Source organism: Medicago sativa, chromosome 4 (assembly GCF_051527215.1).
Source record: "Medicago sativa cultivar Bolivia chromosome 4, Bolivia_mono, whole genome shotgun sequence".
Taxonomy (NCBI): domain Eukaryota; kingdom Viridiplantae; phylum Streptophyta; class Magnoliopsida; order Fabales; family Fabaceae; genus Medicago; species Medicago sativa.
In genome coordinates, this window is record NC_140752.1 from 78,840,578 (window position 1) to 78,911,414 (window position 70,837).

Here is a 70,837-nt window from a genome sequence, read left to right on the forward strand (position 1 = left end):
TTAGACCACTCTTTGAACTAATTTCAAACACTAAGAGAGATCAGCAAAAATATGGAAGACCATTCTCATCACTCATTAGTCATTAGAATCTTCAGACCGCTCCTGGATGTAACTCTAGATATTGCCATATAAAGTTGACCAATTACCACAATACTAACTTGAGAATATTATCCATTAATTTTTCAGGATGCTCAATAAAGTCAATGAATACTTTACACATTTAATCCTGACCACTTAAATCTCATAATAGTAGATATTATCCATTAATTTTCAGAATGTTCAATAAAGTCAATGAATATGTAATCAATTGCCTTTCATGGTATCAAATGGTCATAGAGGGACGGCTTGGACTTAATAGACAAAAATGTTGAATCCATCTTTTCTATGGTGTTGGAGAGACTGTCCTTAAATTGTTTAATAATAACTATTATACTTATAAAATTTAGTTGAATAAGTATGTTAGTAAAACATTCAAATAGGTAAAAAAAAACAAAATATCTACTCAAAAAGGACTTTTAGCCGATAACCAAGATCAAACAACCAACATAACTTACTAAGGAAAGGACTTTTTTTAATACTCATTTTTCTTCACATGCTTCTAAATTTTGAAAACCCAATTCATCAAGCTATGAATTTCTTTTCAAGTTATGAGGCTACTGGTTTTTTTAAGAGTACTATTGTTGTAACTATTAAATCATTAAAAGTAGTTGAATTATCTATAGCAGAACCAATAAAGAAGCCTCAAAGCATATCTAAAGAGTAATACTAAGATTGACAAAAAAAAATATATATTTGTGTTACAATATTATGGTCCTGGTCACATGGCAAATGAACATGAACCAGATTAAAAACTAAGTAAATCAAATATATATAGCATGATTTTTTTTTAGCAAACAACTTATAGAATATGTAAACTATAAGAATGTACATAAGATAAATTGAGCACTCTTTAATCCTTCATCAGTTCAACATGGAACTCACATGGTTACTTTAACAAACTACGGCCTGCATGCTATATCCAAATTTGTTAATCAAAATAAAAAAAACTAAAGCTGCCCAAGAATGATCTCATGCAAACAAATACCTTCAGATGAACCATTTTACTGTGAATAATTGTCTTTCATTCTTCATCTTTGAAGCTGCATGAAGGGATGTGAATGCAACCACTGCAAGAGAAAAACAAACCAACCCTAATTAGAAACCTAAAAAAACTTAAGTTGATTAAAAAAATTCTGATGCTACTAAAAGTTCCCAAACTAAGTGGTAGCAGATGAAATTGGTCACGGTGAGAAGAAATTCTCTATTTCTAGGTGTTGTAATGACATGTACAGGCCAAACAAATCATAAAAATCAAAACGATAAAAAAAAGCATATAATGCAGTTATATAAATCAGACTACACAATATAAAACCAAGCAATATGAGAAAGAAATCCAAGTTTAATGTTCAACTTGATGGTGACGAAGCTTTAGGTAGTGTCAATTTGATTTGGATTTTAGAGGTGATGGAGAAACACGGTGTTGTAGCTGTCATTATTAAAGAAGGATAAAATGAAGATCTAAGAAGTACCTGCTGGAAAACGATGAAGGATATACTAATATACAAAGATGAAGGAATGAAGGAGGGAATAGATGAAGAGGTGCAAAAAACGAAATGGTGGAAAAATGTGACACTTCAATCCAGCCCCATCCACAAAAAACACATGCTCTAACAGAAACATAAACATAATCTCGATAGCACCAATTATTGTCGGGAAACAAAATCTTAACCGAAACAAAACTAAGGAAACTACTCTGAACGGCAACAGTTTCTGGTCATAATACTGATGCAATTGCAGCCTATCATACATGTGTTTGCTAAACCATCAACAATATGAAGGGAAAGAACTTGCTATAGAAAATAAATAAGCAATATGAAGGGAAAAATCCCATGGTAGAAAATAGAGCAGCACGTACGTATTTCAAATAGATCATATTCTTCATTATCTCCATATCAAAGGAACATGAAGACAGAGAGGAGGATATAACCTCAAAATCTGATTCATTTGAAAAATGAATCCATTCTTTTTATGAAATAAAAATTTACTACATGCTAAAATTAATGAAATTTAGTCAAAGACTTGTGAAAATGGAGGAAAAAAAAAAGAGAGTAATAACTTTAGCTGGAGTTGTTTTTACAATAGGTTGTCAATCGACTATAAATAAACACCAAACTCCAAACGAAAAAAATATACTAAAAAAATGATCATGAGTATGTTAATTTATTGATAACAACAAACATTTCTAAATATTTACAACTAATAGATTAAACAATTATTGTCATTGCAAAGTGAGGTGAATTCCTTCACCAAAAAAATAAATCCAAAACTTGTATCAGCACTATATTCTTGCCATGAAACGACAGTTGATAGAGATAAATTACATAGACAATGGATTACATCAACCCCTTCTCATTTTAGCTTAATTTTCGACAATGTCAAATTGATGTATAGGATAGACCCAATAATAGTATAGATGTCTATCAAGGATATAAATTAGAACAATGAAATCTCATGTTAAGAACTAAACGGATATAGCTACCTTTTGTGTTAAAAACTAAACTGATGTAGCTACCTTTTGTCCATTTCAGATATAAGAAACAATTTTCAAATTTAACAAAATATGCTAAAAGCATTCATGGTTAATAGATATTTGTTAATAGAAATGGGATAAAGATGCCTTCACTAAATGTTCAATAAGAAAAATTATGTAAAACTACTCAAATCATAGGCAATTTCATTGAACATTGCAAATTTGGCAGCTCTTGGTAGGCTTATTCAAATAATCCTCAAAACATGGTTTCACAAACATAAATAAATGTTCCCACCTGCAACAAAGTAAGTTGTGCAGAAAGTGTAGTGGCTTCAGTCTGCAGAGTCTGAACCTTCTGTTCTAGCTCCAAAATGTATTGCATCTTGCGCTCATTGAAACGCGCAGCCGATTGCCTGTTTCTCAAAATCCTGAAATAACCCAAAAAAATATCCAAGTCAAATTAACCATCCATATTGACATTACTAACTAAAACGTTGAATAAGTTAATTACAGCACCTCTTAGCCCGCTTCGGATCAGCCATAACAATCTCAGCAACTTTCTCATTAACCATAATTTTCTTCAATTCCGAAGCATTCTTCTCAGTCTAAGACATCAAATTCATACTTAGACTTATCAGATCCTTCTTCCTCCGAAGCATTCTTCTCAGTCTCAGACATCAAAATTAGTTCAAATAAGCAAAAAGTTAATATAAATCCAAGTAACATAAGAGAAGTAAAAATTCACAGTAACAGAAAAGTTAGAGAAGCAATTACAATTCCCATATTGTAAGCATGCATTGTCTTCTCATACTCCTCCTTCAACTTCTCAGCCTTAGCAATGAATGGAGCCTTATCCTAAAATACACAAATCACAAAAACGATTTTAATATCCAAACACGAATTAAGATTTATATGAATTTTCTTCAATGAAACAAAGATGAAATTTTCACAGCAACCTAACCTAATTCAACCTTTATATCCATTCCATTCCTTTCCACCAGCTTTCCTAACCTAGTTCAAATTCACCGTAAATTAGAAAACTCAATAACATTCAAAACTTCCTAAAAATAAATTCAACGAAAACTATATCGCTTCACAAAACTCACCACAACAACGGTAAATCGATTTTCATATAATGGAGGCGTGAGAATAGAGTGAAGAAGTTGAAAGCGTGAGCAAGAAATTAATTGTTTACAATTGCTTACTTGAAAAACGTGATTATAGGAAAGCCATTCATCGGAAATCCGATTACGTTTGCAGGCGTATTCTCTTTTCTTCTCAGAAACGATTTGAGATCTGATTTGAATAATCAATTTATTGGAATTAAAGATGATTTCTGCTGAAAAGTGAAAACCCAGAATTGGAAGACCCTTCGATGAAGAGAACAGAGAGTGAAGATCAGCGATTCTGATTTGAGCAAGAAGAAAGTGTTTTGTTGGAATCAAAAACAGCAGCAGCGGAGCTGAAATGCTTGGTTGTGAGGAAATAGTCAGAGCTTGTGCTGCCACAGATGATGGTGGTGATACGGCGGAGCTCCGATAGGATGATGGTGTAGTTGATTTCTGATTCGTGAGAGAGATATAGAGAGAAAAGAGAGAGAATGGGAAGAAGAGAGATTTTAGGTAATAAAAATTGGAACAAAGAGGAAAGAGATTGGAAATCAAAAAGTTGAATATTGAAAGAAGAACATGTCTCGATAATTACCAATTAGTTGTATCTGTATTTTTTGTGAGGGGATTTGAATTTTGAATTTGACATTAAATGAGTTAGTAAACACATTTTTCCCGCTCAAATGTTAGGATTAGGGTTTGCAAGTTTTGTTTACATTGTAGCTTAGGATTAGATAATAAGGATAAGCTTGTTTAAGATATTTATAAGGTAGAAAAAATCATATTGTGATTTGTTCAATAGAAAAAAAAGTATAACTTGTTACAAGAAACCCTTCATAAAATTAAAATTATTATTTCCCTAAAAAAGTTATTATTAAATGTGCCTGTGTCCCTAAGTATCACTAAGTATCACTAAAGTGATTAGTAGAAAAAATCATATTGTGATTTGTTCAATAGAAAAAAAAAAGTATAACTTGTTACAAGAAACCCTTCATAAAATTAAAATTATTATTTCCCTAAAAAAGTTATTATTAAATGTGCCTGTGTCCCTAAGTATCACTAAGAATCACTAAAGTGATTAGTAGAACAAAGTAACGGTTTTGTACCCAAAAAAAAAAAAACATAGTAACGGTCTCACATACAAATCTTGTTGGCAATAAGAGACAATCCATTATTTTTTATCATCCTTTCATTCTTATTTGTATTTATTTTTTGAGAAATTCTTACGTGAACTCTTACCTAAGAGATCATTCTTACACCCAATCAATTAAAATCAAACATCTCATTAAAATAATAAAAATAATTAATATCATAATTTTTTCTCATTATTTTTAATATTTCTCTCTCCTTTTTCCACTTTTTTTAACCAACAAAAACCACCCACCACCATTTATTTTATTGTTTTCATTTCCTTAATTAAAATCACATTTTTTTAAAGTTAATAACATGTGTCATATTTTTATTGGTTGGGTGTAAGAATAATCTCTTAGGTAAGAGTTCATGCAAGAATATCTCTTATTTTTTAGCCTTCAATACTGAAACGGTAAAAACACCGAATAACGATAGTAATTTTAAACAATTGAGGCAACCATATATTTATACATTATTAAATGTATCCTAAAATCAATTTTGATTTCCATAAAATGTATTTTATTTTGTGTAAATTGATTTTTCTACTAGAAAAATTGGAGTGTAAAATCATCAATATGCATTACTATCATACCAACTATGTTGGCACTTCAATAATACAATAATCATGTGCAACACCCAAAAATTATTATGAAAAAGAAAATATAAAATACAAAAAATGGGGTACATAAAATAAACTTATTAAAGAAAAAAAATTAGAAAGAAGATTTCTGTTTCTATAAAAAATCTCAAAAATAAATGGGGGGATAAAATCTCACTAGAAAAATTCCTGGTTTGAGTGGTGAGTTTCAAGTAGTTTAACCATCTAGTTTTTATCTTTCAAGGGATGAGGGTGCTATTTTTCGAAGCAGCAGCCACCAAAGATGAATCATGTTCTAAGAAAAGAAATTTTGATAGCAAAAAAAGAACTCGTGGACTCGGCATGAAAAGAAAAAAAAAAACGTTATGGGATACCAAGTGTTTCTGCACTTTGATCTCTTGTTTGGAACAAGAGAAGAAGGAGAGAGAGAGATATGTGCGAGAGAAGTTGCCAAGAAATGCTTTGTTTCTTCAGTTTGGAGCATGAGAGAAATTAAGACGACAGATTAAAATGGACTGGGACCCACACCTTTTTGCATCTCCACAAACTTGCGAAGAAACACGAGAGAGAAGAAAAATATCACTGTTTTTTCATTTTTATCCTTTTCTTTTCAATTATGCGGTGCCTGAACCAATTGCCTAATACGTGAGTGTTTTTCTTTTTTGTTGGTCAAGTGCAAGTGCAGGTTTTGTTTTAATTGTTGATCAAAATTCAAAACGAATCAATGCTTGTATAAGCACTAGTTATTATAATTTCAAATCAGTAAAGTTGAATTAAAACAAAAAAAACAAACATTTACTTACAGAAAAAAAAAAGTCAAATTGAATATGTACGAGAATATGAAATAATAATAACAAAAACTACTATATGAATTATTTTGCACAAAAAAGTAATTTAAATGGTATGTATTAATTATTTACTAAAATAATAATTAAATGAATTATGTAAATTATAACTAAAGTAAAAACTAAGTTATGTTAAATTAAAAAAATCAAGCAATTTTAAATGCAAGGATACTTTTGTCTTTTTAAAATCCAAATACACTTCTTTCTCTTCTATTTCTCTCATCTTTCTCTTATATCAAACAACCCATCAAATCTACTCTATTTCTCATCTATTTCTCTCTTTTCACACTCTCTCTTACCTATTTCTCTCTTCTCACTTTCTTCTCACAACCAAACAGACCCACCACCACCACATGAAAAGAGATCAGGACCACCCTTAGCAGCGCCATCAAGGTTAAACTTTTTTTTTATTTTTTTGAGGTAACCATCAAGGTTAAACTTAATCATATATAACTTAGTTAATGGTAATGTGCGGTTAGACTTGTGAACAACATTTAATTTTTCTCATCCCTAAAATCAAAGGTGATTTCACACCAATTTTCCTTTGCAACGTCTTATATAAATTTGTGTCCAAAACTATAGAGAATATACTCAAAGGTATTTTATCCTTATATCACTGTTTCTTTTCAAAGTGTCTTTTGTTGTTAACTGTAATGTCATCCAAACTTTTGAAAGGTTTCATGTTATGAAGCACATGAAAGGTAAAAAAGGAATGATAGGTCTTAAACTTGATATGTCTCAATGTAACATCCCGGTATTTTATTTATGTCCTTTTAGTTTATTATTTATTCGACAACTTAATTTATGCTTTAAGAAAATTGCCCCATCCTTTTTTTAATTAAATTATATAATTAAGTTTATCTATTTTATTTATTGTAATCTATGTGATTTAATTTATTTCATTTAAATTAGTTTAGAAGTGATAATTTATTAGAGATTTTCATTGTATTATTATTTTATAAGTTACTATTATTAATTTAAATTTTGATTGACTTGGAAGTCTTGGAAGAAAATTGTTTAAGAGGGAATTGTTTAATCGTTAATATTTAGTGGCTTTCTCCATTCTGTTTTTTTTAGTCTAATTCCACTAAACCTATTTTCTCTATTTTGTTACTGACTTGGTCCAATTCCACTACTCAAGTTTGTTCCTATTATTTCTCCATGCATTCTTATTTTTATTTTTATTTCAATTTGGTCATATTCCACGTTTTTAACTTGTTTTCATCTTGCCTCCTAATCCTTCGGTTTAGTGGCTTTGCTTAAGAGACACTTTGTTGTATTGTGGAGCCAATGAAGTAGTTATTTTGTTCCTAAAATCAAACCATGCCTATCTAATATGAAATAAACCATCACATAGGCCAACCACCAAACAAAACACCACGTTACCAGACCAAGGAAATAGAAAAACGCCAAACTTCCCTTTTAGCTATACTCTTTTGATTTCTGCTTCACTGTTACCTCAAGCTACACGGTTACATCAAGAAAATTCTCACGATGATTCATTTGTTCATGGAAAATAAATTCTAGTCTTATTGTCCTTCAAATTCATGTAGAACAAGGTAAGATTTTTCCCATCAATTGTCACTCGTTCCTCTATCTCCACTTCATAAAATTTGTGCAATTCTATAGTGCCCTAATGTCTCGTTCATTTCCTAATTATTTTCATACTCCAATTTCTAAGTCTAGCATTATTTTCTTTGAAGCTTGTGCTCCGTTTCCTTTGTGAGTATCTCGCGGGAGTTCTAAGAAATTCTCCATGATTTCACCGCTTGGTTCTCCTTGATTTCAAAGGTTCAATCTTCAAAATAATGCTCAGAGCGGGAGAAATCATGTCTGTATCGTAGTTTGAGGCTAGAGTTGTGGATTAGGAATGAAAGCACACAAGGTAAGGGCTTTTTCCCCATACGTCCATACTAAGTGCTATGGCTGTGTTATTGAATAGTGGTAGCAATTCTTGTCTTTTAAAAAGAAAAATAATTAAAATGTAATTTACGGTAAAAATTAATCTTTACTAAATGTGATTATTTTTAATTATGAGTGTTTATTCATAATTGTGTTTTATATGAAAGTTGTGTATGATAATGTGGTGTGAATGGATATGTTTAATATTATTATGCTGTATATGTTTTGTGGGGTTGGAAAAGAAGTGATACATTTTTTTTTTTATGAATTAAAGAAGAAAAAGATGAAAATGTGAGTTTGTGAAATGATTGACTTTTGGTTTGTGTACTTGATGATGCACTAATACTTGTAATTGCCTTAGTGGCGGGTTAATATCATATTTCTTAGTGGTGCCTAAGTGGCAGGATTTAGTTTGCATTTCTTAGTGGTGCCTAAGTGGCGGGATTGAGTTTTCATTATCATTATCATGCATGTCATATGCATCTGTGTGGTGCCTGTGTGGCGGGAATTGCAATTATATTCTGTGTGGATGCCTGTGTGGCGGGAATTGCAATTATATTCTGTGTGGATGCCTGTGTGGCGGGAATTGCAATTATATTCTGTGTGGATGCCTTTGTGGCGGGAATTATATCCGGATCATATAGTTATAAGAGCATGCATTTTGCACATCATTGCATTGCATTGGGTCTATTATACATCTGTGTGTTGATAAGTGATTAAACTGTTATATATATAAAAGAAATGTGTATGAACTTTACCTTAAAGACTTAAATGTATTTTCTTAATTCTTTTTGATTGATAAGTTTTGATATTATCTATTTTATGACATTGTTTCTTGTGCTTTGAGTATGAACCAATTTGGATAAGGAAATTGACCCTTACATTAATATAATGTTGTAGGTACCAAAGATGATATATGAAGTTTGATGTGTGATGAAAGCGTACGCGGGGACAAAAATTGGGTTTTTATTGAATTGTAATTTTAGAACTAATTTTGAAGGATATTAGTTTAAGAATTTTAATTAAATTATGTTAAGAATTTTGTATAGGTTTTGCTAGAATATATATATTATTGATGAAATAAAAAAATAGTAGTGTTTTTCGAAAAATGAAAATGAATTAGGCGTAATGTCTTGGATCAAAATCTGGGGCGTTACACTCAGACTCATCATCATTGAATTTAAAGGTTTTCCTTACATAGTGTTTTTAATTCTATGAGTTTTCCTTCTATCTTTTAATTCTCAAAGGGTTTAAGACAAGGTAATCCCTTGTCTCCCCATACATCTTAGAAATTTTTTCTGAGATTTTATCTAAATTTCTTATTAAAGCCCAAGCGGGATATGTTGCTATAGGTACATTTGTTATTAATCCCTTCTCCTCCCCACGGGTAAAATTGTAAAAAATATATTTTACTTCCCTCTTTGATGGGTTAGATCTGTAGCTAAAAAAATTGATATGTGTTTTCATATAATTCGTGGTTATGGGAAGGCGTTATATCATTGGACCAAAAGAGATTCTAGTTGGAATAAAAGACTTCAATGCACATAACTAATAACTTTTTCCCATTCATAAATATCAATGGACATACACATAAAAAATAGAACTTGCAAAGTTTTGGCTATAAACATTTTAAAAATGTTTTGTAAAATTGAGTTAGGGTTAGTTGTATTTGAAGGGGTAGCACTTAGGTGACATAACATTTAGTAACATTGGTGACATTGACCAATCCCAACGTCACAGTTTTTGTAAAAAAAAAAGAGAAAAAAAACCACTTGTGACATTGTGGTTGATCAATATCACCAATTCTATCTCACACAGTTGTTATCTGTATTTGAAGGTACTAGAAATACAAGAAAGAGAGTTTTAATTGTATTGACCGCTTAAAAAAAACAATGTTAAATTAATTGGTAGAGATAATGTTTTAATATAAGAGCATCCACAATGGAGACCCTCACATTTGAGGTCTTAAACAGTTCCCACATGGACACATCACTTTTTTATTATTTTTTAATAATAGTACCTAATAGGTACTCAACCACTCCAATGGAGATCCACTGTCAAAAGGTCTAAATGGGTCCCACCAATAACTATTTACTAATGAAAAACAACAAAAGCAACTCAAATACTCCCTCCGTCCCACAATAGATGACCCATTTGAAAATGTGTAATTTTGACCTAACTTACTTTGACCATATTAAATTTTTAAAATATTATTCAAGATATTTTGTCTCAATGAGTATTTTCAAAATATTAAATTTTTATAATTTTTTCTAATATATTATTCAAGATATTTAAGCTCAAAATTATGCATTGACATGCATAATAAGATCAACTTTGTCAAATATTATGGGACGGAGGGAGTATTAATTATTTTATTGAAACGTGGTGTAGGGTCCACTTAAGATTTGAGGTCTTAAGTAAGACCCTGGGTCTTAAGAGACCCCCAATTTTTTCCCTCACATTGAAGGTACCTATTGGGTACCGGATCTTAAATAGTAAAGACCCTACCCATGTGGATTTTCTAACAAACTTATGGGTTAGGTATGTAGATAAAAGAATTTGATATATTTTTTTTCCCGTATAATTCTTGGTTACATGGGAAGGTGTTATCATTTGACCAAAAGAGAATCTAAGCGGAATCAGTAGACTTCAATACACATAACTAATAAATTTTGCCCTTTCATAAATATCAATGGAAATATTTAAAACAAAAAAAAAACAAGAAGAACATATAAAGTTTTGGCTATAAACATTTTACATACCTTGAAATACAATTAGACCTAACTTATAAAATGTAGATAGCCACAAATTTATAAGTTATATTTGTTTTTATTTAATATTTTCATTGACATTTATTATTTTTTTTGAAGAAATTTTCATTGACATTTATGAAAGGGAGAAACTTATTAGTTATGTATATTGAAGTTTCTTTATTCCACTTAAATTCTCGTTTGGTGCAGTGATACCCATAACAACAACAAAAAAAAAAAATGAAAACAAATATCAAAATTTTGAAGCTACCTATCTAACTTATCCAAGAGGGAGCCAGGGAGGTAAAATTATTTTAAAAAGTGTACGTAACATAAACGTCTCTTTTAGTATGGAAAATATTTCTTGAATACAAGAGTGAGTAATACTAGTAGCTAACACCAGCTAAAATTTGGCCGGGATGCACTTTGATTCAAATATACTTTATTATAGGTTAAGGAGCTGTTTGGGCCCACGGTGGGAGAGAGCAAAACCACGTTTTCCCCAACTCCACAATTCCCAGCTTCAAGAAAGTCACGGCAAATTATGCATTGGGAAGCGAAAAATGTCACTCCACCGCTATTCCAAACAGGTACTAAAACATAAACTCTCAACCGTCTATTTTCCCCCCTCTTGGGAATTAATAAAAAATTCATATAAGATCTTAGAACAAATGGCAAAGATGCATGTATAGGGGAAGCACTTCGCTGCCTTTAAAGCGCCAAAGGCATGTGCCTTTCAACGAATCTAGTCTGTCTGATCCCTTCAGTGTATAGATTATGACACATGTCCAATCCTTTTACAAGAAAAAAATAGAATAAAAACTGAGAAACCATAGGCGCTTCAGCTTCCTTCCACCATCAACTTGTCTTCCGTCGGAGATGAGGAAACTGCAACTCGACATAAACCACCTTCCACCCACCATGAACTTGCCTTCCGTCGGCCGCCGCCAAACCGTCGATTGTCGTTCATACAGGTCCTCATGAATTTCAGCATCAGAAAAGTCATTTTCTTCCTCAAACCCAAAATTCAAACTTTGATTTAAACTCACTTCACTTTTCTCTCTATAAACCCTAATTACTTTATGGGTATCTCAAAATATTATTTAGTTTCAAGAATAAAAAATAACATTTCTTTTTCTCTGTGGATAATTGAAGAGATTTAGCCTCGGAATTGTGACAATAAAAACCATATGCAAAAATTGCTCACTTGAATTCAAAGATTTTTTTCTCTCTTTTGGATTGTGAATTTATATTAGTTTAGTGAGGGAAGAAGAGAGACAAAGAGTGTGTGTTGTGTCTAATCAAGAAAAAACTTAAGACAAAAAAACCAAAGAAATTGGAAAGAAAGAGAGACACAGTACGGCGGCGGGAGGCACGGCACAACGGCGGGAGGCAAGTTGGTGAGGGTGGTGGGTTGATGTCAAGTTGGAAATGGGAGGAAAGGATGGAATGGAACTGACGTGCTCTGTTTTTCTAGATTTCTCACAGGTTTTTTTTTTGTCAATAACGGCACGTAGCACGATCTGGTGCATCCAAGAAATTAGACGGATGTGATTTGTTGAAAGGCACCTGCCTTTGACGCCATAAAGGCACTGAAGTGCCTCCCGATGTATAGGGACAAGGGGTTACCTTGTCTTTACCCCTTTGAAGATTAAAATATGAGAGAGAAACTCATAGAAGTAAAAACACCATATAAGAAAGACCTTCAAATTCTATCATGAGCCATAGACATATCAAGTTTAAGACCTATCATACGTGTTCTATCGCTCATGTGCTTCATAACATGGAAACTTTCAAAAGTAAGGATGGCACTATCAATAATTATATGTCCCCATGTTTTGTATTTTTTTCTTTTATTTTTACTAATAATTTTGAGGAGTTCGCTTGATTAATGTATAACCGAAGTGCTAACATAGTTGGGATGTTAGTAGAACATATCGATGCCTTTACACTAGAATTTTCTGGTAAAAAAATCAATTAATACACCGTACAACATATTTTATAGAAATTAAAATTGATTTTTTTTGTGGTGGTTGGGATTTGAACCCGACCTTACATATATTATGCATTGTCTCTACCAACTGAGCTAAGCTTACAAGAATTTTTACGGTACATTTAATATGTATGGATATATGGTTGCATCAACTGTAAATTATTTCTTTTTGGTCAACTGTAAATTATTTCTAAAACTAGTTTTGAAAGTGTTTAAAATTACTTTTTCTCTTTCGGTATTTTCCACCTCACTTTAGTAACATAAAGGGACAAACACATTTGATAATAATTCTAATTTTATGAACCGTAACAATGATACCTTTTTTTTTTTAATTTAATAAAGCAGAATGTGATGTGATATCCTCGTGAGCTTAGCTTTGGTAGGGGTATTGCATCAATTTCTCCACAATTAAATTGTGTGGGCTCTTTTGGTAAAAAAAAAAAATATTGTGTGAACTATAGCCACTAAGCTATTTGACAAAAAAAACACAATGTGATGTTTTCTACATTATAAATATCTCAATCAAACTTTTTGATTTTATTACATTCAAGGGAGGCAAAATATGGCTAGAATTTTGAAGTATGTTTATACTATCATCCATTTTCTTATCATCACTTTTCTTTTACTATTTCATGTTCTCAACGTCAGACGTCGTAAGTCCCTTATCTCACCATTTCCAAAATTTCTTATTTACCTTAAACATAATAGGGTAAAATATGTTTTTCGTCCTCATAAAATTAGCGAAATTTGGTTTTCGCCCCTATAAAAAAAAATCCACCGTTTTCGTCCCTACTTAATTTTTCAGTTACCGTTTTCGTCCCTCCCGTTAAGTCAACTAACTGTTGACTAACAGAATGCCACCTAAGATTTCTGATTTTTCTACTTTTTTTCGTTTGGAAAAAAAAAACTGATTTTACTACTTTTTTCGTTTCTATTTTTTTCTATGCAATTTTCAATGAATGTTGTTATGTACAACCTGTGCAAAATGATTCAAAAACACACACTGTTATTGTGTCATGACCTTATTGAGCAATTGTATCAGTAAATGAGAAGAAACTACATATATTTGGCTTCTACCATATAAACTTGAAATCAAAAGCTTAATAGCATTAACAGCACAAAAAATATGCTTTTTTGACAGAATTGAAATTGAGTAAGAATGAAAATTAACTTCATTTCATAAGCATAAGATTACCAAATATGCCATAAGTTTTATAGTACAAGATCTGCATATGTTTGCATCAACAGAAGATTTCATCCCAAAAAAAGTACCATCCCAACTAATTCATAACTCCAAATCTTAATTAGTTTCCATCAACATAAGATTACATCCAAAAAAAAACTACCATCACAAATTACATCATAACCAAAAAACCTTCCACACTAAATCCTAAGCATCTCTTTCAAGCTTCACTGTGTCAACCTTCTCTTAATTGATCCCCATCCTACCAGGAACTTTCTTCTTCAAAACATTTCCCTGCAAAACACAGTCAAAACAAACAAAATTAAAACACAGTCACAAATTACAGTTCCGATTTTAATATTGAAGCATTAAAACTGACCTTCAAACAGGACCACTTCTACGATATCCAACCTTCGATCCGACGATACACGTGCAAACAGATGTCTTCAAAAACTTCGATCTAGGGTGGAGAATGGAATATTGGATGATTTTGTTGTTGACTTAGCGTTGTTGCAGATGAGAGTGAACAAGACTGGTTTCTAAATCAGATCTAGGGTTTTCTGCTTTCACCCACAATTTATATCAAACATTTTTTAATCAAAAAACACAATTTTTTTAATAAAAACGAAAATTAAAAAAATAGAAAAATCTGATTTTTTTTATTTTATTTTACTGAATGCTGACGTGGCACAGCCAAGTGGCATTCTGTTAGTCAACAGTTAGTTGACTTAACGGGAGGGACGAAAACGGTAACTGAAAAATTAAGTAGGGACGAAAACGGTGGATTTTTTTTTATAGGGACGAAAACCCAAATTCGTTAATTTTATGAGGATGAAAAACATATTTTACCCAGCATAATATTTCATCATCTTTTAGTAACATTCCATTATAATTGTTTAACATTACAGAGCCGCCTGGGCCTCTTATTCCTTGCGAAATTGACTATGACTGCCCAAGAATTGATTGTATTCGTACTTTCGATTCGAGATGTATTAATGGTCATTGTCATTGTCGCGAGTAGTTAAGCTGAAAATTAGGCAATTGCTTGTATTTGTTCCTTCCGTGGATTTTGGTCTAGTTCCTCAAGATGTTTGTTCTCTATTTCAATTCTTCATGATATTTCACTTGGAGGTGTTTCTTTATGGGGAATGAAGGTTAGGAGTGCCAAACCATATTTTGTATTTTATCTTTCTTATTAGATGTTTTAATGATGACAAATTTACATGAACAAAGATTATATTGATTTTGATATGTTTGGTTTTCTAACAAGTTTATTTGAGTGTTCTTAAGAACATGATATTGCAAATTCACAAATCAAAAATATCCAAAGAAACATGAATTTGAAAATTAGAATGTGTTAAGAAGGGCCTTAGATTGATGAAAAAAGAACTTACACATCATATTAAACACACGATTGACTAAATAAATAAAAGATTAGATGCAATCTCAGTTGGGTAGCGAACTGCAGTTAACTACCATTGGGGTTATTAACATCATTTTGGAGTGCAGAAGAGCAATTCTTGAAGTTTAAAGAGCAATTTCAATAAGATTCAACACAATAAAACAGAAATTATACTCTATACCCTTACATTGATACCTTCACCCTTACAAAACCTAAATAATTCCAATTTTATCCTTTTTACTCCCTCCGTTTTAAAATGAGTGTCACTTTAGCAAAAAAAAATTGTTTCAGAATGAATGTCGCTTTACATTTCCAATATAACTTTAATTTTTTTCTTCCAACTTTACCCTCTCAAACTTTTCTCTCACACAATTTTCAATGCAACTTTAAGTTTGTCTTTTTCTAATAAAGTAAGGACAATTTAGTAAAAGCGTTATATCCAATGATTATTTCATTCCATTTCTTAATCTGTGTGCCAAAGCCTAAAGCGACACTCATTTTAAAACGGAGGGAGTACTATTTAATTTATTACACATTTGTTTTTCACCCTATACTTTCAACATTTTTTAGTTCATGAAGAGTGCACCCCTTCATGTCATTTTAGGTGTATTTTTCAGAAAACAGGCACTAACATTTCCGATTTCAACTCTGTCCGGAACAGTTAAACAATAGTTTCCGGTTTGTTAAAAAATTCCAGAAAAACGTAAATTAAGATTTCCGAAAATTCATATAGGAAATCTTTATCTTTATATATTATATATCAATATCAAAGACAATTTCATCGTGAGGTCTTTCATGTTTGAACCCTTGCTAGCTCATTATCTCATTCCAGAAAAGAGTATTGTTAGTTAAAAGAATATGAGATTAGAGACACATGTTTAAGTTATCTGATATTAATTTTGTTTCCGGAAACATGTGGTTGTGTTTTCCGGACAACATATGTGAAGGAGATCAGTTTGATTCTTTATCCGGAAAACTCATGAGAAGAGTTCATGTCTGTTTTATCTCCTGGAAAACCAAACTTGGTGTTTCCGCTTTGTTAGATCTACCGAAAATCATCAATAAATCAATTTATTCTAATTTCATAATTGGATTAAGAATGAATCAATTTTTTTAAATGGCATAATGAATCAATTTATTATGTTGTGTTTCATCCTAGTTTAACAACATTCTCTCTCTCTCTCTCTCTCTCCCCCCTCGTGTGAATAGGAAATGCATGTGGAAGAAATGCCAAAATATGAGGGTTTTTACTTTATACAAGAGGGTAAAGTGGGTAGTTTAGATAAAATGTTGGGGGTGAGGGTATAAATGTAACGGTGTACGGTAAAATTTCCCAATAAAACACCTGGTTGGGCCTACTGAAAAATCATGATATTTGCACTTTGGGTAAAGCTCATTATACCGATGATTCCTCAATAAACACCTCAAAATTATTCACTTTTTTTTTTGGCGTTTCAAAATTATTCACTTTATTAAAAAAAGATCGAAAGTTGCAATCCATCAAATTTTTACACGCAAAATAGCCAATCAAAAGTTACGATCCAATTGGAGTAAGATGAGGTACTTGACTAGCAATTAACCGATATATCCACCCATTTCTCTGTTCGACTAGTTCGGGTTTACCCTATTGTCCCGTTTTTAGCTCAACATACAAAACAGAAAACATCAACCTTTCACTTTTAGATTCTTTTTTTACTTGTCATCCACACATGAAAAGTGGCATCATTGATTCTTTTTGTTTTTTACTTGTCATCCACACATGAAAAGAGGCACCATTGATACAAAATCAGTTCCCAAACATAACAAACTCTGATGCTGAAAATGCAACTAGGGCTAACTCAATTTTATAAAACACTTGTAAAATGATGATAGCCAAATCTTTACTAATTCTTTTTTTTTCAAATAGTTTAATGACTAAAATCACACGGTATAAGTTTGAAGAAATGGAGAATTTAGAGGTGAAATATCAATTCCTGCATATTAATGCTAATAGAACTTATCAGCCAAGCTGCACTTTTTCTTTTTGAAGGAACTAAATTAACATACCCAAATTGACACCATGAAAAATTGAACCTAAAACCTTGAAAAACACACTCCAAAGTTTCAAGTCAACGTCATCCAACCAACCCAAATGAGTTTCCATTGATATTTATGTGGGCAAAAGTCCAAAATTAACACCATAAAAAATTGAACCTAAAACCTTGAAAAGCACACTCCAACGTTTCAAGTCAACGTCATCGAACCAACCCAAATGGGTTTCCATTGATATTTATGTGGGCAAAAGTTATTACTAGTTACTATTAGATATGTGTATTAAAGTTTGATTCCACTTGGATTCTCTTTTGGTCCAGTGATAACACCTTCCCATAACAAAAAGATATTAAAACAAAATTCACAATTTTGAAGCCACCTACCTAACCCACCCAAGAGGCAGGTAAATTTTTTTTTAAGTTTTAACTAATGTACCTAACGGAAATTGATAGAAACAGTTTTTTTTTTTCAAGTATGGAAATAGATTTCCTGAATACAAGAGTCAGTAATACTAACTATTAACTTACACCAACTTAAATTTGGTAGGGATGCACCTTGATTCGGACCTACTTTATAGGGTAAAAACATCAACTTCTCAAACCTCTAATTTCCCCCCAAATAAAAAAAATCAAAAACATCTCTTTTCTTTAGTCCACTTTGTAAAGCAAAGAGCATGCGTGGAAAAGATAATAGAGAGAAGTTGGCTTATAGTATAAAATAAAAGCTTCAAACTCCCCACATTCAGAATCAAAGAATCCAACCCTTACAAGGATTTCATTGATTCAAGCAACACTTCCATGGTCTGAGGCATCATCATAGTAATAAGGGGATAATTTTCCATCTTTCTTGGCAGGTTTCATTTGGTTCTCTATTCCTACCTCTTGCAACATCTTCACTACTCTTCTCATTGAAGGCCGGTTGATTGGAAGAGGACTAGTACACATGAGACCAATGTTGAAGACCTTGCAAATTTCTTCTTTGAAACATGTATCAAGCCTTGAGTCAAGTACATGGTCTACACCTTTCTGATCCAATGTAGTGCAAACCCATTTAACCAAATCTTTCTCCCCAAACTCAGGATCCACAGGACGTCTTCCAGTAACTAATTCAAGTATAACAACACCAAAACTATAAATGTCGCTCTTCTCGTTCACTTTGAGTGTGTATGCATATTCTGCAGGAGAAATGAGATCATGTAAGTTTGTGTCTAAAGAAACACAGATACTAAACATTAGGAAACTTTTAATAGGAAAAAATGTGTATCATATGAAACTAAGTGGATAATTGTATTGTCAAGTTCAAAAGAAAATTAAAATGTGCTAGACAACAGATACTTAGACACGACACCATGTTATATCCATACTATATAATAATACCAAGCAGCTAGAATACCAACAAAAACAGAACACTTTTCACTAAGCAACAAAGATAATAAAAGCATTGCCCATGCATGAGACTAACATTGTGACTTGTAGTGCCAAATAAGCCATACACTATGAGTCAAGCACAGCAACACAAGTACTACCACTACGTATAACATATGCAGAAAAATGAAATGAAATAAAGAAATTAATGCTAACCTGGTGCGATATAGCCACAAGAACCAGCTATGATGGACATGGATTTAATTCCTTTCGCAGTGGTATCGACTACTTTAGCAAGTCCAAAATCTGCCACCCTTGCACCAAAGTCTCCATCCAGCAAGATATTGTTAGATTTAACATCTCTATGAACAATTGGGGGAACACAGTCATGATGAAGATAAGAGAGTCCATCTGCAGCATCCACAGCTATCTTGTATCTTGTTGGCCAATCCAACAACCCTCCTTTACTGCTATGAAGCAAATCACCAAGACTACCATTTTGCATATACTCATAAACCAAGAGCTGGCAATCCCTTGTGGTACAGCAACACCATAGCTTGACAATGTTCTTGTGTCTAATTTTTCCCAATGTTTCAACCTCTGCATCAAAAGCGTTGTCTTGAACCCTACCTTTCTCAACATCTCCACTCTCTACTTCCTTCCTAGCCCCTCCCCATATCTTCTTCACAGCAACAGCTTCTCCACTGTTAAGTACAACCTTGTAAACCTTACCGGAAGAACCACTTCCAATGACATTATCTTCGTCAAGACAATTCAAAATTTCATCTTCGCCAAAACCCAGTTTATGAAACGACATCAAAGTCCATTTCGATTTATCAATAGCCCTTTTCGAGTCCTTGAAATTTTTGTACCTAAAGTAAAACCAAACAACACCAACTAAGAACACCAAAAGAGCAAGAACAAAAATAGCTCGAAGCAACCAAACATAACCCAAACTCTTCACTTCACTCCTACCATCACACAATCCTTTTAAATCTCCACACAAACCAGGATTCCCAAGGAAACTTAACCTATACATTTCCTTAGCCAATTGAGGGGGTAATTCTCCAGAAAAACGATTATACGACAAATTAAGCTGATTAAGCTTCAGATTTTGCAACCCATGAGGGATTTTCCCAGAAAACTGATTCCTAGAAAGATCAAGAAAATTAAGCACAGACAAACTCCCAATCTCATCAGGAATCTTCCCACCAATCTCATTGTTAGCCAAATTCAAATCATTCAACTTCTTCCAACTATGAATCCCCTTTGGTAGTTCCCCAGAGAGCCTATTGTTGTGAAAATCAAGAATCCCAAGCTGGCCAAGATTCACCAAACTATCAGGAAGTGAACCAGTGAACATATTATCACTAGCAGAAAACTCAACAAGATTTTCCAACCACCCAACCTCATCAGGAACAGTTCCAGATAAATTATTCTTCGACAATATCAACAGCGAAAGGTTCCCAGCTCCTGCAATAGTCTTCGAAATAGAACCGGAAAACGAGTTATGAGCAAGCTCAAGAAGATACACATGAGGAAGACCCCAGATCCCAGCCGGAACCTCACCGGAAAACCGATTATAACCCAATCTCACACGCGTCAAACTCTGACAAGTCCCCAAACTCGCCGGAATCTCACCGGTAAACAAATTATATATCATCAATACCTCCTCCAACTCACCAAAATCACACAAACTCGCCGGAATATTCCCCCAAAACTGATTACTCGAAACATCAAGCCACCTCAACGGCGACCGTTTCCCCAAATTCTCCGGCAACCTTCCAGTTAACCGGTTTCCAAACAACCTCAACTCATACAAATTTGGTGAGTTCGCTATACTCGCCGGTAACTCACCTTCAAAACGATTCTCATAAAGATTCAAACTCTCCAACGGCAATGAACAAAGCTCAGCCGGAATCCTCCCCGTTAAATGATTCATTGACGCATCAAGAAGCCGTAGAGAACTCAAGTTCCCCATTCCCTTCGGTAACTCACCTGATAACGAGTTATTATACAACTCAATCTGCATCAAACTCGTTAACTCAGTGAGCGAACTCGGAATAGAACCATATAAATCATTTAAAGCAAGGTCCAAATCCTTAAGTTTCTTAAGCTTCCCAAGTGTTTCAGGAATAACACCAACAAGGTTGCATTGTGTTAACCAAAGCACTTCAAGGTTTGTTAAATTACCAATCTCCGGTGGAATCCGACCCGGGTAAAACGGGTTGTAAGAGAGGTTAAGCATTTTCAAACTAGTTATATTTCCAAGTGAAGGTGGGATAGTACCTTCTAGAAGATTTGAAACTAATGAAAGTATTTCAAGTGATTTAAATGATCCGAAAGATAAAGGTATAGGACCTGAGAAATTATTACCGGTAAGGTCGAGGTAAATAAGTTTAGGAAGAAGCGGTAAAGTTTCTGGAAGAGAACCGGTTAGAAGATTCTGAGAGAGATCAAGGTGAATGAGATTTTGACAGAGAGAGATTTGAAGAGGGAATGTTTGGTTAATGGAGTTGTTAAAGAGGTTTATGGAGGAGAGATTAGGGAGACGGCAGAGGATTGAAGCTGTGAATGGACCTTGAATGTTGGTGTTGGAGAGATTAAGTTCAGTTACGGTGGTGTTTGTGGAATCACAGCGTACACCGTACCAGTTACAAGGTGTTGTGTCTCGTGGGTTCCATGAAGAGAGTGTTGAGTCTGGATCGTCTAAGGTGAGTTTGAATTGGTAGAGGTATAAACCTTCTTGGTTTAAAGATGTTACGTTTGTTGCAAGGGTTAAGATTGTTAGGATAATGCAGAACAGAGGAAGTTGTTTTTTTTCCATTGTGAAATTTGGGAATGACTCTCTGGAAGTGAAGGTATCAATTTATTTATCTGGAAGAGAGAGAGTATTTGAGTGTAGTGTACCACGCATGGTACTGTGGTACTGATTACTGTGTTTGTTTTTAGGAACAAAATATACAAGTTGTGCTGAGTTGGCACCGGTGGAAACTTGGAATTTCTTTGGGAAAGAAAATTTAAAATTTGATGGTTGACGACGACAATGGTCTTTTTCTTTCTTTCGTTCTTACAAGAAGACAGGGCCATTATCTTCTGGATAATAGTAACTTCTGTATTGATATATGCAATTAAGAAATGACATGTTAATTTTTCTACTCCCTCCGTTCTAAATACAAGCGAAATTGATTTATTCATTTAATGATATGATGTATGTGGTTTATAATATAGACCACATACATCATTAAATGAATGAACTTAAAAAGTCAATTTTGCTTATACTTTTTCCGGTCCTTATTATAAAAAACAATTAATTTTTTTGGTTCATTTTGCAAGTGATGCATCTAGTCTATATTTACAATAAGATACATTAATTATTCTATAAACCTAAAAAGTCAACTTTTTCTTATAATAAGGACGGAGGGAGTATTTAGATACAGAGGGAGTACCTTTTATTTGATTTAAGGGTAGTGTTAACTTGTGCTCTTAGGGCAGTGCTCTTAGGGCACATGTTAAGAAATTCAAAAGAATAAATATTCTATAAAATTTTGTGCATTCAATTCATTAAAAAGTTAAAGATTAAATGTAATATACACATTACAATAAAATTATTTAATTCATTAACTTGTACGCACAAGTTAACATTTCCCCTGATTTAATAAGTTTCCTTTCACTTTTTCCTTTTTATTTATTTTCTGTACTTTTTGTTTCAAAGAATTTATTTTCTATACATACAAACAAACAAAATGTGAGTTAAATTCAAGTAACAAGTAGCAACAACTAACAACCAATGTAAGGTGGTTTGGAACCGGTAAGAAAATGATACATTATTGATTTTTTTTTTGGACAAAATACATTATTGATGTTGGTGTTAGTTATAACATACATAGTATGATGACGAGAACATATAATTTTGAAGTTGTGTTATTTAAACAACTATTTAAATGATATTTTTTTAGAGAATCAAAATTTTATAAAGGGAAAAAAAGGGATTGATAAAAAATCTAAGTAATAGAGATTAAAAGTAAAAAAAGACCATTAATCTATTTTTTTGAGAGAGAAAGTTGTCATACAAGTTGTTAGAGAAGGTTGTTCAAACATCATTTATCTATTTTTTGTGATGATGGAGATGGTTCTTCTCATGTCATATGAAAGGAGTAAATAGTCAAAGACCCCCCCGAAATTGCAAGGTTCATCAAATACCCCCTGTAGTTAACGAAACATCAATTACCCCCCAAAATTGCTTAACAATGATCAATTTCGTCCAGCCGTCCATTTCTGCCATTTGAATGGTGACGTGGCCGTTATAGGGGGTAATTGACTATTTTTGTCATAGGGGGGTAATTGACTATTTTTGTTAAAAAAAAAAAATTTGCTTTCTTCTTCTTCTTCCTTCCACATCTTCATCTTCTTCAACATCATCTTCATCATTATTCATAAAAAAATCCAGATTTTTTTTTTAGAAAACAACAACAAGTAACACCATCACCTAGAAAACAACATTCATATTTCAACTCATAAAAAAAAGCCTTTGTTGTTGTCTTGGCATGCTAAAATTGAAAAGAAACAAACTAAGATGAGACAATCTAAATCATCCAATTTTCCATGTCATAACAAAGTTTTTACCAACAGGAATGCTCAACCCTCTCAAAGTTACCATCACAGTCTTACTTTCACCATTTCCTTCACCTTCCAAATGCACATGTTCAGAAGTAGTAACATTCACACTTGACAAGCCAATTAGTGGTTTTCCATCTAACTCAAGTGAAGCCACTGCTCCAACACTTCCATCTAATCCCAACACAGAAATTGAATCAATAATCAAACCTTTGTCTAAAGCATCCTTAGAGATCAAATCACTGCTCCAACCTTTTTTTTATGAGTTGAAATATGAATGTTGTTTTCTAGGTGATGGTGTTACTTGTTGTTGTTTTCTAAAATAAAATCTGGATTTTTTTATGAATAATGATGAAGGTGATGTTGAAGAAGATGAAGATGTGGAAGGAAGAAGAAGAAGAAAGCAAAATTGTTTTTTTAACAAAAATAGTCAATTATCCCCCTATAACGGCCACGTCACCATTCAAACGGCAGAAATGGACGGCTGGACGAAATTGATCATTGTTAAGCAATTTCGGGGGGGGGGGGGGGGGGGGGTAATTGATGTTTCGTTAATTACAGGGGGTATTTGATGAACCTTGCAATTTCGGGGGGGTCTTTGACTATTTACTCCATATGAAAGTTGCTTGAAATCTTTCTCAAATTCAATTGTCTTTAATTTGGCTAATATTTGTTCGACTATCTAAATATTGACTAACTATTAATTTTGTTGCAGTACTTTTTTTTAACAACATAAATTACTTTTATGCCTAAACACATGAATCATGAATGCATGTGCGCATTTTTTTTTCTTTGCACCATGCTACTACATGTTTACACATTTTTTCTCCTATGCATTTAAAAACAAAGGAACAACTTCAGTTAATGGCTCTCCATTGATTTACACAGATTTGACGCAATTCCAAGCTCCGAGTTAATGACAGGCGTTCAAATTAAGGTCTTGTGTTTCCTTCATTTTGGTCTCGTGTTTTGTTCACCTCTTCCACACAAAAAAGACCACATTGGATATTGAGTTTGATTAAGTAAGATGACACTGTTAATAAAAAAACAAATTCCCACAAGTATTTTTAGAGAATCAAACACAAATTTGGTCTTCAAAATTATAATGTGTACTTTACTAGTACTAATATTTAAGGAAAGAGTTAAGCAAGACATTGTTTAAAATAAGGGAAATGTTAACTTGTGCCCTTGGGGCATAAGTTAAGGAACCAAAAGTAGAAGTATTTTCTTGAAAATTGTGCATTCAATATCTTGAAAATTTCAAAAGTTATCTTTTCAACATATAATTTATTACTTAATTTTATTTTAAGTTTCTTAACTTGTGCCCTAAGGGCACAAGTTAACATGACCCTTAAAATAATAAAATAAGTAAGTTTGCATCGAAAACTGATGTAATTATTGTTGAGAAAAAAATAAAGACTTGTATTTTCAACTTAAAGTTTCTAGTAATAGAATCTTTAACCATTGTCTTTAGGACACCAGTTAGCAAGACTCATTTACGGTACTATTAATATAGTACTCCATCCGTTTCAAAATGAGTGTCGCTTTAGCCAAAAAAAATTGTTTCAAAATGAATGTCACTTTCGGTTTTCAATGCAATAATAACTTTTTCTTTTCAATTGTACCCTTCAATTAATACTATGTTACACTACTTCCAAAGTATTATTTTTTCTTTAATGAAAAACAAACCAATAGTTGATTAGGATAATTTGGTAAAATTGCTATGACATTTGACAACTTTATTTCATTCCTTAATCTGTGTGCAACTGGTTAAAACGACACTCATTTTGAAACGGAGGGAGTACTAGTATCAATTTTGCCTCGGGGGAGTGTCGCTGACTGTGTTGAATGAGTCTCATGCTTGCTACCAACATCTACTCCATATGTCAATTACAAAGTTCTCTGGAATCACTCGGTTGGTGGGTTTTACTCCCTCCGTCCCGGTATATCTGAGTCAGTTTGGTTTTTCACACAGATTAAGAAAAATGTATAAATAAAGAGGAAAGTGGAATATATTGAATTGGGAATGATGAAAGTAGTACTCCCTCCGTCCCAGAATATCTGACCCATTTTCTAAAAAAAAGTGTCCCAAAATAACTGAGTCATTTCAATTTTCAATACAACTTTCATCATTCCCAATACAATATAACTCTAATTAATAGTACTACTTTCATCATTCCCAATACAATATATTCCACTTTCCCCTTTATTTATACATTTTTCTTAATCTGTGTGAAAAATCAAACTGACTCAGATAAAACAGGACGGAGGGAGTATTAATTAGAGTTATATTGTATTGGGAATGATGAAAGTTGTATTGAAAATTGAAATAACTCAGTTATTTTGGGACACTTTTCTTTAGTAAATGGGTCAGATATTCTGGGACGGAGGAAGTATGAATGTATGATGTTTGGTGATGCGCATATTTATCGAAGAAAAGTTCGGTGGTGCATTAATTAACAAAACTAAACCAACAAGGATTTGAAGTGCTTAATTTGATGTTATAGAATCTAGAAATTTGTCATCTCAATGTTTAATTTTTCAATTCCTCTCTTCAGAATTGGACTCACTGACATCCGTGCATGATACATTCATTGAGAGTAGTACTATTACTGGTTTAGAATTTAGAGCCATTTTTAATCATAAGTTTAAGAGAAATTCAAAGTATCATATTCGATTTTGACCGAGCCAATTTGTTTACACTGATTTTGTTGCTTAAAAAAATACTCCCTCCGTTTTAAAATGAGTGTCGTTTTAGGTGTTTACACATATATTAAAAAATGCAATGATTAAAAGAAAGAGAATGATTATTTTACCAAATTATCCTTATTAACTATTGGTTAGTTTTAAAAGTAATACTTTGGAAGTAGTGTGCAGAGTATTAATTGGAGGGTACAATTGAAAAGAAAATGTTATTATTGCATTGGAAACTGAAAGTGACATTCATTTTGAAACAATTTTTTTTGGCTAAAGCGACATTCATTTTGAAACGGAGGGAGTAATATTTATACTCCCTCCTCCGTCCCTACATGTAAACATCCATTTGACTAAAAATTTGTAGTTAAATGTAAACCCTTTTTGAAATTTTTAGATGCATTTATTATTTTTTTTTGTCCTAAACATGCCCCTAATTAATACTACTAACTTATCTTAAAATATAAAAAGTTAAATTTAATACACATAGAAACAAAGGACAATTTGGTAATATTAACACAAAAATTAGACACATTAATTACACTGACAACTTTTCTTAAGAAATGTGAAAATAGCAAAAGGGGTTTACATATAGGACGGAGGGAGTACAATCATTTTGAAACATTTTTGTGTTTTTATTCTCTCTGTTGTTTTTTCCGTAAAAGAAGAGGAAAAAAAATAAGGTTGCTCAAATTGTCATTATTCATAATTTTTTTAATATTTTTTAATTTTTTAGCAATTGAGTTTAATTATAAGCACTATATTCTTACATGAATTATTCCTTAGACTAAGTTGTTGGTCCTGGTTTTAAATGATGAGGCTATGCTTGTGCATGATATTTAGGTCCTCATCCTTCAATGCCCCATAGGACCATTGACGCTCAACAAATTAAATGGAAGTCACGGGAAAATACACTTCTGGGTTACATTTATGTTTGAATCAACTAACTCTGCAGTGTCTCTGCATTTGAATTTTAACCATGGCATACATCTACACAACGATTAAAATTGATTAGAAGACACCTATTCAAAGTAGAAATATTAGGTGGAACCCATATGTAACTCTACCAACTGGATTGATTTACATTCAAAACAGTACATTGAGCTGTTGGTGACCATATGACAGAGGAATTACTACAGACTGCAAATATTATGATATGATATATATTGCTTCCTCAGTGTGGCATTTGGCAAATTCCATAACCTATTTCTTTGAAGAAGGACGTACTAGTATTTAATTTTTTAGATTTATGTAAGACAAGAATAAGTAATAGGGTAGATTCTTAGTTATTAGTATTGGTTTAAAGGGTACTCATAACTCTCAATACTCACTACCAAGTTTTCCAAGCGGGTTGTTGTTACATAACTTTCTTTTTGATAAGGTTGTTGCTACATAACTAAGGTCATATAACGTGCATCCTTTAAGGGCCCCCCCTGTAGTAATATAGTAGAACTACAAAACATTAAACATTAATGATTACATCTTGATATCAAATCACCAACATAAAAACAGATCAGCTAAAAATAAATAAATACTTGTTTTCTTTGTATTGAAAAATCTATGTTTACTTAAGTAGTGTATTAGAGCATCCACAATGGGGGCGTTTTAAACATTTAAAACTTGATATCTATTAGATACTTTATTTGGGGAGAAAAGTTGTTGGGGTCTTACTTAAGACCTCCAATCTTAAGTGAGATCCACGCTTTTTTAATATTAAAAAATTGAAATGTAATGGTATAAAGTTATCGATGGTTGATTAGTGTGTTCCATTTAAGAAATTTGTGTGAGATCTAAGTTGGAGGGATTGAGTACTTATTATGTACTACTATTAAAAATTATAAAAGAATGATGTGTACACTCGAAACCCATTTAAGTACCAAAAAGGAATGTCTCCATTGTGGCTGCTCTTAGATATATTTTTAACATTTCTCTTTAATCCTTAATTGAATTGAATGTATGTGTTATTTAACTAGTGCATGCGACACTTTTAACATTTCTCTTTAATCATTAATTAAATTGAAAGGAGTATTAAGGGTGTGACTGATCTAACACATATTGTGGTTTAAGGCGAATATTAAGACGAGCCTCTAGTATTTAGTAAAAATAGTTTATTTATTTTAATTAAATTTTCATATTGTTTTAATTAAACTCCTGTAACTTTTTTTTGTTGCTAATATGATTCTGATGTAGTCAATTTCATTTGATATTTCATTTTCTATTGGTAATATAGTCAACGGTTTTTTATTTGTATCAAATAGATCAATTTATGTTGGCACATTTTTGCTTACATTTTAAGACGAATGAGTATTTTATAAATTTTAGAAGAATACGAGGCGTTTTTATCAACTAGCTAGTTTTTTTCCATTATTTTGTTTCTTTTTTCTTCTATTTTTTTACTAAAAAACAAAGATTAAAGACTAGCTAGTATCCTTTGTTTTTCCAAAAAGATTTATTTTTAATTTTTTGAGGAATGAATTTAGTGTTAGTTTACTTAATATGTCCATTTTATGTATGAATGTATCTAAAGTACTACTCCCTCCGGTCACTATTATAAGCAAAAATCAACTTTTTAGGTTCATTCATTAAATGATGTATTTGGTCTACATTATTGACCAAATACATCATTTAATGAATGAACCTAGAAAGTTGATTTTTGCTTATAATAGTGACCGGAGGGAGTATTTATATGTGTATGTAGTATATTTTGTCTTTTCATATTGTAACAATATTTGTGGTATTTTTTTTTTTGACCGAAACAAAGTTAACTATCATTAATCATCCAATGTTCAATACAAGAAGGATAAGAATCAAAAATACGGTGACTAGCCCAAGAACAGGCCGCCCTAGCTAAACTATGAGCAACCATGTTCGCTTGTCTCCTAACAAACTTCACCTCGAAGTTGGAATGTAAAGATAACTGATAAATAATACTAGAAACAATAGCATAGAATTCCGAATCACCCTGGCACGGAGACGATAGAGCTTGCACTAGAGTAGATGAGTCGGACTCGAAGACAACCATGTCCCATCTGTTCGCATCAGCAAAGTGAAGAGCCTCGAGTAAGGCAACTGCCTCCCCCTCCAAAACTGTCATATTTGCCCGCTGCCATTTCGTTTGAGCCCGAATAAATAGCCCGCGGGAGTCTCTAACACAACACGCAAAAGATGTAATATGGTTACGGTCATGGAACGCGGCATCCATATTGCACTTCAACCATGTCTCGCGTGGTTTCTCCCAAACTGAGCTGTTACCTTGCACTCTATTCTGCCCGTGTTGCACAACCGGTTGTGGGGGATGTTTATGAACCTCCTGCCATTGCTGCCATGCATCTAGTGCCGTCCTCCCAATGCTTGTTGAAGTATGATGAGCGGCATTCCAAATGACATCATTACGTGCAGCCCAAATTTGCCAAAGAAGTGAAGCCACCTGACCAGCAATGTCTCGGCTTTCGGAACGACATATATCAAAAACTAAATCTGCCAAACTGCTCACAGTTCCAACTCGCGGTTGCAGCACAGTCGAAAGGCCTGCTCAATACCAACTCTCACGCGCCACCATACAACCCACAAAAGCATGCCAATCATCCTCAACATCCATATCACACCAGGGACATATCACCTCACATTGTACATGCCGTGATTGTAGTCGGAGACGCGTCGGAACACACCCTCTGCAAATCCTCCATAACAAATTACGTGCTTTGTGAGGGGAATTCACATTCCAAATTCTATGCCATTCTCCTTCAACATGGAACCGATCAGTATGTAACAACTCCATCATAGCAAGTTTATAACCAGTCTTAACAGTATACCTCCCGTTACGTTCCATCATCCACACTATTTTATCATTATGAACTTCTGCAAAGAGTGGTGTGTCGAGAATAGCTTGCACCATATCATCTGGAAACAGAGATTCAAGCTTATCAATATCCCAAACTTGTTCCTCGCCAACTATCAAATCAGACACACGCAAACTATGCACACCCTGACTTTGTGGGGATTGAATCCAGCTACCATGACCTCCTCGAACCCATGGATCATTCATCACACTGACTTGCTGCCCATTTCCAATTGTCCACCTACATCCATATAAAAGTAACTGACGCGAATTCTAAATACTCCGCCAAGCAAAGCTCGGGTTATGTCCGAGTGTAGCACCCAAAAATGAGGAACGTGGAAAGTACCTCGATTTAAAGACTCTAGCAACCAGCGATTCAGGTTTAGACAGAAAGCTCCATCCTTGCTTAGCTACCATAGCGAGATTAAAAGCTTTGAAATTTCGAAACCCCATTCCACCAAATTCTTTGGGGCATGCCACACGTTCCCATGCCATCCATTTAATCCCTCGGTTGTTACTCCTTCCTCCCCACCAAAACGCATTGATCATCTTTTCAATATCATTTATAATTGAATTCGGCAAAAGATAAATACTCATTATCTAGTAATTTGAAGGGATAAAAACCATAATTTTATCTAGTAATTTGAAAAACAAATTTGTAGTCAAATGAATGCTTATATTTAGGAAAAGTGGGAGTATCTTATAACACCCTAGGTAATAGAAGAACTGTTAGGGGACAATTGGTTTTGAGCCGAAACAAAATTGATTAGAATTTAGACATGTCAAGTCATTGTTGTGTTGTAAATGTATTACTCTAATTATATGCTTTCATGAACATGAATGGTTAGGTGAAAACTGTTTTGACGATCATAGATTCATTCATAGCATGTCACCCGCGGGAAAACAAGGAATGAAATTCAATGATCACATTATCATGAACCTTCATTGATCGTGTTAGCTAGCTGCTGCCGGCGATGATACAATAGGATTGAATATGCTCAAATATTAGACATGTGTATTTGTCACGATATATTGGTTAATTAGATGTATAGTGTGTGCCTAACATGCACAGTGAATATTGTCCTCATATATGGTTGCGTGTTCTACAATTGATGCTACTTATTGTCTCCTTGTTGTTGTAAGGTGTGTGTGAACCTCGAATTCTTTTCTTTATTTGGTTTGGTAGCAAAGAAGCATTGGTTATGATTTTGGATACCGGTATGAAGACTAAATAGTGACTGAAGTAAATTGGTTTTTACACTTTATACAACATGCATGCATTAGGGTAGAAACATAAAAGCGTCTTCTTTGCACTTTGCACCCTTCAACACGGTTGTGGTACAGTCAATTTATCTGAAATTCTGACTTTTTGTTTTGTTTTTCAATTCATCATAATTTTTGGTAATAAACATGAGTTAGAGTCTAGTGGAAGGAATTGATTTTTAACAACGCGGCGAATTAAAGTTTGAATGATGTTGAGAAGAGATGTTCATCTTTTTTTTTTAAAATAAGAATTGTTCATATTTGATATTCCACCGTGTCCTGAATATGATTACTTCCAATAGCGAAAATTAACTTATAAAATAAAAACTAAGAATAATGCTGGGAAAATAAATGATATCCTCTTCGTTCCATTTTTATGTAACTTTAGCATTTAGCGGTCATGCACATAATGAAAAAAAAAAATGTTGTAAATAAATGGAAGAATAAAATAATTTTATCAAATTATTCTTAATAGTTGATATTTTTTTCACTAACTATTGATTATTGAATGATAACCATTATAGAATTATTTTTATTAACTTCTACACAATTTTTAGTCAATTTAAGTTGGTCTGATGATGTTGATTTGTGACATTATAATGTATTTTTGTTTTTAAATTTGATTCTTTTCGGTGTCAATTTCAATGGACTAGTTTAGTTTTTGAATACTCCTACTAAAAAAAATTATGTAAATAATTTTGTCAAAAAAAAATTATGTAAATAATGTTAATAATTTAAACAAAATAATTAAAGTTACCTTTTGGTAAATGTTTATCCTCAGAAAAGAAATGGATTTGTCTACCTTTTGGCAAATGTATACAGCTTCTAAGTATGTTTCTTTTACAAGAAAGAGAAAGTAACAATCTTAGTTGACTCGGTTGTGATTTTTGCATGTGCTCATTGACGCTCAATGTAAAATGGACAGTAGATAGTGGATATGTCCAATTCATACATAAGTCACTTTCACATGCACACATGCGTATAATTCTCAAGAAGATAAAGATAAAATGAAGATAAATAGTTTAGGGAAGTAGAAATAGATGTGCTCATGCTACAAAAAGTTCATAATCCCAATTCTCAAATGAATAAAAAATAATAGAAAAATAAGCAAATAGAAGGTTCCGTTTGGTGTTTGTCATGCTCATTCATGATGTAAGACTGCATTACACAACATTATAAAAATATGGGTCATGTTAACTTGTGCTCTAAGGGCACATGTTAAGGAACCCAAAAAAAGCAACTTTGCATTGAAAAACATGATATTTTAACTTTTTAGAAGTTGACTACACGATTTTTTAGACGTATATTTCTATAAAGAACTCCTTAACATGTGTCCTAGAGGGCACAAGTTAACATTTGCCTAAAAATATTTAGAAGCTGTATACATTTGCCAAAAGGTGGACAAATCCATTTCTTTTCAGAAGATAAAGATTTTGGAAAAAGAGATGTACAACGAGCCAATTTGATGAAGAAAAAAAATATACTCCCTCCGTCCCAGAATAACTGACCTATTTTCTAAAAAAAGGTGTCTCAAAATAATTTTCAATACAACTTTCATCATTTCCAATATAATATAACACTAAATAATACTACTTTTATCATTCTCAATACAATATATTCCACTTTCCTCTTTATTTATACATTTTTCTTAATATGTGTGAAAAACAAAATTGTGTCAATTAAATTGGGACGGAGGTAGTATAAGAAAATTAAAGATACATTTTTAAACTTTATCACACTTATGTACGATTGTAACAATCTAAATAAAGGGTTTTCAAAATCTACTCAGTTGTAACTTGTGGTCCTGACGAAATAGACAATCTAAGGCACATTCTTCAATAATGACTTAAAATCTGCTTCAAAATCAAGGAAAAAAAATATTGTAGCAGGTTTTCACATTGTTTTACTTTATCAGTTGAAGAAAAAATTGGTGGTCCAACAAAAAAAAAGATAGAGGAAATTTTTGTTCAGGGCCTTTTCAAAGAGTACATATAGCATCCATATTCACTAAAAAAAAAAAATGTTATATGGTTTAGGGTGTAAGTATGTGACCTTAATTCATTATATTAAGGTAGAGAAAGGTGCAAAATGAGAGTAAAGTTAAAGGTGGATCCAACCCATTTGAGTATGTTCATTATTGTCGTCTTACACTTCCAAGTCTCTACCTAGTTTTCCTCATGCTACCATCTCTCACTTTTTCATAGTGGCACAGGACTTTCTCTGTTTATAAACTGTGTAAAAGGAGTACTTTGAAGCCACTTTGGGGAAATTTTATTTTTTCAACTGGCCTTTTCAACTTTTGGTACAAACACTCTTGTTTCCTAATGTTGTGAATGATTAGTGGAATGAGATTTGGGGAAGATCCCAGTACATATTTATTCCCTTAATCTGAATAATTTAACACAACATTCTTTTATGACAAATGCCAATTATAAAATAACATATATTAAGATGTATAATGTAATGTATTGCAAGCATGAACTTTCATCAAATTATTTACAAGACAAATCATGATTCATATGGGAACACATGCATATTCTACAAACTATACCACCTCTCCTTTTCTGGGGCCTAAAGAGAAAGCTATGCATAAAGATTAAGCTCACACCAACTCTTAATTACTTTAGTTTGCTTTTTTTTATTTCATGATTGTTTCACATATCAAGCACCAACCAATTAGGGTTCTTTTGACAAGTGTCCAATTAAGATTTAAGTAACAAGTTTTAGTTAAACAAAGATCCAAAACGCGTTTGAGGCTTTTAATCAGTCACATAAATTAGTGACTCAATTAGCCAGCTAATTTTGTGCATAAATTATCATATTTGTTTCTCATCCATATAAAAGATGGGTCATGTTAATCGGTGCCCTGGAACACCGGTTAAGGAAATCAAAAAAAGAAAGTTTTAAATTGAAAATAACACTTTTTAGACTTTTGAAGAGTTGATTGCACAAGTTCCAATGTCATATTACTATATTTGTTTCCTTAACCAATGCTCTGGGGCATTGGTTAAGGGTCATGTTAACCGGTGCACATGAGGCACTAGTTAATGAAATAAAAAAAAAAAAAATTAAGTTGAAAATATCACTTTTTAGATTAATGTCATTTTTAACAATCATTGTGAAATCAAGTCATGACATGATGGCAAGATGGTGATGATGCATTGTTGATGCTATTTTGATGTATAATCTTCAAGCAAGAGATGGGTCAGGGCCATGAATTGTTTCATCATTGAAACTGCCTAACTGGTGTCAAATTCTATGGTCGAGAAAATGTTATTGGATTGCATTATTCTGTATGTAATTCATTATCACAAGTTGATAATAATGGAAGTAAACTCTTGCTCAATGCCTTAAATGGCAGCATTGGTATAAGATGTGAATCATTGTACCATGTGACAGAATATCATATGTGAATCTTTTTCTGACCCGATTTATACAAGTTTGTCCAAGGCAAAACAGTTCTGTTTTGCATAGTCTTGTACTAGAATTGAAACTAGGTAAAAACATGTAATCAAACCAAACAACAAAACTAAATGGTTCTCGGTTCAAATGGTTGAATTGATCGATTCAGTTCGATTTTTAAAACATTAGTTGCGTTCCTCTATCAACTAAGCTAATAGACCTAGAGGATATGACCATCTAGGTACCTGATTAGAGAGATAATTTATTATTAGAGGATTCAACTAGAGATAACATCCCAAGATGGCAAATTGATTGATGGATGAATATTCCCTTGGCATGTATTTGTAACTTGCATTTTACAACTATCCATCATGTCCATCCAGTCACATGTGCTGGGTAGAATAAGAGAAAGTAGAATTGAGTGGTAGAGGCATGTCATGTACAAGACTTCAGCACTATAATACAAAGTCTTTAGTGGTCTATAGCCAAAGGATTAAGCATTTCCCCTTTAGTACTACTTTTTTTTATACACATATATCCTTTATTATTATTGAACTATAAAACGGAATGTAGTCGTGAGCTTAACTCAGTTGGTAGGGACAATGCATAATATATGCAAAGTCTGAGGTTCAAACCTCTGCCACCCGAAAAAAAAAAAAGTATAAAAGGGAATACAAGCAAAGTTGAAGGAGGGAAAGTATAATACGTATAGGAAAGTAGAAACACACAAATGGAGGCCTTCAAGTGTTGGAGGTACAGATTCCTTTTTAGACATAGGAGTGAAGTGTAGTGTAGATGCTTGTATACCCTTCATCATCATACATAAAAGGAATGGTGTATATGAATTCAAATGGTGTAAAACATTGCATGTGAACTTGGTAGGTTTGTCACTGCATTTTAGTAGTTAAAATTGTTTTTTAACTATATATTTTGATAGAAAGAGAGGGTTGGCCCAACAATCGTATTAATGGTTTGTTTGGAACCACGGTAAGAGAGACACTATCGTGTGTTTTTCTAATGCTACAAATAGTAGCTTCTTGTTTTTTCATGGTGGGAGGGGTCTAGACGCACATGTTTGACGGGTACGTAGAAGCTAACTCAAACAAACGCTAAGGCTTTGTCTAAAAATATAATTTTTTATTACTAAAATAAAAAGCAATCTACTCAGCTATTTCTTTTAAATTAAAATTAATAAAAAAATTCTAAAACTAATATTGTTTCAACAAAGAAGGTCTCATGAAAATTTGTCTTAGTTCTCCATACATGCAGTGTGAGGCTCTATTGAAGGATATAATTTTTTTTTTACTCAATTTTAAAGACATTATTAGTTAGACGATTTTCTGTTCATGTTATGTGGTGCACACATAACACTTAGATGCATACACCATCAAATATAAATAGTAAATTCCTTTCCCTACCTACCTCAACTTGAGGGAAATGGTCAGAAACAAATAAATTACTAGTAGATAAAGAAAGCAAAACCGATTGAACAAAAAGTTCAGGCTGTCAATTATTAACTATTAAGGAGAGAAAAAGATGCATCCTTCATGATTTTGAAGGGCTATTGCTCTATCAACATGCTTGTTTGTGCCTTTGTAACGTAAAAATCCGGCTAAACCTTTTACGGTCCATGCAACTCATCATCACTTCCTCCACGCTATATCCCATGATTGAAACATTTGAAGTTGAAAGGTGAAACATCGATTATAACTTTGTGAATAGTGAAAGTTTATTGGAGTGATTCACATAGATTTGTCAACGAGTTTACAAACAAGTGCTCATATATTTTTTTGGGTCATGTTAATTAATTCTAGACTAGAAGCAAAGGTTCACCATAAGGGTCCACTTGGCTGGGTCCAGTAATTTCATAATCTTGAAGACATAATTTTGAAGTAGTAATTAAGGAAAGTAAATATAAAAACACTAGTAAAGTTCTTGAAGATCTAATTATAACAAAATATGTCGTGCTTGCTTTTATTTTCCATCAACTTATATAACAAATATGTAACTTTTCAATCATGTTTGTAGCTTTTTCATATCATTGTGTAACTTTATTGAATAAAGTCTATATTGCAATGTAATGTTGTTATTTTTACAATTGTAGCAAAAAAGATATAATGACTTGATTAAATTGGATGTCTCGAGACTTCATACTTCTCAAATCTCAAGAGTCAATAATCATAAACAAGGTAAAAACATGTACAAAAGTCAATGATTTTACTGGACATGTTTACAATTGTACTCCCTCCGTTCCTATATATAAGAAAATTTTCAAAAAACTATTTGGTTCTATTTATAAGAAAAAGTGACAATTTTTAAGATACATTTATTGTTTAAAATACTTTTCTAACCCTCATTTAATGTTGGTCTTTTCAATATTAGTAGGTATATTTAATACTTCACAAATTTTTAAGAGGGTATATTTGTAAAAACATTCAAAAAAAATTACAACAACTAATGATTGTCTTGGTTTTGATAATTTTTGGTTTCTTTTCTTCTATAAAGGATCGGAGGGAATAGCAAAAATAGACTCTCAAAATAAAATGTCTTGATTAAAAAATAGATGTCTTAAACTACGAGCCTGTTTGGTTCAGCTTTTGGCTTGCCAAAAGCAATTATAAACAGTGCCAAAAGCAATTCTAGCCAAAAACAACATGTTTGGTTTGGCTTTTCAGAATTGCTTTTATCCTCCAAAAGCAATTCTCGATGAAGCTACAAATCCTAGCTTCTAGCTTTTCTAGAATCAATTATAAACAGTAAATTTTATATTTTATTATTACAACCTATTATTTTCCTTTATTGCCCTTTATCAATTCTCCTTCTTTATCAATTCTCCTTTAGCTATGTCTATTTTAGTAATTATACATTCAAAAGCAATTCTACATAATTGTATCCAAACATAAATCAGTTTAATCAATTCTACATAATTGTATCCAAACATAAATCAATTCTCTCAGAATCAATTCTGTCAGAATCAATTATATTCAAAGCTGAACCAAACACACACTACATACTTCTCAAATCTCAAGAGTGAAAAGAATCATGAAAAAGGTTAAAACGTGTACAAAAGTCAATGATTTTACTGGCCAAGTCTTACCTCAGAAGCAAAGTCAGAAATTACTAACCGTTACGGGGCATGCTTATGATACATACATGATGTTGTTATGTTGGGGGTGAGAAAACAGACAATTTTTAAATATGTTTTTGGTCCTTATAAAATTGAGAACTTCTATGTTTAATCCTTACTTAATTTTAATAGTTTTTTTAATTCCTACAAAAAAAATTACTTATAATTTTAGTCCTTGCTAAAACAAAATTTGTTTAATTATCCTTAAACTCTTAAATTTTTTAACGGTTTTTTTTATACAAGTTTAGAACACTATAAAAGGTTCATTTACTAAAATCTAGAATTTTTTAACATGAAATAAATTAAATATGAATTTTTTGAAACGACAAAAGTTTAAGATAAAAGTAACAAAAATATGAACTTAGAAATCAAATTTTTGCGATATCTTTTCGGAGTAACTTTTAATAACGTTCTTAACACGCCTGTAAAAAATTGTTGAAAAACTTTAGAGTTTAAGCATAAATTAATCAAATTTGGATTGAGTAAAGACTAATATTGAGTGCAGAATTTTTTTATAAAAACTAAAAAAACTATTAAAATTAAGTAATGACTAAATTTAGAAGGTCGCAATTTTATAGGGACCAAAAATATATTTAACTTTTTTTAGCGGGTTAAGCATATACTCCCTCCGTTTCAAAATGAATGTCATTTTAGGCAAAAAAATTTGTTTCAAAATGAATGTCACTTTACATTTTCAATACAACTTTATTTTTTTCTTCCAACTTTACCCTCTCCAACTTTTCTCTCACACAATTTTCAATGCAACTTTAAGTTTGTCTTTTTCTTATAAAAGTAAGGGCAGTTTAATAAAAGTGTTATGTTTAATGATTATTTCATTCCATTCCTTAATCTGTGTGCAATTGCCTAAAACGACACTCATTTTAAAACGGAGGGAATATTATTTTGTGTTTTGCACACAACAATAAATTGTTTTAAAATGCGGGATCAAAAAAGTGTTTCAAAATAAATCCAAATCGAAACAAAAACATACAAAAAAAAAATCCAAATCGATTATTTGTACAGGTCATAAGTGTAACAGTTCGGTTTGGATTGGTTTTCAGTCAAAAAAATGTCCGAACCGATGAAACGTTCATCGGTTTGGATTGGTTCAGTTTTCACTGTTTTTAAAAAAAGAAACCGAACCAAATTAATCGGTTTGGTTCGATTTGGATTGGTTCGGTTGGTCGGTTTATTTAAAAATACAATTAAAAAAATTCATATTCTCACAACATATTTCATAAAACTTTGTATAATTGTATTTCATATTTTGTTTTTTCATGCTCTCTATTTTTCATACAACTTTTTATAACTAACTTTACTCAATATTTCGAACATATGATTCAAGATTCATTCATCCATCATTCTTCAAAAACAACTTCATCAAACTCGAATATTTCAATCATTCATGATCCATACATGCATAGAATATTTCAATCATTCATGATCCATACATGCATCATTCAACAACAAACACAAAAATTCCAAAAGAACATCCTAAAATTAAAACATAGTCAAAATAACAAATCCATGCAAACTGAAATTAAAACATCATGAAATTTAAACATCGTGAAATTATGGTCGCCGAGAAATTAAATAAAATTTCAAAGAAAATAAAATTCAATTAAACAATATGAAACTCAAGTTTTATAGATAGTACCTTAATGCTTACATTTCCAATCTTTTTATTCAATGCTTGGCAAAACAGACCTTGCGTGCAAATTAGAAAATTTTCTAAGGATACGCTTTTTATTTAGTAGTATATATATTTTATAGTTTTATTTCAATTTTTATCCATACACATCAGTGACATCACACGCGATAAAAAATTTTCACAAATCACAAATGCTTTCTTTTTTGAATGGCTTTTTTTAATCTTCACTAACCAAGAGATGAACATGGAAAACAATGGCATCAATGACATCACACGTGTATAAATCAATGACATAGAAAATGAACATGGAAAACAATGAAATATAATGAGTATAAATCAATGACATAAACATGATAAAATTAACCAGATGAACGATCACAGCGGTGACCGGTGGCGATGAATAATGGATGTGGTGTGGTTGACGGCTAGGATTTCTTTTTTAGTAGAAATGAAAGAGTCTGATTAATGAGATGAGATGAAGATGAGAGAAAGTGAATGGATTAAAAATTATTTTATGTTTAATTTTGGACCTAACCATAAGTTTGTGTGATGTAGGATAATATTAGTAAAATAAGGAGTGTGATTATCATCGGATTGGTTCATCGGTTTCACGGATCTCGAAATGAAAAACCATGAACCAAACCAAACTAGATCGATTTTGATTGGTTCGGATCGGTTTCAAACTGAACCAAACAAGGTCGGATATTTTTTCGGTTTGGTTCGGTTTGGACTTTCGGTTTCGTTGGTTTTGTCCAAACCACTTACACCCCTACATAACATTGCTCAAGGCATGTGTTAAGAATTGTACAGATTTTAGTATTTACTACCAAAAATTATTTTAAGAAATAAATTGACACAATTTTTGATACAATATTCAAATACATAATTTTTATCTTTTTAATACATATTAGCATTTTTCTATTTGTACAACTAATTAGATGAACTTCAAAACTCAATTAATTAAGAAAAATACTAACAAGTGTCCTTAGACACTTTTTAAGAAGTTCAAAAAAGAAATTTTATTTTAAGATTTGTGTATTCAACACATTGAAACTTTAAAAACAACTTTTTATACATTACGTAAATTTGTAAATTATTTTCTTTTTTGAATCTTTAACAAGTGTCCTAAGGGTATGACACTTGTTAGCATGACTTATTATTAATTAATACTTCCTCCGTTCCTATTTATAAGAGAAATTTGACTTTTTAGATTCATTGAGTAATTGATGTATCTTGTCTAGAATATAAACCAAATAAATCATTTATACAATGAATCAAAAAAGTCAAATATTTCTTATAAATAGGACCGGAGGAAATACATGATTAATACATGTAAATATATGTTGCTACCTGACAAATTAGGATTCTCTAATTTGAGGTGTCTATTTTGGAGCGACTTTAGGCTAAGTCTTTGTTTGTGCAGTGATTCACCGTTGTCGCAAGTTTTTATCCCTTTTTACCGTGATATTGAAAAGCTAGTAATTGTAATTTCTTACTAAATATTATTATTCACCGTAATTTTACTAGCTTCCAAACATACACCAAAATAGGAGAGGGAAAGTATAAAAGTGTAGAGAAATATGAAAGAAAAAGATGAGAGAGATAGAGAGAAAGGTAATGTCTTTCTCTCTCTAAAGTTTGGAAACCCCAATCCACTACCTAACTTCATTGATTAGATTTGCACTTTAGAATTGTTGTTGTTTGGTCATAGTAAGATTAACTCATTTGATATGAAGATTGCATTTTTTATGCAGGCTTTAAGGTTCGAACTTTAGTTTTCCACTTATTCTTAAGAGGTGAATTTCTAGCAACTAAGTTACTTGACAAAACAAACAATTGTTGTTGTTCGCTAAAGAACTTTATAGTGGCATAAAAGATAAGTTTAATTAGTTCTTTTTTTGTTGTTGATAAAAGGCAGACCTTTATGGCAAACGGAACACGATGGCTAAAATAAATACATGCAACATTCTATCATAAAAGGTTTACACAAATCAGAAGAGAATTCTCAAAACAATGAATGTACATAGGTTAGAAAGATAATGTACCTTTAGGGACTGTGTAAAGTCCCCTTGTATAGAGATAACATGCATAAGTCGTTGTTAATGGCACACTGTGACCTTGACGATTATAGATTCGCGGGAATCGTAACCGCTGAACAAGGTCGTAGGTTTATGAGGGGAGACGTTAGAAGTTAGTTTGAATTGGTCTCCCCTTCCTCGTGGAGAGGGGTGTAGTGATAGCAGATGACCCAAACACGAATTTGGGCTTGCTTTAATTTTGGCATATGTAAATGAGCCTATGAGTGTTTTGCTCAATCGAGTTTAATATATTAGTTTTTTCAATCAACTTGATACTTTTTTTTTTGTGGTGTCCGGGATTCGAATCCCGGACATTGCATATATTATGCATTCTTCTTACCAATTGAGTTAAGCTCACGGGGACAATCAACTTGATACTTTTGAAATTTAATAAACTTAACTTTATGAAAAACTAAAATATTCAACTTTATTTTTCAAAATACTGTAAATTTATATTGTTAAAAAATACTGCAATGAGAAAAATAATATACAATGATTAAAAAATATAAGAATACATTTCTTTTCAAAATGCTGTAAATTTATATTGTTAAAAAATACTGCAATGAGAAAAATAATATATAATGATTAAAAAATATAAGAATACATTTCTTTTTCAAGATAAGTTAGTGAGAAATAAATCCCCTAAAGTGTATGAAAAGAAATAGAATAAATTATAATGGTTTTGTTCAATCTCGGTTGATCTTTTTAGTCACTTGATAGGTTGAATTTCAACATGAAAAAAATCGAACCAACTTAACTAATTTAGATCGAATCTTCAAATTTATCAGGTCCTTGATTTGGTTCTTATGCATGTAATTATTTCCCTCTAAATAATTTTGGCCTTGATAAAGTTTTGTTCCACTTCGATTCGTTTAGTGGTGCTGGTTTGAGACCTTTTGCTCCTCTTCAAGGTCTCAAATTCAATTCTTTTCTGTGTCAATTTGAGTAGGCTATTTAACTTCTTTTAAAAAAAAAACTTTTTTAAAAATCTTTTTTTTTTGAGCAAAGACAAGATTAATTCATTTCAGCAATAATAAGCGGAGACAAGTAGTCAGGTACATCATAGAAAAGGTAGGGGCAGCTCTAGCTATGTTATGAGCTACCCTATTTGCTTGCCTCCTGACATAAGACACATAATAATTACTGTGGGATGGTAGTAAAGTCTTACATCTAGAGATTATATCTCCAAACTCATTAAGAGGAGAAGAGGTGGAAATAGTAGCATCGACAACTAGCTTACAATCAGACTCAAAAATAACAGACTCCATGCCTTGATTGACAGCGAAGGTTAATGCTTCAAGAAAGCTTAGAGCCTCGGCTTCTGAATGGGAAGAAGTATATAAAGAATACTTAGATAATCCATAACGTAATGTCCCTGAAGAGTCTCGAAAGCAAATGTCGAGCTCTGTGATGGTATTGTTGTTGAAGAGGGCACAATCTACATTGCATTTTAAACTGGAAGGAGGGGGTTTAACCCAGAGCTCATCCTGATGTATATTCTGGTTGAGTTGTCTCACTCTTTGTAAACAGCGTCATTCATGAAGAGAATTATGCGCTCGCTGAACGATGAAAGGTGAGGGAGTGTCAACGCCTTCCTATAATTTAGAGTTTCTACTTTTCCAGAGACTCCATAGAATCATAGATACCGTTGCCTGGGTATGTGGTTACAACCTGCTAAAGAAATCACAAAGAAGAGATGTGAAATCATTAGTATCACGCAACAACTCACGCACAATACCATCCAATCGAACTTGCTCCCAACAATTCATAGCTTTTGGGCACACGAAGAATGAGTGGATGTGGGATTCATCCAAGACATCGCAATGAGCACATGTATCTTTAACAGGTACACCTTTCTCGATCAAACGAGTGCGAGTTGGAAGGCAACAGTGAGCCATTCTCCATAACAGGGAACGAACTCTAGGAGGCACATGTTGTTTCCAGATAATGTTCCAATTATGCGTAACAACAGTGGGGGAAACATTGGCTTCAACTTCCAGAGACATGCATAAGGTATAAGCAGATTTGACAGTATAAATACCATCAGCAGAATGATGCCAAACTCGAGTATCGTGCAAATTACACGTATGGAGTGGCAATCCGCAAATGGCTGAAGCGTCTGAGATGGAAAAGATGTTATTGATGAGCGAACTATTCCAAGTATGCAAGTCTGGATTGTTTGACAGATATCTTTTTTCTTGACAGATATCAAATTAAATCAGTTTATTTATAATATCATACTCAAGATAAGATAATATATGATCATGACAATGAGAAGTAATAAGTGGGCCAGATTGTTTGCTTGTCACCTAACAAGTAATCTTTTTAATATATATTCTATTATAGTTTTGATTATTTTGTTTACCTTTTTGTTTTAGTTATGTAAAATCTGCTTTTTGTTCAACAAAAAAAAAAAATTAACACTAATGGAGTTTGGGTTTAACATGTAAAATCTGCTTTTTGTTCAACAAAAAAAAAATTAACACTAATGGAGTTTGGGTTTAACAGAAATGGCTAGACTTCTTGCAATATAACAAATTTATGCAAAACTAGAAGAAGGAAAAAAAAAACTTAAGGATAAAACTCATATATATAGGGACTCAAACTAAAGAGAAGCATATTGTATGAACTAAAACAAAACAAAAATTATAACTAAAACAAAACAAAAATTATATTATTCCCTATAGTTTTGATAAGTTTTTCTTTAACTGAAACAAATTTAAACAAAACAAAAATTATATTATTCCCTATAGTTTTGATAACTTTTTCTTTAACTGAAACAAAATTTAAGTCACTTGATACAAAAATTATATTATTCCCTATAGTTTTGATAAGTTTTTCTTTAACTGAAACAAAATTTAAACAAAACAAAAATTATATTATTCCCTATAGTTTTGATAAGTTTTTCTTTAACTGAAACAAAATTTTTTTTTTTTGCTAAGCAAGGAGAGAGGTCATGCATCAAGAGGAAACACCGACATCCCAACTAGGTTGGCACCCCGGGAAACCTCCATCCTATGCCGCCAAACTCTAAAGATTTATTAAAAAAAAGGAAAAATATGTACAAGAGGAGGGGGGACTAGGCCAATACCCTCAGAAAATAAAGAGAAAAAAAAAAAAAAGCAGCAGACTACATGTCCCTAAGGAAACTTGTAGTTAGGCCAGCCTATCCTATCTCGAAAGAAATCAAGATACAACTCAGCAGGTAACAAATCTAACCAAACAGATCCCTGCATAGTATGATCCATATTTGCTAACCTATCCGCACAACAGTTACCTTCACGAAATATGTGAGAAGAAACAGTGGGGAGAGTGACCTTGCCCTAGAGTGCCCATAAATTCGGCTGCAAATTTTCTCTAACATTCAAACAATAATTCGAAACACCAATACTATTCCAGTACCACGAAGGAACATCATCAAATAAAACCATCGGCTCCGCAAAAAAATAATACCAGGAGTATGAGACAGAAATAAATTACATAATGCAATTTTAGAATCAAAATTGGCGATACCTCGGATATTCCAATAAAGTAAATTCATGATGAAGAGGGTGGAGGTGTACCCCTTGTCCGGGTGTTGTATGAAGCCTTCCCTAACACTTGTTTTTTTAAATCCTTTTGTTGTTTCTTGGATAGAACTTGCGTAAATCCTTCAGCCGCCATCCGTTGGTCATATTCACGAATACGTGCCCAAAGGTCCAAATCATGCTGAACATTCTGCGAGACCGAAATCTGGTGATGCTGAACAAGTACTGCACGCTCAGGAGCATTGTGGTCTTGTTGAATCTCAACATCAGTTAAAGCGGTGTTTGTTTGTGCCTCCAACTCCATGGCATCTATGAATGGAGGTTGAGTTGTAGTCGTATGCTCATCATCCCGTGTCTCTGCAGTTTCGACAATTTTCTCCAGGACATGAACTGAGTTGCTTGGAAGCTTTTCCTGCTGTACACCCTCGTCAACCACTGGAATAAAAACTGGTACTGCCTCATGTTCATACTGCTCCGTAGAAGTAGAGTCATCTGCTTGAGGAATCACTGTTGTACCCTTATTAACGACTGGTATTGCCTCATTGTCATGCTGTTCCGTATCAACAATCGGAATGGGAATCATAGCCGATGCAAGGTCTGACTCGGTTTGAGTAGTTTGTGTTGGTACTGTGATGTTGTCTAATTGCGGGGCTGCATCTGTACTCTTGCTAACCACCGGGGCTTCGAAAGCTTTTGACGACCCTATGCCATCAGGATTGTCTTTAGGTTGCCACTTCGGATCCTGCTGTTTCTGTGAAGTTGTGGATTTTTTCCCCTTATCAGCAGGAGGAATTTCTTTAACGGGGTGCAGCCATCTACAGCTTGAAATATTATGTCCAATGTTCCTGCAATGTGTGCAAAACGCCGGTAAACGTTCATAGGTAATCTCAACGGCGAAGGAGTAGCCTGTTCTCTCAACCGTAACTTCATTGAAAATATGTTTCGACATGTCCATATCCACCAAAACTCTCGCATAATGTCCGAAGACACGGTTTTGTGTGGCTGAATCAATGAGCAGCGGTGTTCCAATTGCACTTGCAATCTCTCGCAACGTGCGGTCCATCCAATACTATTGCGGCAGCTCATTCAAACGAATCCATACCTGGGCATGTGTTTGCCTTTGTGTACGCGCACTAAAATCCTTAGTCCATTCAAATAGCCGAAGCAAACCTGGCTTAAGGTTTAGGGTTCCCTTTGACCAAACTGATCGCATATCATCATAAGAAGAGAAGTAGAACTCGAAATACCCCTTTCCTAGCGGCGTCATTTTCCATGGCCCAATGTTCTTCCAGATTTGGTGAAGCTTAGTCTGTACCTCCCGTGAACCATAGGGTTTGTCTCCCTTATTTAAGATGAGTCTGCCCCGTAGATTCCTTTTACAGGCTTCAATTCCTTGAGCATATGTTTCATCAGAAATAGGAATGCATAGAGTTTCACCACGTATAACCGGAGATGGCAACGTTGGAGCAGTGTCCGCCACAGTTGCAGCAGCAAGTGCCTGGGCAAAGGATTTTTTTGGTGAGTCACTGTTATTGGTAGTTGCAACCACGATGGGAAGAGTGGAGGGTTTCCCTGTGGAAGCCAATTCTGTTTGCCAATCAAAAGCCATGGCGGGGCTTGTAGCAAAAAGGGTGCAAAACGGCGAAGGAAAAAGAAGGAATCGCACCAAAAGAAAATTACTCAAGAAACAAAATTTAAGTCACTTGATATTTAAAAATTTGAGCAGATTGAAAATATTTGGTTTTGTTCAATTTTAATAATTTTGCTCCTAAAATTTAAACCAAACAAAACCGATGAAAAACAAATTGGTTTGTCCATTCAACCGTATTTCATTTTTTAGAATTTAATAAATTTAATTAAAAAAACTAATTTTTTATATAGTTTAGATTTTTTTCCTACCATTAAAACATGTACATGAACTAAAAATATAACACTATAAAATTTAATATAGTGTATGATAAAAAATACTAAAAATTGAACAAAAAAAAAATACTAATATACAAATATTTGGTTCTAGTTTCAGGTGATCCATTGTAAATCAGCTTAAATTGATATCTGATTCTAAACCAATACATACTGGGTTTTATTTTTTCAATTTTGTTTGGAACCAATTTTTTTTGACATTAGATACTACGATATCTTTGTCGGCTGAGTTATATTCACAGTCATGAAGACAAAATAAAATGAATTTAATTAATTTAGTTTGAATCATCAAATTCGTCGAAATATTGATTTGAATATGCTGCACCCTAAATTGCTATTTGCTTTCACTTTCATATCGTTGCTGCTGTCATACTCATGCCTATTACTCTCACAATTGTTGTCATGATCATTAATTATGCATCCATCAAACGGCACGCTGCAACTAAATTAAGGTGCTACAAGCACATCTCACCCATCACAATTGATAATCCAATGAGTCCATTGCCACGGTCCACTACTACTCATTGGAGTTATACCATCACCGACACTTGAACTTTAGTTGCTCTTTATGTATATATTTTTTAAGAGGTAGTTGCTCTTTGCATACAAGGGTAATAGCCAGTTTAATCCTTGAATTTGTAAAAAAATAGGTACAACAGTTTCTTAATGTATTAAAATTCTTTGTTTGTTCACTTCATTAATCAAAATAGTCTCTGAAGTTAAAATAATCTATCAATATTGACATTAACTTGTTTTATATAGGGACTGATATGTAAGTAAGTAGTACTTATAAAGACTGATATGATAATAAGTAAGTATATTGAAGGATTAATATGACAATATTAACAAAACATTTTAACGTAGGAGAATATTTTGACTAACATAATACACAATCAAGGACTATTTTGAAATTTCGATATATCGATACACTATTTTGACTACTTGTTACATATTCAAGAATCAAAATTACCAATATATATATATATATACTATTTTGACTACTTGTTACATTTTTAAGTGGGAGACAATATTAACTGTGGTGGTATTTATGGTACGTCAGCCTTATCTGGCTCAAGTCCAACCAAATTAGATTTGGCAGTTGCCCTGCATCTAGCAACTTATCCAACTCTATCATTTGGTACTTGTTTGTTGCACAAGAGAAAACCAAAGACACTGTTAAGTTGATTGTGATAAGTTCACCGAGGCTTGCTTGGATGGATGTATCATGTATATTCTGACATGATTGGGGCAAACTTATGAAGTATTGTTCCTTATTTGAAGAATATTACCACCTTCTGGAACTGGAAAATAAAGCCAAACAAGTTTAATGTGTCTGCCAAAGACATTCATATTGGAAGTTGGAAATTACCTTATCTCAATAAGCCAATCCGGCCCAGATAAATGACCCCGATGAATTCATCATCTCGGGTCTGAGGTTTGAAATTTGAATACATTCCCACAAGAGTAATCTTGTTTTTTTTGTGTAACATGAACAAAATAAAAGAAAAAAAAGACTTTGACTAGTTCTTTATAAAGGACACTCCTAGAACATATGCTGATAGGATAAAAGAAAGGCAAGATAGAGGCTCTTGAACAACGAACAAATGATCAAGATAGTTAGCTTTCATTTTGGTTAGAATATCATCACAATTATTCCCTTCACAAAGAGTGTGACACAAACTAACATGCCAATCTTTTTCCAGATAATCGCGTAGTGGTGGAAGGGAGTCTGAAAAACATAAGAGTTTCTTGAATCCTGCCTGCCAACAAACTTCAATACTGGTCAGAAGGATTTTTATCTCACCATGAAGCACATTAGAAATTATCACTCTACCATAGAAGGAAAACTGAAAGGGGCCCTCATGATTCCTAACCAAACCTCCAAAACATGTCTTTTTTGGGTTTGTAAGAGTGATGTCATCTACATTAAGAAGCATTGTCTCAACGTCACCAAGTTGCCAAGAGATCTAACTAGAAGGGCAAGGAATATGAGATGGCGTATAACACCAAATACTTGACGAGCTACCCGCAATTGCGCAAAGATTGTGGCTACGATCGAACTCGCCGCATGTTGTTGACCTACAAATACAAGTTTGTTCATGGAACACCAAATATTCCACATGATAAGGGGACCATAATATGTAGATCTTAGTGGTCTTATAAATATAAAGATATTTTTTTTCAATTAAGATTTTATGTGCATATTAGTGTATAGCTCTATGGACATATTTGATATTTTTGACAAAAATATTTGATGTATTGATTGATAATGGTGTAATTAAATATCGATTATAATTCGATTTAGCGAAAAGGGTTAATCTTTCACAACGTGATGAACCAATATTTGAATCTTAGTTGGAAAAGGAAGACACAATTAGTGTCAAACAATGTCTCCAACAAAATTCTTTAAAAAAAAATTCTCCAACAAAATTATCTCTTGTAGAGGGGAGCTTATGAGATTTTGAAAATAGTGGTATAATAACTAATTTGAGAAATCATTATGCAATTTTTTTTAGAAAATAACATAATGTAATTTTATTAAAATAATAAAACAAACATCTAACCTTTCAAAAATAAAATAAACATATAAAAAAAATGCAAAAGAATGGTGTATAAATTTGAGAAACCTTTTATGTCCGTAATCTATGCTAAACTATACTAAACATTTAATAAAATTTTATTTATCAATCACTGGCGCTGATTAAAGAATGAGAGAGTTTTGGAAAGGTGGGAAATATATCGAAAAATAGAGATATCTTTCACATTTTTTGAGAGAGCAATTTTGTAGAAAATGATAAATTAATACGTATGATTAATAATTATTAATTTTAAGAATTCATGTAAACCCTTCAAAATCCTTCAAAATCCTCCACCAATACAATTTTTGAGTTCCCAAATGAGAAAAACTTTATATTATTAATAAAAAATTAACCTCCAAATTCATCTCCTCTCAATGTTTTTTATTTTTCCCATTTGCTCCTTCCTTTTTTTCAAAACACTCACCTCCCCTCTCATCCAAACTCCCAAGCTAAAGCCTAAGGGTACCTATAATTAATTGAATCAGAAATACTAGTACATTCTAATTTCTTTCTTTTTTTTATTTAAATACATATTCTATTTTCTAATACATGACAATAATGTTCCAGTAAAAATAAAAATACATGACAATAATCCCTTATTTATAAATGTTAACCCATCAAACTATCCTTAACTCTAATTAAACCCTAATTTTAATCTCAAAATTTCCCTCCTTTCTCCACGCAATTAATCTAAAAAATCTTTATTGAAAAAAGCCTTTGCAGGAATTCAAACCCGAGTTTTAATGGCTTCTCCTCAACAATTTCACCACTAAGCCACTGACAATTTTCTTGATCTAATTTTGCTTCCATTAATTGATATCCAATATCAATCTCCCTTTTAAACAAATCATTAAATCTCTTATCTCTTATTTATAAATGTTAACCCGTCAAGCTATCCTTAACCCTAATTAAACCCTAATTTTAATCTCAAAATTTCCCTTCTTTCTCCACGCAATTAATCTAAAAAATCTTTATTGAAAAAAAAATTCATGCGAAAATTAAGTCCTATTTTTTCTCTTACTTATAAATCTTAATCCGTCTCGCAAAATTAAACCTAATTTTAACCTAATTTTCTCGCCTAATTTCCCTCCACACTTTTGCATTTAATGTCAAATTTTTTACTTTCTAAAATATTATGTTATGTTACAGTACCAATGACGATGTCATGGAAATATTTTTTTTTTGAATAAATGTCATGAAAATATTATGTTATGATACAGTACCAACGTATATGCTTCTTAATATTTTGACCTTCAACTAAACTATTTTGTTACATATTACCGTAAAATATTACATTCGATATGACCCGTGCGTTAGCACGGGTCAATGGTCTAGTGTTTTTTAAATTAGGCAAAATAATTGGGCCAGACCCAAGCTAAGGTTAACTATTCATACAGGAACCTCTAAGCTTACGTTGCCCCATGTGCTTATAAAGCATGCCCATGCAAATCCCAGTTAGTTTATAGTCATTGCGTCTCAGCAAAAAAATTCCTCTGTCACCAAACTTCATTCTTCATCAGAAGTTAATTAATGATTGAAATCTCACGCATCATCTCTCTTATTTCTCTTCTATTGCGCAAGTTTTTGGATTCATAGCTGTCACGTATAAGGCAAAACCTCCTATAAGGCTATAGCCTTATTTACAACTAACTAACTTTAAGCCATGATGAACAAAGAACCTCACAAATTAAGTTAAAATCTGATTTATCAAGTTTTCAGATGGTATATTTTACAAGTAAAAACAATATTACCTAACTTCCCTTTTGGCTCCATTCCGATTATTATGGTTATTATAATGAAGTAAATATACTTTTGGCCTTTAGAATTGATTTTAAACAAAATTTGAAAAGATATTGAGCAAAACAACCATTTAGTATTTGAAATTGTAAGGTTTGCCAATTTAGTTCCTTAAATATGTGAAACAGCAATTTGATCCTTAAATTGAACGTTAGTCAAATTAGTATTTTTTTCCAAATTTAATACCAAAATTTTAAATGTTGTATATTTATATTGATGTACCTAGGCATGGCAATGGGGCGGGGTGGGGACGGGTTTTACCTTCCCCGTCTCCATACCCTACCCCCATATACTTACCCGTTACCCTACCCATGCCCAGCGGGGATGAGAAAATCGAAACTCATCCCCGTCCCCGACGGGTTCGAGTATCCCTGCCCCTTCCCCATCCCCGCAGTGGATAATTTTTTTTTAATAAAAATAAGTATTTTTCAGCTCCAAGCGCAATGTTGTAATGCATTATCCAGCAAAGAGATGATGACGATCGATGTATATCGTGATAGAGAAGAGAGAGGCCGAGAGTGTGAGATATGGAAGGAGACAAGAGAGAACTATGATAAGTGAGTGTCATCTAAAAGACCAAGACGCTGACTGTGTGAGTGAAATGACTTAGGGTTTTGATTTCTATTTATATAAAAGGGGTAATAAATTGATTTTCTACATTTAGGGTGGGTTTGGGTATGGGTTCGCGGTGGGTACCTATATCCCCGTTACCCGCCCCGTATCCGTGTTTTGAAATCGGGGAAAACTCATACTTATACCCAAACCCAGTCAAAGCAGGTAAAACCCGTCAAATTGGATTTGGTTCGGATGGGTACCCGCGGATATGAGTTTTGTTGCTATGCCTAGATGTACCAAGAGACTAAGTTTTTTTTTTTTTTTTACAAAGAGACTAATAAAGTTAATATGCACATCTTTTATTACTTTTGAAAGATGTTAATCAAAGAAATATTTTGATATAGGGACTAAATTAATTGACTCTCTTTAATTTAAGGAATTAATTTGCTATTTTGTGATTTGAGGGACTAAATAGGTTGATCCTTACAATTTCGAGGATCGAAGTACTAATTTACGCAAAAACCATATATATCTTCAAACAGAGTTTTTAGCATCAATCTTATTATTCAACAGACATATACATCAATGTATCTAAAAATAAGTAATTTTAGATTCAACTCAATTTTAATCAAAATTAATTTTACAAAATCAATTAATTCAAAATTAATTTTTATTATTGCTTACGTAGCCCATACTTCCCCCAACTCTCATCTAATATGAATATAAGTCTTTTTATCAAACCTATGCTCCAAAACAAATGCTTATCAAAGCAAAACAGAAAGGCAATTGAAAAGTTCTTCAAGCTATGGATGTTAAAGTATCAAACCTCTATGATGAACAAAAGCTACCATTTCTTCACAACATGGAGATTGTAGAACCACAAAGGAACCTTTTTCATAGAGCCATCAATCAAACATGTAAAAGCACAGCTCATTTAGCCAATCTTTTACCAACAGGCACTGTCCTTTCATTCCAACTTCTATCACCAATATTCACAAACCAAGGCAAGTGTGACCACGTTACACAGTTAATGACTTTATCACTTTTATCCTTATGTGGTGCCTCATGCTTCCTACTATGCTTCACTGATAGCTTCAAAGACAATAAAGGGAACATATGTTATGGATTTGCCACATTTAGAGGCTTATGGATCATTGATGGATCAGCTACACTTCCACATGAACTTGATGCAAAATATAAACTAAGGTTCATTGATTTCATGCATGCAATTATGTCAATCTTGGTTTTTTCAGCTATTGCAATGTTTGATCATAATGTGGTTAACTGTTTCTTTCCATCACCTTCATATGAGATGCGTCAAATCCTTACTGCATTGCCTGTTGGAATTGGTGTTTTCTGTAGCATGCTGTTTGTTACATTTCCTACTCATAGACATGGAATTGGCTTCCCACTTTCAACAAATTAACATTTATATATAAGCCCTTTTTATGTTTATATAATTATGTAGTAAATTATTGGTATGTTTAGTCTTACGTTGAAGCGTGAATTCTCGCATTTCGATGTCATTCTACCGTGAAAATATAGAAGCCACAAATTGTGGCAGCAGGCTGAACGTGCGTTGAGTGGACTCTCACTGCTAAAGCAAACTTATACTATATTATATGTGAGATTATGAATTCAATTGAATTTCAATAATTGGAATCATGCTTATGCTTCATGAAATTCAATTCAACTTTATTGAATAAAACATGTTTTTAGCAAATATCAAATTGTTACATCAAAGTCTATAACTTGTGCAAGGCACTACTAAACTATTTGCATTTTATTTTGAGAAATTGATGTCACACAAATTACATTCTTATTCTTGTTATTACACTGGTCAGGGGCCACCTATATGTCACTTGAGTTAAATATAAGTGGCTATAATATAAATTTATAGCACTGCAAAAATACAATTATTAAATTACAGCAAGGTTTAAGGATAGAGCTCAATAAGAGACCTAAAACCAAATGTGGGAAATATCTTGTAATATTTGAAGCCAGCTTGTAAGAAAAGTTGTTTCCATTCGTTTTCATTTCTCTCTTTTCCATTGAGACTGGTCATCATAACCACATCAAGTAAAAGCTTTACTTCTGTCATTTCATGTTCATCTTGTTTTTCATTTATCACTACATCTATGATTATCACTTTTCCTCCTTTCTCTTTTCCAGAAATAGCTTTCTTGCAATTTTTTAGTATTTTAATGCAATCATCATCACTCCAATTGTGTAACACCCACTGCAAAAATAGAAATACGTATAGTGGATCAGAAACTCTGTCAATAACTTTTACTAATGATACATACACTGTGTTAATTATAAATTCCTTTTCAACTCTCTCAACAACAATCAAGCCTTATCTCAGTAAGTAGGGTCGGCTACATGGATCAAACTACGCCATAGTGTTCTATCATAGACCATATTTCGATCCAAATCATTGACCTCTAAATCATTTTTAATGGTTTCTCTTAGTCTTCCTCTACCTCTTTTGACCTGACTCTCCTCCATCTGATCTACTCTTCTTATGACGGCATCCACGGGCCTTCTCTCTACATGCCCAAACCATCTAAACCTATTTTTTACAAACTTTTCTACTATAGCTGCTACCCCCACTCTTCTCTCTACAAACCCCACCTGAAAAAAAACTGAACTCGGACGGATAGTTCAGCATAGACACATCAACGTTGATAATAATTTGAATAAACAAAATGATTAAATGTAAACACATGTATCAACGTAATACACTTTCAATCTGAAATATCGATGTTGCACTGCTTCTTAGAGTTAGATGTAATTAAAGACAAAAAAAATGGCATCATGCTATCGGGGTTGTACGATATATACCTTGAGCAAAACAGCATCAGCTTGAGGGATAGATTTAAACATGTTCCCACCAACAAAAGTCAAGTTATTGGTTCCTGTTAAACCTGAAACAACCTGTGGAAGGTCCAAGACAATGTACTTCAGCTCTGGAAACGTCTCACATATAATCTTAGCTGTGTTTCCAGTTCCACCACCAACATCAACCAATGAACCAATCCATTCAAAAACAGACTTACAATCTCTCAAAGCCAACCTCACAACATGAGAATCACTTTCCATAGCATCATTAAAAGTCTTCAAGTATGATGAATTTTGATGAATAAAATCCCAATAACTTTCTGGACCTAATGCAGTCTCAACAATTGTGAGATCCTCTCCACAAGTCCATTTCCCTAAATGATTGTACGAGTCAACAAGAGTTGGAGTGTTCAGCAACCGAACCATTGAAGATAAACAATGATCAGTGGTCGAGACAAGGAGTTGTGATGTTGGAGTAAGAGCATATCCTTCTTTGGTTTCATCAATTTTGACAATTGCAAAGAAATCAATATGTGCTAATAAGCGCATGAGTCGATGGACGCATGTTTCTTTTGATTGTGGAACCTTAAGAGCTGAAATGAGCTCAGAATGAGTAATGGCTTGGCCATGGTTGTGGATGATATCTGGTATTTTAAGGTCAAGTGCCCATTTAACAGACATTGGATTAAGGAAACCATACATGATTTTGTATAAGTGAGTTTGAGCTTGGAAAAGCTCACTTGGTTTGTATAAGTCTTTTTTAGAAGCCATTACAATAATGAATTGAAGATTGTGTTGGATGTGATGCTCTTCAATGAACTAAAGGGTGCTTTATATATGAGTATGTGCCGCCTTAACCCTCACTATTTTTTAAAATAAAAATAAAAATTTGTATACGGTGTATGAAACAAAAAGGAGCAACGATAATGAAGTTTGACTAACTTATCAAGACTAACACCATATATAAATTATAAAATAAATTAATAATTGTTTGGTTGGATACCGTATTTGAATTCGAATATCTGGATCTCTCATTTTATGTGTGTGAATTTATAAATGGTTATTGTTACTTCGTTTATTTATCGAAAAGAAATAAAAATTATCTTTGTTTTTTTATCTTCAACTTTAATTTTATATATGTATTGAAGATTACTTACACAAGTGGTGAAACCCTAGTCAAATCTACACAAACATGTTTTCCTTCTACACATCTGTGCACCATAACATTTGCAGGCTTAAGTGTCGATCTTCTATGTGGTGGATCAAATAGTTCGCATGCACCTCTTTCTTTAGTGATACTCTCGCCCATCTGAATATATCAAAAATGACATCCCTAACAAAGTCATGTATGTACTTAAATTTGGGAAGCTCCTTACATTAAACGACATACTCCACAAAGGTATCCAGACACGCCTTACGACAAACAAGGCACATCTCATCAATAGGAAATAAAAATTAATTAATAATATTATTTTTTACCAAATTGCAAAATCAGAACCCTAATTTTAGTTTAAAAAAAATAAAAAATAAAAACCCCCAAATTTTTAAATTATAAAGAGAAGCAACATCCCACAGTGACATGCGGAATCACGAGTTTTGGTTTTCTTCTCAATTTGTTGATTTTATTAGCTTTAAAGATTAAAAAAAATATTTTTTGTTGGAAGGACTAAAATGAAAACTTTAGTACCCTTAGCCTTATCTTTAGACCGGCCCTGCTCATTGATGACTGATCACAGATTGCTGATTAATTTCCACATTGCGTCCTCACGGTACGGGTGCAACAACTCTCTTGTTGTCGTGGCGGGCTCTTTCTCTATTAAACGTGGGATATAATCACTGTGTGTGGCTGTGTGCTGGTCTTTGTTTTGGAAAATGCACCATGATCATACAATGCAGCAATGTGAATGTGGTATCGTCCTTCTATATATGTTAAAGTCATAGGTCAGCGGTCAGCCTGATGTTTTTTGAACCAAAAAAAAAAAAATTACTCATGTGTATAACTTAGGATCTGCCAACTTTAATGATGCATGTGCAAGGCTTCACCGTTATGTATAGTTACTAAAGTAAAGTTGTTTGATAATGGTGTTCTTGATATATCTCCTTTGGATTAATAGACTTGTTAAACATGCTTTATTGACAAATTAAGTTCGGAGGATTATAGACAACCTGTTGGAACACTAGTTAATTCTAGTGAAAAGTTGGATAGAAAAACAAGAACTAGTGTGTGTGACTTAAAAATGTCCCACATTGGTGGGTTACACCAACTAGCAAGTGTTTATATAAGGGTATGGGGACCTCCAAGGGTGTGTGTTTGGGGTACCCACTTTTGTGAACGGATGAGCGCTTAAAAAAACATATATCACGCGTGCGACGACGCCGCCGGGCGGGCTTGAGCTTGGGTCAAATGATATACTAGTATTTTTTTAGTCACTTGAATATGATAAATTAATTAATTTAATCATTATCCGAAAGCCTCATAACGTAACAAAATAAATTTGTTCCGATCCGATCCAAAAATGCGTTCTGAATATATCCAACTTGAAACATAAACGCGTTTGCTTAAGGATTAAGTTGACTTAATCCTTAGACCATCCAAAATGCAGCACCCCATTTGGGTGCTTAAATGGGTCCCGACTGTACACGTCATTCATTTTATAATTAATACGTAATAAGCACTCACTCTCTCCAACTCAGCACCTCAAAATAACTATTAATTGGCTCCCAGCAATAACTCTATATCATTCCATTTTAACAATAATTTTTATACTCATTCATAATTATATAATTTTAAAATATTGAAATAATTTAATTATAAATTATTAAAAAAAACAAATTCAAAGAAGGAAAAAATAAAGTAATTAAGTACAGATTTTTTTTAAGGAGTAATTGAATACAAGAAATGTCAACTAAAATTTTCAACGGCTATGCTACAAGCAAATTCAAATTCAACTAATTTTTTTTTAGGTAATCAAATTCAACTATTATTTACAACTATTATATAATTATTTTTTAATATCAAAATAATACAATAATTAAATATATAAAAAAATAGAATTAATTGTACATGTGGGGCCCATGAGTAATAGGAGGGAGAGGGTGCCTATACAAGCACCCACCTTCATAAGCACCATATTTATTGGTGTCACAAAGGGAGTGCTTATTTACAATGGTGCTTAATAGGGGAAGGACTCTACATTGTAGATGGTCTTAAGTCACTTGTTTTTTTGTTACGAACTCTGCCTATAAAAGGAGAACTCCCCCACTCATTCTTTACACCGAAATTCACAGTTGATGATTCTTGTGCTTTTCCTCTCTTCTCCCTCCGACTTGTGTTAACGAGTCATTCTTCTGCTTCTACTCTTTTCTAGGGCTGGACAAACGGGCGGGTTCGGGCTCAAACATCCAATCCGTCCTAACCCATAGATGCTACTTGTAGGTCCAAACTCGTCCGTTTGCACCACTGTTTAGTCCAGTTTTGGTTTCGGCGGGTGGTGCGGTTTGGGTATTCGGTTTTGAAGCACTTCAAACATAGAGTTTAGAGTCAAGAAAATCAAAACCAAAATGGCAATCATCACCACAAAAAACAGAAAATATAGTGTAGATCTACAAAGGTTAAGCTCAACTTGATGTGCATGAAGACAAATCTAGCAAAAGATAAAGGCATGGAGGATAAGAGAGGAGAAGCTGAGATAGGAAGATGAAGAGAAAATAAATGGTCGTGAAAAGTGAAGTAGCAAACTGTAGTAATGTGAAGTTTCCACTCTTCTGGTTTTCAAAAGAGAGATATGCAGTAATGGTTTCCACTTTCTAAGGGGTTGATTTGTCTTCTTTTTTTTAAGAGCAATGCTATATCTCTAGAAAAATAACATCAAGAATTCTTCAAGAATAAAGAATAGCCAATCACAATGCACTATTTGCCACAATTCAAGGAGGTGTGGCTGAAAAATAGGAAGTGGACAAATAAATCATCCAATTAAAATTTGCCAACTGTGTCTTGAAAAATTCTTGAAGCTATTTTTCTTGAGAAGTAGCATTTTCCTATTTTTAAATGGATTGATTGTTAATAAAATCATATATTGATTGTTATTAATAGTAATAAATAATATTAATGTTGTGTGTCTCGAGGTACCAACTAGCTACTGGAGAGAGAGAGAGAGAATAAAGTATGAAAAAATGAATAAAAAGTTGCAATCGGGCGGTTTCGGTCTTCCGACAGATTGTGTTTCGAAATCCGTATCCGACTGTTGCAACCATCCAAAACCAAAATGATTACCCCGAAGACCCGATGACCCGCATCTACCCGCCCACATGACCCTTTCTGACTTCAGATTGTTCGGTTCCGGGTCGAATCTCGGGTGGATGTCCACCCCTACTCCTTTTTGTCCCTTCGGTTTCGATAAGAGTGGTTACGGATCATATTGAGTGGTTTAAATCGAACGGTATTCAAGTCATATTTTGAGGTGTATATTCTCAATCAATTACATACTGTGTAGCGTAATTGAACAGTGATCTGGGCTGTATTATCCTGGAGGCGGCGCGGTTGTTAGTCTACCTTGCACAAACTTAGGTAGTGCCGTGAAACGTCTTAAAGAGAGCGACCTGGTCGTGACTCAACCCAATAGTTCCTTTGTAGTAGTTTCTGATTTTTAAAACACAAAAACAACACAACCTGACTCTTATGTAGCCAGATATCTCAAGGCAAAAAATACTTTTCAAATATGTACTTTATCACGCAATTCGGAAACCACGTTCGTTCCAAGACCATGTGGTTTTCACCACTATGTCCAGTTGACATTGGAGAAGCTTTGGGACTTTATCACGCAATTCGGTGGATTAATGAACTTCAGCTCACAAATGTTGATTTTGAGGTAGATTCAAAAACAGTAGCTGATTATTTTAACAAAGGCAGAGGAGATAGCACCGAATTTGGATCTGTTATACCCTAATTTTGGACCTAAAAATACTAACTCAATTCTCCTTTTCTTGCATTTCAAGTCATTTGATATGTCTCTGATCAATTACATCTTTCTCTGCATTTTATTTTAATACTGTTTGCAAAATTCATGGAAAAGGGTATTTCAGTCATTTCCTGCATTCAATTCATTCTAACCCTTGAAAATTGTTTGAGTCTTTTAAATTGGTTTGTATAAGTCCTTGTTTTAATCTCATGTCAAAATCCATTTCAAAAAAAATATATATAAAAATATCAGTTGAGTCATTTTTTTTAGACAGTTTAGCCCCTAGGGGCATTTTAGTCATTCCCCATGATAAAATCTCTTTCAATCTTTAAAAATTTGTCTGATTCCTTTCAAATAGCTTGAATAAGTCTCCATTTCAATTCCATGTCAAAATCTATTTCAAAAGTTGCATTTGAAGTCATTTTGAGTCAGTTTTGCCCCTAGGGGCATTTTGGTCTTTTCATGTGTCAAAACTCTGTTTAAACTCTCAAAATTGTCTTGAGTCTTTTAACTTTGTTTGTATAAGGTCTTGCTCTAATACCTTGTTAAAAATCCACTTTAAAATTTGCATCTGAGTCATTTTTAGTCGTTTTAACCCCAGGGGCATTTTGGTCATTTCACACGAAATTTCGGCAGAGAAAGGTTACTTTAAAGTACCTCATTTAGGCCATTTGTTCGTTTTAGTCCGTTTTGTCATTTTTAATCGTTTCACTTTACGTTTATTTCAAATTAGATTTTTTAATTCAATTTTATTAATTTTTGCACTTTAGTCCTTTGTGTCTTTTTTTCATTTTTTTTTTCATTTTTGTCCTTATTTTTTATTATTTTGCAGTTTAGTCCTTTTTGTCCAAGTCACAGGTCCAGGCCACATGTCAAGTTCTTATTAGTCCCCAGAAGTTTGTTACAAAGGTGTGCCACATGTCATGTTCGTATTGGTCCAACAGTCATACACATCAGCTATAAATAATCCAGTCACAGTCAATGGTCAAAAGGACCATTCATTCTGTTACAACTCAGCAACAAATATCACATTTCTCTCTCTCCCTTTCACGAATCAAACACCACAGAAAACCCAAAAAAAAACTCAAGAACCTGATGAACAAGTTCATCATCTTCAAACCCTAACCGAATTAGGGCACCACAAAATCCTTCAATTCTCATCGAATTCAAACCCTAACCGAATCAGAAGCATCACAGAAACACAGAATCTCTTATCAATTTCACAAAAACAGGTCGAATTCACGAAAAGGAAGAAGAAGCTTTCAGAAATTCCAACGAGGAATCATCATCATCAAGCTCACCTTCGCAATTCCAACGAAGAATCATCATCGACAACGACGAAATCTTCGTGATCACGAAAGATTTGAGGAGAAGAGGGAAAGAAAGGTCAGATTCGAAGCCGTAGCAGAGAAGAGGAAGAATACGAAGTTCATCAGAAGAAGAACAATCGAAGAATTCACAATCTTCTTCGTTCGTCACATCTCCGACCTAAAACACAGGTATCAAACTCTCTTTCCTTTTCTTTTCACTTTTTCCTTCGAAAATCCAGAGTATTAGCTTCATACATGTTCTGTTGCTACGAATCAAAGTAGATCGGAACGATTTAAGAACTCTCTTGCAAAAATCTTTCAAATAAGAGAAAAAGAAGAAGAGTTAACAAAAAGAAGTATCGAAGCCGTAAGATAAAAGTCCGATCTACGTTGATTCGTGAGTTTCCTTGAGAAACTAGCCTCAGATTCGAATAGAGGAGAGGAAGATCTTTAGAAATAGGTAATTAGGTCGTGAATCTGGGCGGCTTGGGGGCTCCGACGCGGCGGCGCCACCACCGGCCACCGCGTCGGAGAATTGAAGAAGATGACCGGCGTTAGGTCGGAGAAGAGAGAGTCTGCAGACTCTCTCTCTCTAAGAGCATTGTAGAGAGAGAAACAAGTGAGAGTTGTGAGGGTTTTCTTCATGTTTCTGCTTATATATGCCATGCCTGATCCAGTGTGTGTGTGCGCTCCGTTTATCATGCTCCTCTTTTGCTTAAGCCGTTAGATCTTTGATCTGACGGCTACTGGGAGCCCTCCCATGGCTTGATGTGTTGACCTGTGTGCTGGCGCGTGTTGGAGCGTTGGATCTTGGATCCAATCCAATTGGATTGATCCAACGATCCCTGTGCCTTCAACAGATCCGTTTTCACCTTGGGTATGGGCCTGGACTTCCTCTCTTTGCAGATTTTCGTTTTTCCTTGTTTTTTTGCTATTTTCCACGCTGTTTGTGATCTTTGCACCCCTGGCATGACTAATTTGTGTTAGAAAATTCCATAAAATTTTCATATACTTTCTTGACAATTCTGTGATGTTTTTGTGTTACTTGTTTACTGAAAAACTTGAAAAAAATATTGTGACATTTTCTTGCTTTATTACTTGAATTTCATGTTAAAAAATCTATAAAAATTGCATGACTCAATTCCAATCCTTGATAAATGTTTGTGGTTCATGATATATGATTTTATGGAATTTTTACTACTGTTTGAATGTGTTTTTACTGGACATGTGCATGTGATGATTGGTTGCTTGCTTGGCAAGTTTGGTTTTGTGAATAAATGGTGCAAATAGGCCTAAAATCACATAAAGATGCAAAGTTTGTAATGACACTTGGATTCTCATTTTAAAACCTGGATTTTTATGCCTTGAAAGTATGTTGAATTGTGAGGATTATAGGTCATACTCAAGTCTTGCATTGGTGATAAGATTTTAGGGCTATTTCACATTGTTTTTGCTTGCTTTTTATGTCAATTTTCTTACTTTTGTCATGATAGCTTTTACTTGCATTATATTTTGTGCTACTAATATTTTTCATCTCATGTTTCATACATTCCATAAGCACATTTCATCCTTCAATTTTAGTTTCACTTCTTGCACTTTAATTCCCATGTTAATACTTAGAATGTAACACTTAGGATTTTTCTTTGTACTTTACTTTCATGCCATTTTAAATTCTTGCAAGACCATAGAATGTATCTAGGATATGATGTAATAAGGACAATGGACTCTAATAATGTACACCGAGACATGCACACACATCACTTTAGGTATATAGCTAGAATATGCATGTTTAGATGTATGTTTAGATGAATGTTTAGGCTTTATACTTAGAAAAATCAATTTTCCAAAAAACATGAACAACTTCACTCAAACTTTTTTTTCTTAATAAACCTTGGGATCAAAATCCCATTGAATTTTCCTTTTCTTTTCTTAAACAAAAAATCTTAATGAACCTTAATAATACTTAGACCACATTTTGCAAGTAACTAACCAAACCTCACCTTTTCTAAAATCCCATGCCCTTGAGGCCTCTTTCTATTCTTCAAAATCCCATTTTCAAATTTAAAATCAACCAACAAAGACAAAAACATTTTTGGAAGAGAACTACGGTGGATTTGATCCCTTAAACGGGTACGTAGGCAAGGAACAAAATTCCTTCAATTCAGATAAAACAAAAATCCAAAAACATTCTTCTCCCTCCAATTCTTTACTTAGTAAACCCCCTTAGGTTCAATAAACACTTTCAAAATAGCATTTAAAAATAAAGCGCGCGCGTAGAAGTTAAAGACGGTTCCTATAGGATACTATAGTCGTTATGGGTGCCTAACACCTTCCCGTAGCGAAAACAACTCCCGGACCTCGATTCTCAAGGGTTTTGCTTACTTTTTCCCTTCCCAAGAAAAAATAAGATATCACCGGTTAGAAAGGTTCAAACGTAATCAATGTTTGACACCCGAAAAACCAAGATAAAACAGGATCCATTATGGATAAAAGTATCCAGATTTGTAATACCTTTTTAACAAACTCTCATGTTGAGTTTATTAGGAGGCAAGCAAATGAGGTTGCTCATGAGTTAGCTAAGGCAGCCACATTATTACCTAGCTTCCACATCTTTGATGAAATTCCAACATGTATTACTGATTTAATTTCTAATGAAATGATATAAATTATTTTCCCTCAAAAAAAATATGTACTTTATAAAGTCGAAGAATGGTAACTAATCTAGTTAAATGTGGAAAACATTAACAACACTAATTGGATTCTTAGAAAGATATCATGTTGATGTATTGGAGGTGGAGTTTCTATTGGCAGTAGTTAAAGACTCATCCAGTCATTTGTAGTTGTTATATAATGTCATTGGGGTGGAGTTTCTATTCCAACACACTATGAACTTTGATTTTTTTTTTTTTTTTTAAAATCTTGGGAACCGGATGAAGGAGGCTTTGTTAGACTTATTAGAAGTGTAAATTATTATATTAATCCGAACAATCAATTTTTAAAAAAGATAAATTAATCCACTAATTTATTGATTTTATTTGATTAGTTTAGGGTAATAACGGAAATTTGGTGGTTCTTGATTTTCCTAAATTATTATTATAGTAGTAGAAGCAGTAGATAAGGGAAGATTGCTGGATTCTCTATCACAAAGGGTTTAAAGTTCTAACCCATAACTATCTGAAAACACATATGCTCTCCTAGTTAGGGACCTATTTGATAGGAAAACAATTGTTGGAACATGGATGTTAGAAATAGAAACTTTATCTTAGTTGAGAGAGATAATATAATGAAGATTCATGAGATTAATCAACATGAAGAAGATAGGTATCAATGTGGATGACTTCTAGAGAAGGATATTACACTGTAAAATTAGGTTACCAATGATTTCAAATTGGTAGAGAAATCAAACGGAAGGCTGATAAGTCATAAGTGCGCAGTTTTATCGCGTAATAATTTGTCGATTACCAAATTATTTTTTCTATGTTGATTAGTTAAGAAAATTGAAACTTAGAGATTGATTGTTTGGTATAAAAATTAACAATAATATGAAGTCTCCCTAGGACTGGTATTTTATCACAATGATAGACACTTCAATCCCAATTCTTCTTATTTGTTACGGAAAACAAATTTTTAAAGGTTAGGTAAATTAATGTAACTAATGTTTATATTTTTTGAACCAATGATACTCTCATGGTGAAATCGTTTGCAAAACTCTTTAAGTCCAATTACCCTATATCACTTCAAGAGAGACTAGATTATTTTCATGTTTTGAATATCTTGTTCTATCTTATATCTCTAAAGTCGAGAAAACAAAGAAATTTATAAGGTTTACATTGAATAACCAAGGGTTCACCAATTCGAGTTCCAAGTTAGAGGCTTAGGCTCCTCTAAATGATATGTTTCTCAATGATAAGGCTCTTACCTCAGAAGATCACTCATTCATAATTTTATGATTGGAATCCGTTCAAATTCATCAAACACAATGTCCTAACATAAACTTGATTATAAACTTATATCTCTTGTGTAAGCAAGCACGACTAAAAAAGACACTTTTCAAAGGTTGCAACGGGGTCATAGTTAAGATTGCAAGGTGAGATGATACAAACAAAGAAATGGTTTTTCCAAGAGGTTGAAATATAATTTTTATTTTTATTTTTCAACCAATATGGATAACCTTTAGTAATATGAACAAAACACCTTCAACAATTGACTTGTGATAGAATCCACTTGAGCATTTTGTCTCTTTTTTCATTTATTTTTCATCAATTTTTTCCCTTTTATTCTATCCCCCTTTCCTTTTCTTTTCTTTGGATTGTTTCATTCTTTATTAAAAACATGAAGGAGAATTTTCACATCAAGCTCAAGAGTCATATATTTTTCTTTCCTTTTTTTTTTCACACTCGGTTGCTCCATTCATACTCTAAAGTATACACAAAATTGATTGATTTCATTCAAATATTTCGGGACCAATGATTTATTTTTTTTCATTTTTAGGCTCAAAGTTGAACAAAATGTAGTAATTTAAAATAAAATCATAACCGGAAATTAAATGTCCTACAACAATTGTAGGGGATCTAATTCAAATGCAATTGGGCATGAGCATCTATAGCATCATGCTTTAAGCCCACAGATGATGCTAAAGTAATGGTGATATTTTGCTGGCTTATTTTCCCTACTATAATGATAGCATAGCACACCTTGAGTTTTTTATTTATTTATTAAATTCAATTTAAAAAACCATAAATTTCATTCATAGAATGAATTGTTAAATTATAGCAAATTATTATTATTTAAAAAACACTAGCATTTCACTGCCCTTTTGTCTAACAAAAGGTTTTCAACCGTTAAAAAAACAAAAAGAAAACTTACCTTTTTCTTGTTCTTTTCGGTGACAAAATGAGTCATTCCGTGACATTAGTTAAGTTAGTACTTTGTAGTTTGTAGAGAGGAACACTAACATCTAGATAAATTGATAGTAACCCGTAACGTAACTATCGATCACAGGCAAAGAAGGAACATGACATGATAAGGCACCGATGATTTTTTTTGAACAAAATAGAAGCTACAGTCACACGCTCATTCATCCAGTCACCACCAATCAACCATTCCACATTGGACACAAATCTCCCACAACAGATAAGAGGACCCCACTCTCTCCCATCCAACCACAACCACATCCTCTCAACTCCACCATACCATCCTACTCTCCCACCATCTCTCCCATCCACTCCATCACCAATCTTCATCAAGGACAATCAAGCCGTCAAGCACACCTAGCTCACGTGTTTGCGAAACACCCGAACATACCCAACACAAGATAAATAAACGAGTGAACAATCTTTTTGATCTTTGAATGTTTGAGACACTCGATATATTTCTAAATGTATTGATCACCACCTTAATCAATTATACCCAACACAAGATAAATAAACGAGTGAACAATCTTTTTGATCTTTGAATGTGTGAGACACTCGATATATTTCTAAATGTATTGATCACCATCTTAGTCAATCCAATAATTGATTAAGGTGGTGATCAATCTTATTGTCCACTAGTTGAGATCCGCTAAACCAGAGCTCCAATCTCATGGTCAATTAGCGGGAGGTCGACTAATTCAAGGGATCAACTTCATAATCTACCAACATGAGATTCGTTTAAAGTTAGAACAAAATTATGTAAATGACAGTCACAAAAATTGACATCGAGAAAAGATTCGAGCTTGAGACATCTAAACCACTAAACCAATAAATGTGGACTACAAAGTGTCTACTCCGTCTGTCGCTTGATCTAGCAGTATTTTACAAAAAAAAAAAATATTACGAGTATTAAGAAAAGTTGTTGACATAATACATTTTTTTAAAAAAACATGTAACTATTACTAAATTTCCCATTACGTATAAATGTATTCATTGTTGAATTTTCGAATTTTAATATAATTGATAGTATTAATAAGAGATTTAGTAATTTGTAGATTATCTTATATTATGAAACATTTTTTTTTTGGTTACTCAAATATTTATTTTGTAAATGATCTTATAATTAAGGACATATGAAATATATTATTAATCACTTTAAATAGTCAATTTATCGATAGATAGTATTTTAAATTTACAAAATAGCTGTTTTTTAAAAAATTTGACATTTAAAAACTAGTGAGGAAATATTTGCTCCAAAGAAGAGACGGTTAACGAGAACCACAGGTACCAACACAAACATCATCCATATATCACTCTCTACTTGTTTATCATCTTCCCACATTTTGATTCTAATGGAGTCACGAGTGTTATCACGCGCCACCACACTCTCCTCCCTCCCTCGTCTCAACAAACTTCATCGTGAACACCTCACCAATGGCGCTTCCATCCTCTCCGTGAAATCGATCGGATCAGTTTCTGATGGCGGGAACCTTGTCTTTGGAAGACAACTTCGTCCTGAACTCTGTTCACCGGCTCTTAAGAAAAGTGGTGTACTCCTCCGTCCTTGCCTCGCCGCTGCCGATGATTCCGCCGGGTGAGGTCCGTTTAATCCGTTCTGACTTAAAAATTCCGTCGTGTAACTGTACTCACTAATGTTGTTTTTTTGTTTACAGGGGAGAGAAGGTTGCTCCGGTTGGATTCTTTAGCAAGTATCCGGCTCTTACTACCGGTTTTTTCTTCTTCACTTGGTAAGTCACGCCGATGAAACACTGATACAGACACGAACATAACACTGACCATATATAATAATTAGAAAAATAGTATAATCATATATAATAATTAAAATAAAAATAGTATAATTTATTTAATGTAATCATATGTGTTAGTGTCGGATCATGATACTAATATGTGTCGGACACCGAACACGGCTACAATACCTAAGAGAGTGTCTGTGTTTGTGTTTCTTTTACTCTGTTTTCTCTTTTGTGAAGCTTGTTACTGTAACTGTGTACTTGAGATAAACCACATCGTGTGTGAGTGGTTGTGATCGCTTTAAAGTGTTGAATTTACGTTTTTGTCCTTTTGATATGCAGGTACTTTTTGAATGTGATTTTCAACATCCTCAACAAGAAGATCTATAATTATTTCCCCTATCCTTAGTAAGTTATTAAAATTCGTTTTATATTTCCATCTTGGTCCTGTTCGTTCATGTATTCCATGTCTTATCCTTGTATCTTATTATTTTTTGATTCATTGTATCTTCATGTGCTAAAAAGGACATTATGGAAAAATTAACTAATAGCTTATGTAGTGTTATTGAATTTTTAAAATTTATTATTTTCATTTATTTATATGTTAGTTTAATTGTATGCTACATTTTTTTATACAAAATGTATGTCACGCTAGAATTCAGATTTACCCTTCAAAAAAAGAATTCAGATTTAATTGATCAGTAATGTTAATGTATTTTCTTTTTATTTACACTATCAATCTTTTTTTTTTTTTTGAGGAAGTTTACACTATCAATCAATAATCATTAGATCGCTAAAATAATTGATTTTAATTATATCTACTTTGTCAAGATCACACAATTATATCTACTTTGTAATAAAAAAGAATGTATCTACTTTTTTTACGGATTATTCATATCTAACTTAAAAGTCATTCAAATGATTGTTTATGATGATCAATCGCAAGATAGTAACATTTTTTACATTCAGTTGCATCAAAATTTTCTTCGAATTCTATAATTGAATTTCATTATGCGTATGTTAGATTAGACTTTTATAGTATATGAAATTAAAAAAATTCCTTAGTTTCTTTTCTTGTCATAAGTTTTGTTAACTTTGATTGACTGTGTGTATGTGCAGCTTCGTGTCGGTTATCCATTTATTGGTGGGAGTGGTTTACTGTTTGGTCAGCTGGACCGTGGGCCTTCCTAAGCGCGCAGTAAGTCTCTCGGCCCATAATCCCCTAAACCATGATGATTGCTTAATAGGTCCCTTGAATTACTCAAAATTCGCAAAAACAAACATTAGAAGTTAGACCTGGTCGGTTTCTTAAAAAAAAAAAAAAAAAGTTAGACCTGGTTGGTTTTTTAAGCTATAAAATGTTCATCAGAAGTTACGATCCGATGGGTTGAACAATTCTGAAGGGCCTGTTGAGCAATGCTGGCTACGCCACCACTTTTCTGAATTCACCATGTTATGTTATTAATCGGTTAAGGTTTTTTCATGAAATCAACCTTTTGAGACGCTACTAGTTTATAGTTTCACAATAAATAAGTTAGGCTATTTTACTTGTAGTTCATTTTTCATGAATGATCTATTATATGAACGATAATTATAGTGATATGATATTGTTTGTGTAGCCAATAGACGGCAACCAGCTGAAGTTGCTGATTCCCGTAGCTGTGTGTCATGCATTAGGCCATGTGACCAGCAATGTCTCATTTGCTGCAGTTGCTGTTTCTTTCACACATACCATCAAAGGTGACATAAAACTTTATGATAAAGATATGGAAAGAGATCTACTTTAATTTCTAACTGTGATAATTGAAATTAAACTCGTGTGTTTCAGCTCTTGAGCCATTCTTTAATGCTGCTGCTTCACAATTCATACTTGGACAATCAATTCCCATCACTCTATGGCTCTCACTTGCTCCCGTTGTTCTTGGTAACTTCTTAATTATCTTTTTCATTATTCTTTCAAGTTCAGCTATGATTATCGATACATTTGTTTTAGTTCCACTTACAACAATCCTTCATGTATGCATGAAAAATTGATCATATGGAGAGGAATTTAGTAACTGGAATTTGTAGTAATTTTGTTTGTGACACTTTTCAGGTGTGTCGTTGGCATCATTGACTGAGCTCTCATTCAATTGGCTCGGCTTCATAAGTGCTATGATTTCAAACATTTCATTTACATACAGGAGTATCTATTCAAAGAAAGCCATGGTTAATTATATACCTTCTTCTCCAACTTCATTCCTAGCAAATATACTTAGATTTTTTTTTTATCATATTGTATTATTATTGTTATTAAATAACTCTTTGTGCAGACTGATATGGACAGTACCAATGTCTATGCCTACATTTCCATCATTGCTCTAATTGTCTGCATACCACCGGCCTTAATTGTGAGTGAATTGATTAACATTTCTTATTTCCCATGAATTAATACTTAATCTGTATTAATGTGGATTCTATCATAAAATACTTTGCTCTTGTTTTGGCATTGCATTCTCAATTGTTTCATGATTTGATCCCATAGATTGAAGGGCCTACACTGTTGAAGACCGGCTTCGCTGATGCAATTGCTAAAGTAGGTTTGGTCAAATTCGTATCAGATCTCTTCTGGGTTGGTATGTTTTACCATCTCTACAACCAGGTAAATCCTCATTTTCAATGTAAACAATTTTGGATGATATTAAGCCTGCTGGAACTATATATTATATGTTATATACCTACATTTTTCATTGCCAGGTGGCCACCAACACATTGGAGAGAGTGGCTCCTCTCACTCATGCCGTTGGCAACGTACTCAAACGTGTATTTGTCATTGGATTTTCAATCATTATCTTCGGTAAATATTGTTTTCTTCCATCATATTATTGCACTTTTAAGTTTCACAAGTGTTTATTTACTTATATTGGGTTTCCATTCAAGAAATCTGACATTTTGATTGAATATAATTGCTTGACATAGGTAACAAGATTTCCACCCAAACTGGTATCGGAACTGCCATTGCAATTGCTGGAGTGGCACTCTACTCCTTCATCAAAGCCAAGATCGAGGAAGAGAAGCGAGTGAGTCTTGTTTTCATTTGATTTTTGTATCACAATTGCATAGCAAAATAACCAAATACAACTGACATTATTATCCT

The 70,837-nt window shown here is 33.0% G+C and overlaps 8 protein-coding genes, 3 long non-coding RNA genes and 1 pseudogene across 17 annotated transcripts in view; 4 read left to right on the plus strand and 8 right to left on the minus strand.

Moving 5' to 3' along the window:
* Positions 1-771: 771 nt before the first annotated feature.
* Positions 772-4,400, minus strand: LOC146932280 (transcription factor RF2b-like). Of its 7 annotated transcripts, none has more exons than XM_085703920.1 (6): positions 3,775-4,400; positions 3,531-3,580; positions 3,086-3,424; positions 2,865-2,997; positions 1,085-1,166; positions 772-1,005 (listed from the first exon to the last, which is right to left on the minus strand). In XM_085703920.1, exons 3-5 carry the CDS (start codon positions 3,139-3,141, stop codon positions 1,128-1,130), a joined length of 228 nt encoding a protein of 75 aa, XP_085560046.1. In that variant the 5' UTR covers positions 3,142-3,424; positions 3,531-3,580; positions 3,775-4,400; the 3' UTR covers positions 772-1,005; positions 1,085-1,127. The 7 variants fall into 7 exon arrangements, with proteins under 7 accessions (XP_085560046.1, XP_085560045.1, XP_085560047.1 ...); XM_085703919.1 differs by having other exon boundaries at positions 772-1,012; positions 3,775-4,399; XM_085703921.1 differs by having other exon boundaries at positions 772-1,166; positions 3,086-3,229; positions 3,344-3,424; positions 3,541-3,575; positions 3,775-4,398.
* A 2,902-nt stretch (positions 4,401-7,302) lies between these two features.
* LOC146932281 (uncharacterized) lies at positions 7,303-9,263 on the plus strand. Its single transcript, XR_015007043.1, has 3 exons — positions 7,303-7,811; positions 7,956-8,137; positions 9,055-9,263. It is a non-coding gene; the product is annotated as an uncharacterized LOC146932281 (long non-coding RNA).
* A 1,802-nt stretch (positions 9,264-11,065) lies between these two features.
* On the plus strand, positions 11,066-15,331 carry LOC146932282 (uncharacterized). Its single transcript, XR_015007041.1, has 3 exons — positions 11,066-11,494; positions 13,449-13,550; positions 14,989-15,331. It is a non-coding gene; the product is annotated as an uncharacterized LOC146932282 (long non-coding RNA).
* On the minus strand, positions 14,047-14,700 carry LOC146932283 (uncharacterized). Its single transcript, XR_015007040.1, has 2 exons — positions 14,460-14,700; positions 14,047-14,374 (listed from the first exon to the last, which is right to left on the minus strand). It is a non-coding gene; the product is annotated as an uncharacterized LOC146932283 (long non-coding RNA).
* Positions 15,332-17,958: 2,627 nt separating the features above from the next.
* Positions 17,959-21,720, minus strand: LOC146932284 (HAESA-like 1). The gene is made up of 2 exons (XM_085703925.1): positions 19,094-21,720; positions 17,959-18,687 (listed from the first exon to the last, which is right to left on the minus strand). The coding sequence occupies exons 1-2, from the start codon at positions 21,702-21,704 to the stop codon at positions 18,296-18,298; spliced, it is 3,003 nt and encodes a 1,000-aa protein (XP_085560051.1). The 5' UTR covers positions 21,705-21,720; the 3' UTR covers positions 17,959-18,295.
* Positions 21,721-23,468: 1,748 nt separating this feature from the next.
* Positions 23,469-30,521, minus strand: LOC146932285 (uncharacterized). Its single transcript, XM_085707741.1, has 4 exons — positions 30,373-30,521; positions 29,728-30,267; positions 29,120-29,634; positions 23,469-23,668 (listed from the first exon to the last, which is right to left on the minus strand). Exons 1-4 carry the CDS (start codon positions 30,519-30,521, stop codon positions 23,469-23,471), a joined length of 1,404 nt encoding a protein of 467 aa, XP_085563867.1.
* A 12,045-nt stretch (positions 30,522-42,566) lies between these two features.
* LOC146932286 (uncharacterized) lies at positions 42,567-43,553 on the minus strand. Its single transcript, XM_085707742.1, has 2 exons — positions 43,286-43,553; positions 42,567-42,868 (listed from the first exon to the last, which is right to left on the minus strand). Exons 1-2 carry the CDS (start codon positions 43,551-43,553, stop codon positions 42,567-42,569), a joined length of 570 nt encoding a protein of 189 aa, XP_085563868.1.
* Positions 43,554-45,084: 1,531 nt separating this feature from the next.
* LOC146932287 (uncharacterized) lies at positions 45,085-46,137 on the minus strand. Its single transcript, XM_085707744.1, has one exon. It carries the CDS (start codon positions 46,135-46,137, stop codon positions 45,085-45,087), a length of 1,053 nt encoding a protein of 350 aa, XP_085563870.1.
* Positions 46,138-46,143: 6 nt separating this feature from the next.
* Positions 46,144-46,683, minus strand: LOC146932288 (uncharacterized). The gene has a single exon (XM_085707745.1). It carries the CDS (start codon positions 46,681-46,683, stop codon positions 46,144-46,146), a length of 540 nt encoding a protein of 179 aa, XP_085563871.1.
* A 5,955-nt stretch (positions 46,684-52,638) lies between these two features.
* LOC146932289 (protein DMP4 pseudogene) lies at positions 52,639-53,454 on the plus strand (annotated as a pseudogene).
* Positions 53,455-53,596: 142 nt separating this feature from the next.
* Positions 53,597-55,566, minus strand: LOC146932290 (isoflavone-7-O-methyltransferase 9-like). Its single transcript, XM_085703923.1, has 2 exons — positions 54,773-55,566; positions 53,597-54,167 (listed from the first exon to the last, which is right to left on the minus strand). The coding sequence occupies exons 1-2, from the start codon at positions 55,538-55,540 to the stop codon at positions 53,865-53,867; spliced, it is 1,071 nt and encodes a 356-aa protein (XP_085560049.1). The 5' UTR covers positions 55,541-55,566; the 3' UTR covers positions 53,597-53,864.
* An 11,639-nt stretch (positions 55,567-67,205) lies between these two features.
* The window catches only part of APE2 (Glucose-6-phosphate/phosphate translocator-like protein), a 3,912-nt gene continuing 280 nt past the window's right edge, over positions 67,206-70,837 (plus strand). The window contains exons 1-11 of the mRNA XM_085703932.1: positions 67,206-67,544; positions 67,624-67,698; positions 68,044-68,109; positions 68,821-68,899; positions 69,321-69,441; positions 69,530-69,625; positions 69,797-69,909; positions 70,014-70,091; positions 70,226-70,342; positions 70,438-70,537; positions 70,660-70,760. Coding sequence (XP_085560058.1) covers positions 67,303-67,544; positions 67,624-67,698; positions 68,044-68,109; positions 68,821-68,899; positions 69,321-69,441; positions 69,530-69,625; positions 69,797-69,909; positions 70,014-70,091; positions 70,226-70,342; positions 70,438-70,537; positions 70,660-70,760 — 1,188 coding nt within the window. The 5' untranslated portion in view covers positions 67,206-67,302. The remainder of the gene's footprint in view (positions 67,545-67,623; positions 67,699-68,043; positions 68,110-68,820; positions 68,900-69,320; positions 69,442-69,529; positions 69,626-69,796; positions 69,910-70,013; positions 70,092-70,225; positions 70,343-70,437; positions 70,538-70,659; positions 70,761-70,837) is intronic.

What these genes read in the sequence shown, in the direction of transcription:
- LOC146932287 (XM_085707744.1), bottom strand. Translation starts at nt 46,137, where the DNA reads ATGGACCGCACGTTGCGAGAGATTGCAAGTGCAATTGGAACACCGCTG.
- LOC146932286 (XM_085707742.1), bottom strand. Translation starts at nt 43,553, where the DNA reads ATGTCTCTGGAAGTTGAAGCCAATGTTTCCCCCACTGTTGTTACGCAT. An exon ending in GGAGCAAGTTCGATTGGATG is followed by an intron (nt 42,869 to 43,285) that starts GTATTGTGCGTG and finishes CTTCCCATTCAG; the next exon opens with AAGCCGAGGCTCTAAGCTTT.
- LOC146932280 (XM_085703920.1), bottom strand. Translation starts at nt 3,141, where the DNA reads ATGGTTAATGAGAAAGTTGCTGAGATTGTTATGGCTGATCCGAAGCGG. An exon ending in GATCCGAAGCGGGCTAAGAG is followed by an intron (nt 2,998 to 3,085) that starts GTGCTGTAATTA and finishes GGGTTATTTCAG; the next exon opens with GATTTTGAGAAACAGGCAAT. An exon ending in CACAACTTACTTTGTTGCAG is followed by an intron (nt 1,167 to 2,864) that starts GTGGGAACATTT and finishes TTTCTCTTGCAG; the next exon opens with TGGTTGCATTCACATCCCTT.
- LOC146932285 (XM_085707741.1), bottom strand. Translation starts at nt 30,521, where the DNA reads ATGGCATGGGAACGTGTGGCATGCCCCAAAGAATTTGGTGGAATGGGG. An exon ending in ATGGTGGCGCGTGAGAGTTG is followed by an intron (nt 29,635 to 29,727) that starts GTATTGAGCAGG and finishes TCGTTCCGAAAG; the next exon opens with CCGAGACATTGCTGGTCAGG. An exon ending in ATTCTATGCTATTGTTTCTA is followed by an intron (nt 23,669 to 29,119) that starts GTATTATTTATC and finishes TGTTGGGATTAG; the next exon opens with ATGGAAGTGTTGGAGCAGTG.
- LOC146932284 (XM_085703925.1), bottom strand. Translation starts at nt 21,704, where the DNA reads ATGGAAAAAAAACAACTTCCTCTGTTCTGCATTATCCTAACAATCTTA. An exon ending in TTGTGGCTATATCGCACCAG is followed by an intron (nt 18,688 to 19,093) that starts GTTAGCATTAAT and finishes TTTCTCCTGCAG; the next exon opens with AATATGCATACACACTCAAA.
- LOC146932290 (XM_085703923.1), bottom strand. Translation starts at nt 55,540, where the DNA reads ATGGCTTCTAAAAAAGACTTATACAAACCAAGTGAGCTTTTCCAAGCT. An exon ending in CTGATGCTGTTTTGCTCAAG is followed by an intron (nt 54,168 to 54,772) that starts GTATATATCGTA and finishes CTATTTTTGCAG; the next exon opens with TGGGTGTTACACAATTGGAG.
- LOC146932288 (XM_085707745.1), bottom strand. Translation starts at nt 46,683, where the DNA reads ATGGCTTTTGATTGGCAAACAGAATTGGCTTCCACAGGGAAACCCTCC.